This window comes from Eleutherodactylus coqui, chromosome 11 (genome assembly GCF_035609145.1).
Source record: "Eleutherodactylus coqui strain aEleCoq1 chromosome 11, aEleCoq1.hap1, whole genome shotgun sequence".
NCBI classification, from domain to species: domain Eukaryota; kingdom Metazoa; phylum Chordata; class Amphibia; order Anura; family Eleutherodactylidae; genus Eleutherodactylus; species Eleutherodactylus coqui.
Window position 1 is genome coordinate 111856877 of NC_089847.1, and position 72089 is coordinate 111928965.

Here is a 72089-nt window from a genome sequence, read left to right on the forward strand (position 1 = left end):
GTTGGTATGTGAGTGGTGTACCAGGCAGAGCTGTCATATTTTGGTCAGCTGCGCCTACACCTATCACATTTTTCTCTTCACTAGTGACTGGTACAGGGTGGAGACATCGGCGTAGCAGTTGGCAAACCTGAACCGTCGTCTGTATAAATGGTTTGGGGAAAAAAATGATGCAGAATCCACGTTAGAAAACCTGCACACCGATTTGCCCCATTGAGAAGGGCTAATTCCATGAGCCAATCCACTGTGGATTTCCAGTGCAAATTTTGAGACGGAATCATCTAGCTCCAATTCCGCCATTTGCACATTCCCTTCATGGAGCAAATCTGAATTTATCATTTTACCTTTTCAATGCCAGGACAATTTTCACAAACACAAATAAAACCTAAATTTAAAAAAATGAAAGAATTTCCCCATATATTTTCTTAAAGTAGACACCGGGCACATTGTGAAAATGCAGCACTGCACTTTATACTCACTGGAGCATTCTTGCAATTTGTGCACCATAGCATAGCATGGTGCAAGAAAATATATAAGAATTCATGTTTGCAGTTAACAGTCTGACTTAGGGCTTATTCAGACGACCGTATATCGGACGGGTTTCACTCCCTGACGATATACGGTGTCCCTCTCTGCAGGGGGAGGCTGGAAGAGCCAGAAGCAGTGCTCTGAGCTCTAGCCCCCTACCACTATTTGCAATGGGAGGCGGAGGGGCTAAGATCCGGAACTTAGCTCTGCCGCTGTCCCACTCCCTCCCATTGCAAACTGTGGTGAGAGGCCGGCCGATATACAGTTGTTTGAAGCCGCCCTAAAGCAGAGTCTAAGACACAAAAACACTGAAAGAAGTTCAAGACCTCCAGAATTCATACAGGCTACTTATGTCACACCTCCAAACATTCAAATCCTGAAAAAAAGTTCATACCTGCAGTTTACGGTAATTTTTTAAACAATAAGACACACCTCTAGCCCTAACCAATCCGTCTCAGTCCCCTCTGTGCTCCCACATAGTAATAGTTCCCATTGTGTACCGCACAGTAATGGTGCCCCATTAGTGCCCAGCACAGGCATAGTTCCCATTGTGTACCGTACAGTAATGGTGCACACTTAGTGCCCCAGATAGTAATAGTCCCAATATGTACCGCACAGTAATGGTGCCCCATTAGTGCCCAGCACAGGCATAGTTCCCATTGTGTACTGTACAGTAATGGTGCTCCCTTAGTGCCCCACACAGTAATAGTTCCCAATGTGTACCACACAGTAATGGCGCCCCTTAGTGCTCAACATGGTAATAGTTCCCAATGTGTAGCGCACAGTAAAGGTGCCCCCTTAGAGCCCTACATATTTTCATAGTGCCTTCTGTATGGCAAAATAGTACTCCTTCCAGTAAAGATGCCCTCTTAATGAGCCCCACACAGTAAGGATGACCCTTTAGCACCGCATACACAATATAGCACCCCCTTAATACACTCACCACAGTAGAGCTCCTTGGTGTCCCATACCAGTAGTGCCATCCCCGCATAGTAAAAATACCCCTTAAGTGTCCCCATACAGAAAAAGTGCCCCAGTGATGCCTATCACATTGATGCCCCCTTAGTGCCTACACATAGAAAATGTGCCCCCAATGATGCCCCTTTAGTGTACCCCACAGTATGAAACCCCAGGTTCCCCCCACCTAAAATAAATTGAAAGCTCATCTATTGCTGTGCCAACTGAGAAAATCACTCTGCAGATCTCCCCTGGTTGTCACTGAGCAACCTGTGGCTCAGCGGGTACAATGATGTCACTGCATTACGCCTGCTGAGCCACAGACCGCACACGGTGAATGGTGGAGCAATCAGTTAATAGATCCTTAGCTCACCATTGCATTCAACTGTACTTGCATCCAATGCTCGTGTGCCCATTGTAGGTGCTTCCGTCAGTGGACAGGGGTCAACTATGTGCACTCTGGTCTGCAGAATATTGCACAGTGTATTCTGACACCTCTCGATCATATCCAGCAGTAACTTTTTTAGCAGTTTGTGCTACAGTTACTATGCTGTAGTACCAGACGGGCTAGCCTTCTTTCCCCACACAATTAAATGAGCCTTAAGCACCTACAACCCTGTTGCCACTTCACTGGTTGTCCTTCCTTGAACCATTTTTGGCAAGTACTAATGCCTACATACTGGTGACGGATACTCTGACCTAGCCATTTCTCGATCACAATTAAAACTGGGTTACTGCGCACAGAATATATCACTGAAGGCCCTTTTACACTGGATGACCTATCGGGCACAGATGCCAGACATGTCCCAGCAACGGTCGCTCCTGTGCTTTTACACAGGAACAAGCATCAGTGAATGAAGGCGGAGCGGGCTGGGGATAGTTACAGCACCCACATTCATTTGCAGTAAACAGGCAGTCGTTCATGGATGAACAGCTGCCTGTTTACATTGGCAGATTCGCCGTTTAGTTTCATGCCTGCATAAACTGAAAGATGATTGAGAAGTGAACGGAATTCTTGTTCGTCGTTCAGTCGGGGCATACGGTTACAGTGACCAATAATTGATCAGATTATCGTTGGATCGCGGGAATCCAACCAATTTACCTGCCCTTGTAAAAGGGCCCTTAGCTACAGGAGGAGCTGTAAGTGTACAGTAGAATATATATATGTATGTGTGTATATATATGTGTGTGTGTATATATATATATATATATATATATATATATATATATATATATATATATATATATATTCACACAGCACCATATTGTGCTTCCAGAAGTCAATAGGGTGAGTAAACCTATTCTTGAAAAATAGGGGACCAGAGGTGCCCACATTACAGCAGCATACAGTATTCAGTGTCACGCTTGTGTGTCCTACAAATGAGGTTTCATCAAACTACACGATCCTACCAAAAGTAATTGGACACCTGAACAAGAAACAAAAGTAGTATTTATTTCCATATGTTAATACTTAGTGGGGCTCCTTTGGCCCTAATGACATCAGATACTCTCTGTGCCATACTTTCTAACATTCATTACACTTCAGGTGATATTTCCCTCCATTCATCATGCAAAAGTCTATTGAATGCTCTCAAAGCAGATGCATTGGCCAATCTACAATGGTGCAAGAACCAATGGAATCAGAATACTCCAAATCAAATGGAGATATCCGGGTGTGGAGGATACGTGGGGAACGCCTTTTGCCTGAGTGTGTTGTGCCAACATCTAAGTATGACAGAGGTTGGGTTATGGTCTGGGGAGGTTTTATGTGGCATGGTCTTAGTCCGTAGGGTGTAGTGGTAAGAAGCATGAACACGGAGATGTACCATGACACATTAGATAATAATGTGCTGCTGACAATGTGGCAATACTCTGGGAATGGTCAGCCATACTTTCAACAAGACAACGGGCCTTATCACAAATCCAATGTTGTTTTAAGTTGGTTTGAGGATATGGATGTTCCACGATTGGACTGGCTGTACAGGGTCCCAACCTGAACCCTACTGAACATCTTTGGGATGAACTGGTATATCAGGTCAGGAAATATGAACAGTGTACATTTCCTTTAAAAGAACTCGTGAGACATTTGCAGGATGAATGGAGGGAAATGCCAGCTGAAGTGTATCAGACTTTAGTAGAAAGTATACCACAGAGTGTATGCACTGTCATTAGGGCCAAAGGAGGCATCAATAAGTATTAACATATGGACATATATACTACTATTGATCCTTTCTCAGGTGTCCAATTACTTTTGGTAGAGTAGTGTAACTTCTGTTAATCAGGTATTAACTTTTAATTGATAGGGGTCCAGGTGTTGACAGGTCCACCAAATGCAGGGTTAGGGTGCTCAGCTAAACGTTTTTCTCCTTTCATTCTAGCAACTGATAGAGTCCAGAGACCTGTAAGAAGTTTTGATTGGTGAGAGCCTGGATAATAAAAATTCTGTATGCCCGAGATGCGTCACCGGTCTGCTTTGTATATGCTTTAAGTATACGAATGGAGCCTGATCCTTTTTTTTTTATCTAATCCTGAGAATGAAGGTGCCGCAGCATTGGTGTAAAGCTGTGTCACCTCCCAAGTTATCCCTGTACAATGAAGCTTCTGGCCACCTGATGATGGATGGACTTCACTTGAATGGTTTTACACTGCAATTCCCTGCACCGCAAATGGCAGGAACACCGCTGATCAGGGAAAACTAGTGAATACAACAGTGTGACATCAGTGCTACAGCCTTGTTATCAGGATCAGTGGTGATCCCAGATGTCGGACCCCCAAGGATTAAAAAGGGATGTCTTACCCAAGCAATATGCCATCACCTTTAAAGATGGGAATATCCCTTTAATTATTCAGGTTTTCAATTCTTCTGGCTAGTGTCCTTTAAAAAGTCTAGTCTCATCTTGACCACCTCTTTTTGCATATGGCCTATTAGGGCATTAGGCTGTCATAGAGGGCATCCCTTCATTTCGGGTTCACTCTCCATGAGCCAGAATAGCAAGCTGATAGCAAGCTTCAATGTTCTTTACCTGCATAACGAACAGAGCTCCTCCTAAACTGTAAGGGGAAGTTAAAAGGTATTATCTAGAGATGAGCGAGTAGGACAGTAGGTAGGACAGTTACTCGAGCGAGCACCGCTCTTCTCGAGTAACTGCTTAGTGATCCGAGCAGGCTCGGGTGGGCTGTGGGGGTGAGCGGGGAGAAGCGGAGCGGGGGGAAAGAGAGAGGTCTCTCTCACTCTTTCTCCCGCTCCGCGCCCCCCCCCCCCCCCCACCCGAGCCTGCTCGGATCACTAAGCAGTTACTCAAGAAGAGCGGTGCTCGCTCGAGTAACTGCCTTACCGAGTAGGCTCGCTCATCTCTAGTGTTATCCCATCTAAAAACAAGTTATCCCCTATTCACAAGAAAAAAGGAAACTTGCTGATCAGTGGGGTCTGATTGCTGAGACCTCCACTAATCCTTCCTGGGAATGGAGCATGTTCTGAATTGTGGGTAGTGATGGTCGCACATGGGCACCGCCACTACATTCATTTCAATGGGACAGCCGGAAAGAGCAAAACTGCTTGAGCTCGGCCACGCCAAGTGATCGCATTGAAATGAATGCAGCAACGGTGCGCATGTGCGACTGCCATAGCCCACACTTCAGGACACACCGGGGCCCCATTTTCAAGAAAGCAAGTCAGTCTAAGCGGTCGGATTCCCACCGTTGATAACTTTCAGCCTAAGCAGACACCTACAACAGTAAAAATAAAAAAAAATGTAAAAATCAGTCCACAAAGACCATAATTAATACAATCATTGCATTTTATTCAAAATTATTAATAAACACTTGGAGTCTCAGATCAGTCTCTCCAATGTTAATAAGATACATAATTTAGAGTACAAAACCTCCCAAAACAGAACATGAGCTTTGTGCAATTGACCTGTGATAATGCAAGTATTTTATCCTACTGTGCAAATTAAAAAAAGGAGAAAAAAAAGAAAGCATTGTCCAGCACATGCCAAGGGAACGTACAATGGATCTGGGCATACAGCTGCGGTTCACGGACAGCGATTAATGCCAGTTCAACAAGAGCATATCAAAGCTTTATTATCAGGGGAACAGCTTCAAGTGTCTCATGCTCCTGCCCCGTAGAGGGATATTGTTATTCCCAGTAGTAATTAGCTTCATCTCATTACTATAGTGTTATCCTCTTCCCCACTAAACATAAATAGAGATACCCGCTATCAGTGAGTCCTGCACTGTACAGCTAGTGGTACCAAAACAAGAAAATCTAGTTCATTAGCAAAATCTAATTTTTTTTTATTCCCCCCTCTTCCTTTTTTTTTTCCCACACATATTCTATAGCACCAAAGTTAACGGCTCTATCAAGAGTGAAGATTTAGTTTCCTTCAGTCTAAGTAAAACATTTAGTAGTTTTCACAGATAGAGGTTTTGCAGACTTTAACATAGTATGTAAAGCCGAAAAAAAAAGACATATGTCCATCCAGTTCAGCCTACCACCCTCTTATGAAGGTTATGTACTAATAGTGTGCTGGGACGACTAACAGATCCGGATTTCCACGGCTGCCTATATCACATAGAGCTATAGCTCTGTGTCTACTTCTGCGACAATCCACTCCTATGTTTTCTTATGGGAGGAGACAGTAACACAATCTCAAGAATTCCAATTGCCACCATTTTTTACCACGAAGCTCTAGCTTGATGCCTGGCACTATAGATAAGCATAAATCTGTAACCCCCCCTTAAGGATATGCAGACCCCTATAGCGCTGCTGATCTTGGGTAGAACTGGAGTGCGTTGGCCGATCATGCACCTTTACACACATACATATTTGGTTCTGTATGAAGAAACTCAAACTTGCAAGAAGCCATCAAACTACTTTTCATTAGTAATGAATCTTAATATATCCTAAAGTTTGGGTTAAAGTGATATATGAAGAACACCTCATGTTCCCAGATATCCAATCAAAGAAGTCAACGGGGCGGATTGACTTTAGTAATGCAATCCTCAAGTTAGGAGGAGTGGCTCCATCACTAGTTATCAGCTCATAGTGTTTGCAATGGCAATACTGTTCTATAGTGCCAGGGATTGAGATAATAGCACATTTGTCTTTTTTACATGAGAAATGGTTGATTAATATGTTTTACAAAACCCCTCTGTCTACTTCATCTATAATGTTTTACTGCGTTTAACCATAAACAACCTGCATTCTCCGAGTCTTCAGCCAATTCCCACCATGGCCCAAGCCGGTAGATAATACTCAGGGCTGAAAACATGTGGAGAACACAGAATGCTTATATTCGTGCCTAGAAGTCAATCAGAATCTGCCTTTGTTTCAAGTGAAAAATTTAGATGTAAACGTCAATCATGGCGTCGCAAGTGTGGATGTGTTATGAGATGCCCAGTCCGGAAAAGTGTTCAGGTCAAACATGGGAACTCCCCATGTGTAAAGTCCGAACCACAATGCTATCATGCTGATGAGGTTTGTGCCCAGTCCCGCTTTCATCTGTGAATGAGGAGAAAAAAAGAAAATACACAATTAAGTGTAAATTGGATAAATAGTAGGGAAAAAAAGAAAATCCTCTATTTCAATCACAAGGGGGAGACAACAGTATTTACTCACCATATCTGGCACAGTCAGGTGACCGTATGAAAATACAATGGCGTTTGGAGGATTGGCAACAGGCAAGAGGAACGCACAGGAGGCACTTATTGTTGCTGGGATGATAACCAGAAGTGGATTTACTCCTATTCCTTCAGCCTGTCACAAAGGATTAAAGAACTTCATTAGAGTAATAGTTAAATTACAAACTTTCAGCATCTTAATAATTTTACTTTTTTTTTTTAATGACTCCGCCAAGATTAACTCCCGTAACCCAGAAGACTTGTCACTTTCTCAATACAACAGTGTAATTGGAAAAAGGACCTGCTACTTGGGTTTTTATTTGGCATTAAAGGGGTTCTGCTGCTTTTTACCATTTATAGTGCCATCATCTGTTACAACAAATAACGGGACCGCAGTAGGGCAACAGCAGGAAACGGCCAGGTACGGCTTCTTTTCTTATTTTAGCACAGGGGGCACTAATGGAGGCATGTTGTCCAGGTACCAGACAACCCCTTTAAGCCCAGGAGCATGCACAGTACATGTATAGAGGATGGTGTTAAACAGGTTACCAGTGATCAACGAACAGTTGTAATTTATGATGGAACCAGAAACAAGTGTTAAGAGGTCCCTTATAGCATTAGTATTCAGACCCTTTCCTTTTTTAATTTTTTTTTTTTACATTTTGTTATGTTGTGACCATGTGCAAATTTAAAAAAACTTTCAAGTTTCCCCCCATCATTCTGCACTCAATATCCCATAATGGCAAAGTACAAACAGAATGTTAGCAATCTTTGTGAATTAATTAAAAAAAGAAAACCATTTTGCATTGACATAAGTATTAACACCCTGCACTCTGTACTTAGTTGAAGCCCCTTTGGTAGCGATTCCAGTCTCCAGTATTCTTGGATATGATGCCACAAGGTTTGCACACCTGGATTTGGGGGTTTTCTGCCATTTTTCTCTGTAGATACTCTCAAGTTCTGTCAGGCTCTTCATTGATTGGGTATAAGTCAGGGTTCAGGCTGGGCCACTCAAGGACATTCACAGAGTTGTCCCTAAGCCACTCTTGTGTTGTCTGGCTGTCTGCTTAGGGTCAGTCTTATTGGAAGGTGAACCTTCTGCCCGGTCTGCGGTCCCTTGTGCTCTGGATCAGGTTTTCATTAAGAATATCTCTGTACTTCACTCCACTCAGCTTTTCATCCACCCTGACCGGTCTCCCTGTCCCAGCTGCTGAAAACATCCCCACAGCATAATGCCACCACCACTGTGCTTCATTGTAGAGATGGTATTGGGCAGGTGATGACCGGCGCCTGGTTTCCTCCAGATAGAACGCATAGAATGGAGGCCAAAAAATTCAATCTTGGTTTCATCAGACCACAGAATCTGGTTTCTAAGATTCTACGAATCCTTTCAACTGAATTGACCAGAGGGGACGCCATTCAAGCTGTAGAAACATCTCAAAGATGATCAAGAGAAGTGGGAGGCCCCAGAGCTAAATTTCAAGTGCCATATCAAAGGGTGTGAATACTTATGCCAATGCAAAATATTAGTTTTTCATTTTTTTTAAAACGTACATAGATTTAGAACATTCTGTTTTCACTTTGTCATTATGGGGTACTTAGTGCAGAATAATGGGGGGGAAAAATAAATTAATTATTTTGCACAAAGCCATAACAAAATATAAAAAAGTGAAAGTCTGAAGATTTTTTGGGACCCACTGCATTACACAGTTTCATTTGAAATCAATGGGCTGTCCATGTCATGCATGGATGTGCTAGGTCCTGTAGAGAAAGAAATGCTCAGCAGCTTCTCTTCACTCTGGCTAAAAAAAGGTCAGGACCCTAACTGTGGGACCTTCCCTCTATTATGTCAGAATTGGATGTACTAAGGCTTCATTCACATCTGCATCAGAGGTTCCATGCAGAAGCCAAACAGACCCCATTGAAGCCAATGGAGTCTGTTTGATTCTGTCATAGGATTCATCTGTTTTGGCCAGGGAGTCTATTTTCCTGCTCCTATGACAGAACAGAAAACTGGACTCCATAAGCAGCTGTGAATGAGCCCTAAAGCAGGTATTCCCCCTTTAAAGTAAACAAACTTTTTTATCAAATGACTTAGAATTTAAAAGAAGAGTCTTAAGGTATCTTCTTACCAGTGAAGACAAGATGGGCTGAAATATAGTGATAGTGGCTGGGTTGCTTGCCACCTCTGTCACAGAAGTCACCAACAGGCAAACAATCAGTACAATCACCCACACTGGCAAGCTGTTCAATGGTTCCATCTTCTGCCCAACCCACACTGACAGACCAGATACCTACAAAATGGTTATAAGAGCAAGTAGACAACAAATTAGATTACACAATCATCATCTTCACTGTCACCATTTCCAATACTATAATGGGGGAAACGGAGAAAGTATTGATTAGACGGCTCTATTTTTGAAATAGAATGGAGGACAAGTGAAGGTGTTTATCTATAGATCACTTACTTCACATCCCTTAGCCAAAGCAAAACCACCCCCAACCAAGACGACGATATGCCAAGGTATGCATTCTTCAAACTCCTTCCATGTGATCATCGGTGTGGATTCTGTTGCTGCCGACGCTCTCGCCTTTTCTGTAAAGACAAAATGGCAATGAAGTTATCAGAAAACTAAACTGCATGCAAGTTCTATTAAAAGAAATCCAAAAAAGTTGATGGCTGCTCTACTCTTTACCACAGTTCACACCATTCGATGCGGCAAATGGTCAAAAATATATTCTGGTCCCATACAGTAATTCAGATTTATTTATTTTCCTTCTCTCTGCATTATGTACATATTCTCTCATAAGAGATCTAAGATGAGAATACAGAGCCTTATAGAAGCACAAATAGTTGAGGGTCCGTGCATATGTCCCATATGAACCATAATAGGATCAGTCATCAATGTTAGGTCAATCTTGCAACCCAGCCGATCAACTGCTAAAAGAGACTGTGGTGCTCAGTTGAGTTCTGCAGATTTTCTGAGGTCAAGTTCTTTAGTCACATGGTCTTTCTGCAGCTCAGTCCAATTCAATTGAGCTGCAATACCAGGCATAGGCACTATGGAATGTATGGCACTGTGACTGGTAAACAATGATAAGGTCGTAGTGCCTGTCCCTGAACCATGGTTCCTACAAACAGCTAATCGGTCGGGTGACGAAAATCAGACCCCTACAATATTAATGACCTATTCTAAAAGATAGGTGATCAGTGTTTGTATTCCACAAACCCCCCCCCCCCCCCCCCCCCCAAAAAAAACAACATTTAAGAACTGTAGTTGCCGCTCAATTAAAACCAAGGATTTGGACTTGCTAGTTCTGGGTGTCCTACTGGCTTAAAGGCATTGTTCCACGAATTTAAGTTATCCCTAGGATTCGGGATAACTAGCTGATCGGTGGGGAACTGGCTGATGGGACCCCCAATGCTCCTGAGAACAGGGCTCTGAGGTGACCCGCATTGAATGCAGGGGGGGTCAAATGTGTGCACCACCGCACCATTCATTTCAATGGTAAGCCCTTTAAACTGCATTTCAACATAATGCATAAAAGCAAGACAGGAAAGCCTTTGAAGAATCAACGCTTCCAGATGTGTTGGACGGAACATCATTCCAAGTCTTATGTGAATACAAACTACAAGATTATGTATGTATGACATGACCCTTACTTAAAATTATTTCCTTTAATTGTTTTGTACTGATTTTAAGGTATATGTTTATGGTTTTTATGTAATTTCCATACCAAATTAAGAATTCTTGGTTCTTGTAATCTGTATGCTGTTTATCTCCACGCCACAGACAGTGAAGTGAATTATAGGAGTATTCTGACTGTGGTAAGGGATAACGTAAGGTCATCATTTGCTAATTGGTGGGAACCCGACTGTTAGAACTAACTATAGTTGAATAAAGGGAACAGAGTTCCTTACAAATTTCTCTCTGCTCAGCATAATTTGCTTAAAGGCTATGGAAACGTTTATGCATGAGGTTTCTTCTTATGCATTTTGAAAGCCTCATTCTTGGTTTGCAGATTCTCCTGAACTCAAGTTTTTAGCTTGCTGGCATTCCAATCAGCTGGTCTCTTTTCATGAATGCCCACAAGCTCAGCTCCCTTTCCCCTCTTATAGAAGAGGTGTAACATAACCACACCCACTCAATACTACACAGCTAGCTCTCCATCCATCTCATCCTCTCTCTGAGTAGCTGCTGATGGTTCCCCCTCATGCTGATAAGAGCAGAAGATGCACTCAGAGTGAATTACAGGCCTCTGTAATACCGTAGTAGCTTTCTTTACTCTGTCCTCCTGATCTCTTCCACCATGCCCTAGGACTGTCACACAGCCCTGTCTAATAGCTCAGTGGAAAGATAGTAAATGTACATTCATTACACAGGAGCAGGCTAGGAGAGGAGTCAGTCAGTTAACTCTGACAGAAATTGTTAAGATGTCAGTCCTCTAGTTTGCGGTGCCATGGAAAACAATAAACACATAGAAATTAAACTAATCAGAATTGTTTAATGAAAACCAACTACAGAAAGTCTCCATTTCCAAACACAGTGATAAAAATAGTGCAAAGGTATACATAGCCTTTAACCTTTTTAGTGGCACACCTGGAAAATCTCTGGGGCTTGCTGCACTGACCATGCAGTCAAACCCCGGAAGATTTCTGTGGACAGCTCTTGTGCCGAAATGTGCAGAGCACTGAGCTGTCATCTGAAATCTTCCGGGGTTTTTTTTTACTGAATACTCAGCGAAGCAAGTACCGGAGATTTCCCTGCCATAATACCAAGTGTCAAAGTAGTACAGTGGCACAGATTAAATTGCATTGTTGACTCATATAAAAAACCTGCCTTGTGAGGCATGACATGTTAATAATAAACCTGGAACTGAAGGGGTTAAATGGATCTGAGTTGCGCTTCCTTGCAAAGCCAATAGACGGAAGTGGCAGAGACAAAGTACTAAAATGTTTTTGTCATCAGTGGGGGTCCCAGAAGTCCGACTGCCATGATCAGCAGGTGACGACATATTCTAGTGATTTGCTGTGAATTGCCACACCCTGAATAATGTTTTACCAGCTGACTGTGTGAACGAGATCTGAGCCCCCACAATGTTCTGCCAACAGGAATCCAGCAGGATTTCGAAGCTCCGGCTGAGCTATATCTGTATACACTGCACAGTAGAACATAAATTGCTCCTTATGTGCAGACTGACAGATGACTACACAATGCAATGAATCATATATGTTAGAACAGCTCTAAAAGTTTTTTTACAAACCTTACCCTTTGATCTACAGCACCACCAGCTGGGCTTTCTTCCAGGTATAATAAATAATAAAAAGCCAAAGAGAATAGCTGAGGTAGCATCCGATTTGTAACCTTTCCTGTTAATGCAAAGAAGAAAAAAACACAACTAAGTATAATAATGTTTCTCCAATAGACTGAAATTACACACAAAAAAAATGTACCTGGGATTAATTTTTTTAAATTAAAAAGGTGTATTTCTATTATAAAGGGGTAGGATCCACTGTTTGAGATCCCCACTGATCAGCTAATTGAAGAGGCAGTGGCCATCGGGTGAACGATGAACCTTTTGCCAGGCCTGTAACGTCACGTACAGCGGTTACATGGCCTGAGAGCTGCTCAGTTCTATTCAAGTGAATGAGACCAAACGGCAACACCAGGCACTATACAATGTATCCGAGCGCCGCTGTCATTACAGTCAGCTGATCACAGAAATCACTGGTTCCCCATTTTCCAGATAGGCATTTGCCAAAGTCTCAGGCATTTATGGCACATCCTGTGATTATGCTATGAATGCTTAAAAGGGGTTATCCAGGGACAATTAAAATAAAAACCGCTCACACCATGCTGTACCAGTAAAGAAGCCATACTTCTCTCTCCTGATGCTCCTCTTTTGCTAGTGCCCGGTCCCTTGGTGGTCTACACTTCTGGCTGCAGAAGGAGGACGTCACAACATAGGGACACATGACTGTTGCAGCTAATCACTGGCTGAAGTAAGCTTGTGATTGGCTAAGGTGCCACATGGCCCTGGTGTCGGTGAGGTAATCACTGGCTCACGAAGAAGTGAAGATCACTGAGGGCAGTAGGAGAGGGGAATAAGACACCTTTTATATCGGTAAAGCATGGTGAGCAGCTTGTGAAGGGAAAAAAAATCCTTTGATAACCCCTTTCAGATGGTACTACTCCATGGTAATTAAGGAAGATGAAACAATACCTCTGCAGCGCCACCTATTGGATGGCAGTATTCCTTCAAATCAATGCTTGACCCTCTCTGCAGGTCTATAGAGCAATGATGCTCTCCTTAAGGAGAGATATTACACCTCCTGACCCACATCACAGGACTTCCACTAGCCAAGCCAGGATCCTGCTGCACACGGATGAGGGTCAAAAACCCCAAAACAGCTGTCTGCATATGGATTCAGGCTTGGTTTTCAATTCCCAATCATTGCTCTACAGACCTGTACAAAGGGTCAAGCACTGAATTAAAGGAATGCTGCTATCCAATAGGTGGCGCTGCAGAGCTATTGTTCCATCTCCCTTATTTGCATATTACCCAGAGGAGCATGGATGGCCTTATAAGTCTCCTCACTCACCTTCTTGGTGCTCTCCCTAAGGAGTGATGTTACCCCTCCCTACTCCATGGTAAACATGCCACTCGCTACCTTTACATTAGCTTAAGAAATTGTGCAAAAATGCTTGTTATATGTCACATTTGCCGTTTACACCTTACCAATATCATTTACCATATTTAAGCTAAACCAAGATATAGACAGTAGAGCCGACGGCCAAATGTGCCATTTCAATGAGCAATTATTGGTAAAATTAGAAGATAAAAAAACCACCCATATAAGAGTGAATGACAAAACAATCTACAGTCTGTGATAGTGTGAATAAAAATCTAAAGGGAATAATTCAACCAAAAGTCCAATGAAGCCGTGCCAATAGCCCCAAATTAAACTGGCCACACAGGTCAGCTGAACAAGCCAATATTAGCAAAATGACTAGAGTTGAGCGAAGGTACTCTGCCGAGCTTGTTGCTCATTCGAGTATTAGCGTACACGATGGTGCTCGTTACTCGAACGAACATCAAGCCGTGTTCGACCCCGCCCCAGTTTTTGGCCCCTCCCCGCCGCAGCGCGCGCCAATGGCAATTTGTTTGGCTGGCAGAGTCTCCCATTGTAGTCAATGGGGTTCGTTACTCATGTAGAGCTCTCAAATTTTACGAAAAGCTCGACTCGAATAACGTGGACCCGAGCATTTGGGTGCTCGCTCATCTCTAAAAATGACTAACTGGCATGTACAGGGCGTCCCGAGCCCAGATGTTAGGGAATAGAATGATCGGCGTGATGTAGCGATAATTGGGACCAAAAAACAATGGCCAACATATACAGCAGTTAAATGACATAATAAAAATATCCATATAGTTGTATCCACCTAGCACAACTCACAGTCCAAACAGTGAATCCCAACCTGGGATAAATCCAGGGTCCCGTGTGAACCAGGACAAGGCCATTAACAGGAAGATCGTGAGCGTCACCACCTCCTGGTAGCTGAAAAAGATGTTCAAAAAGTTATATAACAAATTGTAAAAGTAGTCTCCTTCATATATACAGCAGTTAGTGGAGCGGGGGCAGGGACTAGAAGTCACCACAATCTGTTATGGTCGGATGCGGGGTAGGATGGCTATATGAATCAAGTTTTAATGCAATGCTGCAGGGATAGCGGGTTTTAGATAGCAGTATTAATTGAATGCTTCCAACAGTCCTATAGCAGGACCGTAAATTTACATCCCATCAATTATTTAGCATACAATCTGCATCCTTTTAATTCACTTTGCATGCCAGACCACATAAGGTGCATAGACTAGCAAAAAGTTGTGACTTGAATTGCCGTAGGGTTGTTTTATACAAAGTTTTGTGGCAGTTTGAGACAGAAGTGGATTCAAAAGATGTGAAAAGTATAGAAGGAAGGACTTCTCCTTCTTGCTGAAGCCGCTTCTGGCATTGGCTCAAAAAACCTACACGGTGAAGCTTCTGTCTGAAGCTGCAGACAGGATTGTATCTAATGGCATTGGAAGCGCTGAATGATATAACATACACTTTAAAAAAATGTTACCCTGCACAGAATTTTTAGCCTTGAAATCCCAAGACCTACAAAACCATGCAGTATAATAAATAATATACATATATTAATGCACACGCTACCCAACCAAAGAAAATTGGACACCTAAGTAAGAGTCATAAGTAGTATTTATTTCCTTATGCTAGTACTTAGTGGGGCTCCTTTGGCCCTCATGACATCAGATATTCTCCGTCGCATCCTTTCTACTAACACCTGATACACTTCAGCTAGCATTTCCCTCCATTCATCCTGCAAACATCTGGCGGGATCTTTTAAAGAGGATGCATCAGCCTGTTCTGCAATGGTGCAAAGAGCGTCGTCATTGGACAGTTGAGCAATGAAAGAAAGTTCTATGGAGTGACAAATTGCGCTACTCCATCTTCGAATCAGACGGATGTACCTGAGGGTGGAGGATGATGGGGAACGCCTTTTAGCTGAGTGTGTTGTGCCAACAGTTAAGTATGACGGAAGGTCTGTCATGGTCTGGGGATGTTTTATGTGGCATGGTCTTGGCAAGTTGTAATGACATGAACCATGAACACGGAGGCATACCCTGACATTCTAGACAACAATGTGCTGCAGGCAATGCGGCAATACTCTGGGAATGGTCAGCCATACTTCCAATAAGACAACGCGTCTTGTCACAAATCTAACGCTGGTGTACATTGCTTCGCGTTTTTTGGGGGATGTTCCACAATTGGACTGGCCTGTGCAGACACCTGACCTGAACACTACTGAACATCTTTGGGGTGATCATCGGGTCAGGAAATACGAACAGTGATCATCTTCTTTGAGAGAACTCGCCAGGTATTTGCAGGATGAATGGAGGGGAAACACCAGCTGAAGTGTATCAGACATTAGTAGAAAGTATACCACAGAGAGTATCTGATATCATTAGGGCCAAAGGAGCCCTACTAAGTAATAACATATGGATTAACGTTTGATTCTTGCTCAGGTGTCCAATTACCTTCGGTAGGATAATAAATATATACATACATATAATGTGTGTTTGTTGGGACTTAAAAAAATACCTCAGGGGGCCCAATTTTTCATATTCTTGTCTCAAAATTTTTCTTGAATCCTCATCACTCGGAGACTTGGATTTTCGCCAACACTGCATTTCTTTTAGACTGCAACATAAATAAGGGGTAGACTGAATATATATTTCTGCTTCAGGCCATAGAAGACACTTTCACCAAGTCAAGTCATTTTACAGGCTTCATGGAGAAGAGGACAGGGCAGTAATGATCCTTCATGAACTATCTGACTGATCCATTGTTTCTTCTCTCACTGTTTTATAACAATGGGTACATGTGCTTTCCATTTATACCTTCCTGGATGGAATCCCACAGTATCCTGCATCGTTCTGCCCCTTAAAACACAACAGAAATCTGACAGAAAAGAGCTGTCAGAGGGCACGGAGCACAAGACCTTTATAAGCAGCATTTTCATAGCTATAGTATAAAGTTATAGCAGATGCTGCAAGAATGAGGATTATATGTAAATGAGAATATTTGGGTGATTTTTGGGCTGCGGTTTAACTTTAAAGAAGAATGGTGATAAGTAACTATAAGCTTAATGACAATCCCTACAGACTGTCAGAAAACCATCTACTGTCTCATCAAAGGCTCAGCCTGCTACTGTGTATCTCATGGACTATATTGTAGTTTGTTCACATTAGCTGCTCTAGTTGCACAGATTAATGATCTGCAGACTTCATTAACCCCTTAAGGACACCCCCAATTTTCGTTTTTCCTCTCCACTTAAAAAAAAACAAAAAAACCCCCTCTTATTTATCCATCAACGCAGCTGTCTGAGCGCTTGTTTTTTTTGCAGGAAGAGTTGTATTTTTCGCTGGTATTAATTCAATCTACCATAAAATGTACTGAACGAAACTTATTAAAAAAAATTCTAAGTGGAGTGAAATAGGAAAAAAAAAACTTTAATTCTGCTATCTTTGGGGCGGGGGAATCTAATTTCTATGGTGTACACACTGCAGCAAAAAGGACATGATAACTTTATTTTACCACATTTATAGTTTTTTTTTCTGTACTACTAAAAAATATATATATATATATATATATATATATATATATATATATATATATATATATATATATATATATCTTTGGGAAAAAATAAAATTATTTTCTGCCACCATGTTCTGACAGCCAAAACTTTTTACTTTTCTTGTCAACAAAATTATGTGAGCGCTAGTTTTTGATTTAATTATATTCAGCGACGTCACATTGAGAGGTCGCTGAAATTGGGGAGTGGGGAGCAGTCAGGTGATCCCATGGTTGGCAGGAGACAGGGTGGTTAGTGTTACTCTGGTCCACTTTGTCTTCTTGGAGGAAAGGGTAACCGTGTGTGATGCAGCACTGCTCACCCTCCCCAATTGGGGACCATAAGGGATGTTAGCTAATCCAATGCCCAGCTAGAAAGGGCAAAAAGAAAGATAATAAAGAACGGAAGACCTGTGGAGCAGGAGGTCTGCCTCCTTCAGACACCAAACTAAAACTGATTTAGTTCAGTGCCTGCAGGACAGGTATAGCTGGTAGGAGGGACTAATTTTTTTTTTTGCTTAGTGTCGCCTCTTAGTGGCACCAGCTATACCCAAGGTCTCTGTGTCCCCCAATGATATGGACAAGAAAATGCATGTTGCTATCAGAGGAAGCCCCTCCCCATGAGATTGCAAAAGTATTTAAAAAAAAAACAACAGAAAACATAACGTTGTTGTTAGCAGTTTAGTTGTTCACGACCTTCGGTGACCCTAAAGGTGAGCTCCCTCCATGTTTTTCGGTTTTGCACTGCTTCTTTCAGTTGTGTGATGTCCATGCCAGTATCAGCCATCATGTTCTTTGGCGGCCACTGATCTGTCCAAGCATTATAGTATTTTTCTAGCGACTCTGCTCGTATTACATGGCCAAAATCCATGAGCCTGAGTCTGGCCATCTTGCCCTCCAGTGATATATCGGGTCTTATACGATTCAGGGCTTCTCCGTTTGTTGCTCTCGCCATCCAGGGCATACACAGCAGCTTTCGCCAGCACCACAACATTAATCCTTCTATCAGCTTTTTTCACAGTCCAGCTTTCACATCCATATATTGCTATGGGGTAAACGGTGGTTTGCACTATCCTGCGTTTAGTTGTGATGCCGATATCTCTACTTCTCCAGATTTTGTACAAGTTTAGCACTGCGCTTCGCCCCAATGCTATCCTAGTTTTTTTCTCTGGCACAGATTCTCCAGCCTGGTCAATTTTTGAACCAAGGAAGATACAGTCTCACGCATTCTATGACCTGCCACAGCTTGTCATGGTCGACGTAGTCAAACAAAATACAAAAAGTAAAAGCATGTTATGTTGCTTTTTGAATACTTTTTGTATTTTGTTTGTTAATTTAGTGGCTTTCTCTGATCACAACATGCATTTATTTAGTTCCTTACAGCTTTCAGCTTAGCCATGAATAATGAACCATATATGCCTCAAACATGTCGGTTATTGGTGTTTTTACTGGTGGAGTGACCATAGGTTTTTAACCCAGTTTCAATAAAGAAAAGTTTTATTTCATGCTGGATCCTCCTTGGATTTTGTCCCCCTGCACATCTTCTATAGTTGGTGAGACATAAGGATTAGAGATGAGCGAACGTACTCGGTAAGGGCGATTTCGCAATCGGGAACCGCGATTTTCGAGTACTTCACTACTCGGGTGAAAAGTACTCGGGTGTGCTGTGGGGCGGGGGGTTGCAGAGGGGAGTGGGGGGTAGCAGCGGGGAACAGGGGGGAGCCCTCTCTCCCCCTCCCCCCCCACTCTCCGCTGCAACCCCCCGCTCACCCACAGCGCACCCGAGTACTTTTCACCCGAGTAGTGAAGTACTTGAAAATCGCGGTGCTCGATTGCGAAATCGCCCTTACCGAGTACGTTCGCTCATCTCTAATAAGGATCTTACGGATTATGGACCCCAATTATGAAATTAAAGGAGATCCCAAATACTACACTAGAAATGTGTATTACAATTTATTGTCCAATAACAAAAGTTTAACCTACAGGTAAAGGGAGCCTCCAAAAAAAATGGAATCTAAAAATTAGTTTTTCAGACTCCCAAAAGAGCATTTTTTATCAGTGCCCTGAATAGCTGTCACTTAGCAACAGATACCAAAGCCAAATATAATCAGCAGGTAACAACCCTACATATCCACGTTCCTGCAAGGTATTATTTAACATACACATTGGGGCATACCCCATAGACTGGAACATGATTAGTCTCCTATTGTCATCGTATGAATTTACCAGTGCATTATGGAATTTTAATATTTACCTAAACCCTAAAAAAAGCCAATTAATCCACATCCAGGAAAAGATTAAGATGATGAAGGCAATGGGAAACGAGAAAGCAATCCACGATCCAAAATTTACAAACTGACATCCAGGATATCGCCTGCAGAGAAATACAGATAAGTATGACTGCATTTCAATCTACAGATATTACTGCAAAACACAATACAGTAAGGAAAAAGCAAGTGAAGTGCTTTCAAAAATGTACATTTTTGCATGTTTGACCTCAATACTAGTATTTCCTTTTTCCATACGGATGTATAATATTAGTTAATTCAGTATTATTCTAGTCTATGTGCACATATGGACACCTTAATGCCGAACTAAACCCAAGCAGTTTGAACAATGCCATTTTGATAAGAGGGTGCCTCAAAAGAAGTGGATCCCAGGGTGTCATGCTAGGGGGACTCTCAGATATTAGCCGTTATCTGTGCTGAACCTTGCTGCAAGTATTCAAATTTCTCCGACTATGAGATGAGCGAGCATACTCGCTAAGGCAAACTACTCGAGCGAGTAGTTCCTTATTCGAGTACCTGCGCGCTCGTCTCTAAAGATTCGGCTGCCAGCGCGGGTGAGTTGCGGCGGTGAGCAGGGGGAAGAGAGGAAGAGAGAGATCTCCCCTCCGTTCCTCCCTGCTCTCCCCCGCCGCTCCCCGCCCCCTCGCTCGAGTTGTTTGCCTTATCGAGTATGTTCGCTCATCTCTACCGACTACCACTACAGGTGACATTAAATGTTATGCAGTGACCATTTAAATGAATGGGCTGTCTATGTCATAAATTGACAGACTGGGTCCAGAGGCGGTGGAGAATTTCTTCTGTAAATTTAGCCACAAATCTCTGGCAAAAACCAAAATATCTTATATGCGAATTGTGCCTCATATTTCACTACCTGCCTTGCAAAGGGTGAAATCAGTAGTGGCAATCGACACCACTTCTGCAGTGACCATGCATGTTGTGCATTTAAAAAATTGTAGCAGCTCAGATATCGGTTCGAAATGTTTTTGCACATATGGATCGAGTATTAAAAACCTCATTCCCTTGCATTAAAACATTTCAGCAGAGTTGTAGTGCGGAACCTGCACCACAAATCTGTATCAAAGCTGCCGCATCTGGATCTGGCCTTACTGTTAGAAACGTAGATAGAATGACTGGATTGTGGTCCAACCCTCCAAAAAGACTTATTGGAAAACTAGTTTGGCAGAGGAGAATTTTTTTCATTGGACGAAATTAACCCTTTCCAATCCACTGTCTATCATCTGAAGACATTATGATTTAAGGCTGTACAGCTCCGATATTGGACGACATCCGTCAGGGTTCTCTTACTGTATATTGCCAGCCTCTCTGCTGTCGGAGCCTATCCAATGTGTCACCTCATGCAGTACTGGCTTTAGCCAGCAGATAGCGCCATTGTATAATGGCAGAAAAAGAGTAAGCCCCCTAGGAAAACCAGGATACAAATTGGATTGGAAAGGGTTAAAAGCTAGGGGAAAAAAACGCATTTCGAGGACAAAGCCTCTTCCTCAGTTTTTCTGGGTTAAAGCACAACCATAGCTGTAAGAAGATGATTGGTCATGCATAGGGACTCAACAAGGATAACACCACTGCTGCAGGTGCTGCATGGAGGGAAGAGTCACGCTGCCAGGGAAGGCAGCATCCTCTTCCAGCTATGCCACAACAGGTTATTTAACAGTGGGTTTTCTAAAGCAGATAACCCTTAAAGCAACCTACATTCAGACGCAACATTCTTTCCTCAACAGGGAAAGTGGTTTTGCTGTGCTGTCAGACTACCATTTTTACACAATGGCCATATGGGGGAAGAGTAGTAATCTGAAATACTTCCTTATACTGTGCTCATGCGCGTTGTTAGACATCAGCACAGTGTAAGTGAAAAGAGCTGGCAAGGCAGCCAATGGCAGCCCTCACCATCATCTCCTGCCCGCTCCCCTTTGAAGCCGGACAAGAGCACTTTATATTTAATGCCCCCAACAGAGATTAATAACAATTGTGTATTTAACAAACATATGAATTGTACTACATACACAAGCGTAGTGTATAGGAAAAATTACTTACGTTTCAAACTGTTCAATAAATATGAGATTAGTGGAGGTCCCTGTGAGTGTGGACATTCCTCCAATCGTGGAAGAATAGGCAATTCCCAGTGAAAAAGCTTTGCACATCATGTGGTCCCGTTTAGTCCTGTAGAACCGCCCAGACTTGGTCTGCAAAGATACCAAACAAAAAAAGCATTAAAATATATAAGCCATACAGTCATAGCTGCAATCAATGTCCCTCCTCCTGAATAACTTATTGATAAAGGCCGACAGTGCAAGATATATTTATAACAAACACCATCCTACTAAAACTAATTGGACACCTGAGCAAGAAATAAAGTAGTATTCATTTACATATGTTAATAATACATAGTGGGGCTCCTTTGGCACTAATGACATCGGATACACTCCGTATTATGCTTTCTAGTAAGGTCTGATACATTTCAGCTGGTATTTCCCTCCATTCATCCTGCAAACATCTGTCAGATTCTCTCCAGGAAAATGGCTAATATTTTCTGCCCTAATGTTCCAGTTCACCCCAAAGATATACATTAGGGTTCAGGTTGTGACTCTGTAGGGTGCAGGCCAGTCCAATCGTAAAATAGCCATATCCTCAAACAAACATAAAACAGCAATGGATTTGTGACATCGGATACTCTCTGTAGTAGTTCCCTCCATTCATCCTGCAAATGTATAGCAAGTTCTCTGAAAAAAGATGCATTGGCCAATCTACAATGGTCCAAGGAGCATTCAGTCAGGAAATATTAACAGAATCCATCTTCTTTGAGAGAATCTGCCAGATGCTTGTAGGATGAATGGAGGGAAATACCAGCTGAAGTGTATCAGACGTTACTAGAAAGTATGCCACGGAGAGTATCTGATGTCATTAGGGCCAAAGGAGCCCCACTAAGTATTAACATATGGAAATAAATGCTACTTTTGATTCTTGCTCAGGTCTGCAATTACTTTTGGTAGGATAGTGTATACAAACCCTTTATCCATCGACCTACTCTAAAGTCAGACGCATTGTAAGAGACTCTGCAAGCACAATTCTACAAACACAGCTAATATATAATAGTAATTACTGCTGAATGTCTTGCGTTGTCACTTTATTATTGAATTTCAGCTTCCAGCTGATCGCATCAGACTGTGGTTTGCCCCTCTAATCTGAAAAATGACTGGATGTTCTGGAAATGCTACAAGAGGTCGGCACATCTGTCAAGTCAAGCAAATAAAATCTCTAAATCTTCATTTCCTCTGGTGGCAACGGAAAGTGTTTCAGGACGTGTAACATAAATGGGGTATACAGCAATATGTGAATTCTTTTTATGAGGGGCATTGGTATTCCTGAGGTTAGTCCTCCCAATGCAAGACTTTAAGAACTATTAGACAGGGTGTAATAGGAAAAATGTGAGTTTGGCTATGATCACACTAGAGGTTTTTGTTTTTGGCTGATCTAGTTTGATTAAAAAGGTAATCGAAAAATGGAAGTGAAATGGAAAAAAACTCCATACAGCCTCAGCCAGATGTGAACCTATAACTCCAGTACTGCAAGGCAGCGATGCTAATGACTGAGCCACCATGCTTACATGCTTAAAGGGGTTGTCCCGCGCCGAAACGGGTTTTTTTTTTTCAACCCCCCCCCCCCCCGTTCGGCGCGAGACAACCCCGATGCAGGGACATAAAAAAAAAACCGCTCAGCGCTTACCTTAATCCCCGCGCTCCAGTGACTTCTATACTTACCGGCTGAAGATGGCTGCCGGGATCCTCTTCCTCCGTGGACCGCAGCTCTTCTGTGCGGTCCATTGCCGATTCCAGCCTCCTGATTGGCTGGAATCGGCACGTGACGGGGCGGAGCTACACGGAGCCGGCATTCTGCACGAGCGGCCCCATTGAAGACAGCAGAAGACCCGGACTGCGCAAGCGCGGCTAATTTGGCCATCGGAGGCCGAAAATTAGTCGGCACCATGGGAACGAGGACGCCAGCAACGGAGCAGGTAAGTATAAAACTTTTTATAACTTCTGTATGGCTTATAATTAATGCACAATGTACATTACAAAGTGCATTAATATGGCCATACAGAAGTGTATAGACCCACTTGCTGCCGCGGGACAACCCCTTTAAGAATAAACCCAATGAGAATATAAAACCTCCATGCAGATGTTGTCCGCAGTCAGACGTGAACCTAGAATCTCAGTGTTACACGGTGTGGTGGCTCAATAGTTAGTACTACTGCCCTGCAGTTATGGAGTTCTAGGTTCAAATCGGACTCTCGTGTGGGCATTGTGCGTTTGAAAGACACATCGAACTCACACGAATATGAACTCCATTCTTTTGAATAGATTTATTCGCAGGAACGAAAAAAAATATATATATAAAACAATAAAATCGCGGCACCTTCTATCTTCTGGCATTCTCTCGGGAACACCTCACCCATTGTTCTCAATAGGACCTTTATAGACACCGCATGCCGTGCAATGTGCATGCGAGTGTGAGGTTTCCCAGTGAAATCAATGGGAACCACTTACGATTCTCTGACGCACGTGAAACACACGCCTGAGGATCGCAAGTTCTCAGAAGGGACGCAAAGAGTTTTGGAACCAAAACGCCTCGCATCAGCATGAAAAAGCACAAGTTGGCAAGCGTTTCTCGGCCTGATATTGCGCTCGCCCATGTCAGTGTAGTTAAAGGGTGATGGCTGCATTGAGTTTTTCGAAGCTGATGTTGCCCTTGATGAGATTTGAACCTAGACCCCCAGCATTACAAGACAACAGTGCTAACCACTGAGCCACATTCATTAAAGAACTACCACCACCAAACGGATTGTCTTCAAGTTCCACCCGCCTCCCATTGAGTACAATGCAGTAAACATAAGGATTAGAGAAGAGTGAGTATACTCACTAAGGCACATTACTCGAGCGAGTAGTGCCTTAGCTGAGTATCTCCCAGCTCGTCTCTAAGGCTGGGTTCACACAGGGCGGATTTGCCGCGGAAATTCCGCGTGGAATTTTGCCGCGGCAAATCCGCCTGCGGCCGCTAATCTCGGTATTGGCCAGCCACGTGGACGAGATTTCTCAGAAATCTCGTCCACACGGGACGGCTAATCCGCTGCAGTAAGTCCGGCTGAAACTGCGACCGCAGCTGCAGTTCCAAAAGATGCAACATGTCTGTTTATTATTTACTTCCGCCGCGGCCGCGCTCTCCTCTATGGGAGCGCCGGCCGCAGCGGAAGAGCAAGCGGCCGGGTCGCTTCAAAGCCGCCGCAGATTTTTCCGCGGCGGTTCTCCCGTCGGCTGAGGCCAAACCGCGGGATTTCCGACGATAATACGCCTAGTGTGAACCCAGCCCAAAGATTCATGGGTGACAGGTGAGTTGCGGTGGGGAGCGGGGGGAGAGAGAAGAGAGAGATCTCCCCTCCGTTCCTCCCCGCCTCCCGAATCTGTAGAGATGAGCGGGGAGATACTCGGCTAAGGCACTACTCGCTTGAGTAATGTGCCTTAGCGAGTATACTCGCTCATCTCTAATAAGGATCCATCTGTATTGAGTTTCCAAAACTAGAAAGAAAAGCACAGCATTCTGCACTTTTGATTCAATGTAAAAAATAAAAACAAAAAGAAGATAGAAAGCACAAAATATCGAAACTGAAAACCTTCCATTTCAATGCAAGTCTATGGGCTTGAAAATGGAAAGGTTTTCTTTCCGTTTTGCTGTTGCAATGATGGATCAGTAAAACAGAAAGCAAAACGCTAGTGTGATACGGCCCTTAACATGAAAGGACGTTAACCGCCTGGCAGTAAATAGCAGGATGAGATACTGGTCTATGGGAATAGTTAGACAAACACTCCCAAAGCACCGCCTAGTGACCAAGAGCACATCAATATATGACTACACCGAAGCACTGGAGGCTGACTACAAGCGATACTGACAACCTTGGCTGAATTTGAAATGATTCCCATAAACTCTCGTTGATTGTGAGATCTAGTCCAGAGGAGCACAATGATACATAACTACTTCAAAAGAGGTTCTCCGCTTTGGATAATCCCTACTTAATCAAAGGGTCTCTTGACAAAGAGATGATCAAAGTGTCTCCTGATGAGACCCCCAGCAGTCAACTGTAATCTGTGGGGAAACCTTGAAGCGAGTCTTCCAATTTCCCAGCAGCGCCACCACAGGTAAAGTGAAGCATTTACACGGTGCCCATTCAAATCAATAGGTTGTCTTTGTAATGCAGGACAGGACGGGTCCTCCAGAACGAGAGACGCTCTTGGTAACTGCTATTCACTCTGGCCAAAAGATGAGGATATGAAGAGAGGAACCCTTAACTCAGAATTCTATGATAGGGAATATATAAAGACGGGTTTTCTAAATCAGACAACTCCTTTAGTGTGGTCATATACCTGAGATTGCTGTTACCAGCTATTCCTCCCGACCCTCTCCCTCAAAGACATGTGTAAGCTCAGTTACCCAAGCTGTGTTCTCAACAGGGAGAGGGGAGTAAACAGCCGCCAGACATCTCTTGTGGCAGCTTATCTCCCATGAGAACAAAGGAGTTTATATGGTGAAATCGAACTTGCCCGATATTGCTTTTTTTTTTACTTTTACTATAGGGGAAGAGTTGGAACATATTAGATGGTCAGCTGAAATTGGTGGGCTCAGATGCTCATCTAAAGGTGTAATGCCCACATTTAGGGTTCATGCCCACAGGCGGTTTTTCACTACGTATTACACGTGCGATGCATGGCCGCGTCATACATGGTGAATGGAGTCAATGAACTTTCATTGATCCATGCACATGTACGTGTAGATACTGCATGTAGATCGAGGCATGGGCTATTTCTTTGTGTACCACGCAGTGTGAGCTCTATACATTTGTATAGGCAGCATTTGCAATGCTGTCCATACGCAATACACTGCGTATGGGCGGCGCTTTCATACACAACCCGCTATGAAATGGATTGGGAAATTTAAAATAAAAAGGTTTATACATACACGGCCTCTGTTGGCAGACTTGGTATTTACAAACAGCTGGAGCGTCATCTGCGTAGTCTTTTGGGGTTGTTATATCTAGACAATCCTTCTCTATATGCCCTATTAGAGCATATGGTCATCAGGAAAAATGGCCAGGTGTGGTGAGATAGATGACAACTTACCTGTTTCGAATATCTCCGACTTTCAAATGTTGGCTCCTCCTATAAACAAATAGGTACATTTTTTTGAGTGTTTCATGTACAAATCAGATACAAATTTTTGCATTGATCTATCAATTTAGCCATACATTTTCTGGAGGAATGAAGAAAGAGAGTTCTAAGAAAAGAAAGCAGATGCTCCAGAATTTGTTTTATGGCAAATACAGTATTTACAAGATATGAGAGGTATAAGGTTTCCCTTCAAAGGGCCACCCCACTCCGGCAAAAACACATTTTTCTATCCCTGCACTCCTCGCTTGATTGCCTGTCACGTTCTGGATGTCTCCCACATATATTGCAGTCACTTCTATGCAGTGCAGTCTTCTCTGTGATGCTTATCAAGCACTATCTTGATGTTGAGATTTGTCCCTGCTTTCACTATTCTGTGCTATCAGTTACATGATACATCACAACATGAGCAGCTAGAGCCTGCACCATCTCTGCTTGCTGGGAGGACAGTATGATTTTCAGTACTCTGTATATTCACCTAAATAAGCGTCAGACCACAAGTATACAGTCAGGAGGCTGAACTATCATCTCCTCCATTATATATGTCTGACACCTACCGTATATACCGGCGTATAAGACGACTTTTGAACCCCGAAAAATCTGCTCTGCAGTCGGGGGTCGTCTTATGCGCCGGTAATACAAAAAAAAAAAAAGTGTAAAAAAAAAAAATTTTATTACTCACCTCCCACGGCGTTCTGTCGCGCTCCGGCAGGATGTCGCTCGCTCCGGCAGGCTGTCGCTCGCTCCTCGTCCCCGCCGCAGCATAGCTTTCTGAATGCGGGGCTTGAAATCCCCGCTTCCAGAAAGCTAATACACACGCCGGCAGCCATGACAGCATTGAATGGCTGTGATTGGCTAAAGCACACGTGGCTTCAGCCAATCACACTATTCAATGACATCATTGAATGGCTGTGATTGGCTGAAGGCGCACGTGTTAGCAATCACACCCATTCAATGATGTCATTCAATAGTGTGATTGGCTGAAGCCACGTGTGCTTTAGCCAATCACAGCCATTCAATGATGTCATGGCTGCCGGCGTGTGTATTAGCTTTCTGGAAGCGGGGATTTCAAGCCCCACATTCAGAAAGCTATGCTGCGCCGGGGACGAGGAGCGAGCGACAGCCTGCCGGAGCGAGCGACATCCTGCCGGAGCGCGACAGAACGCCGTGGGAGGTGAGTAATAAAATTTTTTTTTTTTTCTCCACTGAATACCGGCGTATAAGGTGACAGTTGGGGGGTCGTCTTATACGCCCCGTCGCCTTATACGCCGGTATATACGGTACTCATCAGCAGAAAGTATGATAGAAGTTTATATAGCCCCCTCTAAAGAGCTTGTGTGGTAAGGTCCTTAAAACAGGAGTTTTGTTGACTGAGAAACTGGCCAAGTAATTCTCAGGTGGTCAGAAGATCACATGACCCACCTGAGAAGGAAGAAGATCACATGACCCACCAGAGAAGGAAGACGATCACATGACGCACCTGAGAAGGACTTCAGGAAGTTTCAGATTAAAAGAAAAACTAACCAAATGTAAAACTAGCCTACGTAACAAATGGGGGGAAAAAATAAATTATTGGAACGGGCCTTACACTAAAGTTGCAGGATATGCTGAAGATATTCTACAGAATAGACTACTCCAACTCAAAAAAAGATGAGAGCAGAAAATTGTGCACATTTTTAGTAACCAGCAAATTATGAAAAACAACATGTTATGATATTAGATGCAAAAGCACAAATAATACATTGTGGAACCTAAAAAAAACCTCATTAGACAGGGCCTGTATGTTGAAACACAAATCTAGCGTGATGAGAAGAATGAAAAACAAGACAGTAACTTTTCCACTGATGAGGTTACAGGACCCTCTCAGAGGAGAGCATGAGGAATACATAAGGATGACGGTGTGAGGCTACACTGATCCAACCAACCTCGTTTTCTTCCATACTCGCGATGCCATTATCCAAAATATTATTGCTGAAACAAAAAAGGGGGAAAAAATGGAATTTCAAATGTCAATATAATTTTCCTAGCAGGTATTCCCGTTCCCCCGTATAGAATGACAGCGGAAGAAATTACAGGTAAGGCAGCATGCTTGTTCTACTTCAATTGCATCTCTATATTTTATGCAAGTCCCACGCAAATAAATGTGGAAAGCATACAAAAAGCAAAATATTACCAGTGAATGTTGTCTGAAAAACACTGATTACTGGTTAGGTACGAGTGCCGTATAATAGCAGGCCTCAGCAGAGACTTCTGCACAGAATCCCATTGAGCCCCTGCAGCTCTGTACTACTGTATAGTCACTCTACATGCCGCTATATGGTGCTACAGTATAATATGGATACACTTGTTTCCTAGAAACAAGTTATACCAAATCTGGAAATACAATACGACACCATACACTTGTGCAGATGTGTATTACCAGGGCTGTGGTTGGTAGAAATGTACAAACTACAGCTTCATTAAAACAAACACTATACATTAATATATAGAATTGTTTCAGCACCAAGGGTCATTAAGGGGGTTTTCTGACATTGGTGACAGCGAGGGAACAATATAGCCATTAAAAATATATACTTACCTCCTCGCTCCCATGCTACTACCCCGCTGCATTCTGGTCTTCGGTTTACAAGTGCTGCAGCAGTCAGGTTCACCTGTGTATCCACCACAACCAACAGAAGGCCCGACAGGGATGTCATCGGTGACATCCCGTGAACCTGCCGGGGCTTGTACATTACAGCCCAATGTTGCATGTTTATAGGATGTCACTGGGCATTCTGGGTGGGTGACCCAGCCATGGAGACAGAGGCAAAAAAGGCGCTCTGGTGAATATATTGTCTTTATATGGTTTTGGGCATGAGGGGCCCAAAACTATATAAAAACAACATGTTGGAAAACCCTTTGTGTATTGAAGAATGCATTCTGAACATTTTATTCCACAGTCTACTGATATTCTTTTTTTCCCTTTTTTGTGAGACATTTAGGTCTTTCTACAGCATCAAAAAGGAACCAGATTTGTCTATATTTTATAGGAAAAACTGACAAAATTGGTAAAAAAAATGCAACTCTCATTGGTTCTTTCTAGAGATACGCGAACGTACTCGTTTAGGGCGATTTCGCAATCGAGCAGACCTTTTTTTCGAGTAACTTGACTACTCGGGCGAAAAGATTCGGGGGGGGGGCGCTAGGGTGGAGCGGAAGGTAGCAGTGGGGAACAGGGGGGAGCTCTCTCTCTCCCCCCCCCCCCACTCCCCTCTGCAACCCCCCGCGTCCCCCGAATCTTTTCGCCCGAGTAGTCGGTTACTCGAAAAAAGCGGTGCTCGATTGCGAAATCGCCCTAAGCGAGTACGTTTGCTCATCTCTAGTTCTTTCCACTTGTTCTCGAATATAGTCGATATAACCAACTAAATGTACCACTTTCATTCGGCCTTACATACTATGTTACTATGTTGCATTTAAAAAATTCCTCCAATTCTCCCGAGAACAAAGATACCACATATGTGTTTATTAAGGGTACCTTGACACAGGCCAGAAGTGCTGCGGGCTTCCATTACGGAATACAGCTGCGGAATTCAACCCTTGTATCTTTGGGGCTGAATTTTACAGCATAAATAGACATGCTGCAATCTGCCGTCAAATCTGGTAGTAAGTATTCAGTTTCCTTGGTGCTTCATCACAGGAAAAAATTAAACATTGCATAGCCCCCTTTCACATCATTGTGTTGTTTGTGTAATGCAGGACGGGACCTCCAGAGCGAAAAGCATTCTTTGTAGCTTCTCACCAATCCACAGATGAGGAACCCCCGCCATTATTTCAGAATTCCCTATTAAGGTATATGAAAATGCTTTTCTGAAGTGGTATACCCCTTTAAAATCAGCTAAACCCTTTTTCCTGGCTCCCCAATAAATATGCAGATGTAGATGGGCTGAGCATACTGGTGGACTCCAATAGAGAGAGGTAGCTAAGCCTCTATCAATGGCTTATTGCCTATAGGAGCAGAGGATTGGCATATAATCCAAGACCCCATTAAAGCGGTCATCTAATCTTTATACGACATGTCAGAAAGTGGACTCTACTTGAAAAAAGAATAGTAGGCTTACCTTTCAGGAAAAGATGCTAGGTCAATCTTTGTATTGTCTGCAATTATGAACACAACAAAAATCTGTTAAAATAGTAATGAAGAAAGTAAAAACTTAAAAAATGGTGAAATTAATCACTTGAAAACACGGCCGTATCAGACTTTTTCCTATACAAGCAATACAAATCACATCAGAAGAGCTGGGGGTGGAGTCAAAGAAAAATTGCTTTGGTTTACAGCCCTGCTTATAAATTGCGAAGTAAGAATATGCCAAAAGTCCTTTCAGCCAATACTTAATAATCCAGAAAGTCTGATAATCTGAAAGGCATTTCCATAAAAAGAAAATGCAAAATAATGTAGAAATTCTTCAAGATCAAGAGCAGAAGAATGAACAGAGCGGAATAGGACATTTTTTTATTTTTTACCAAAAATGGAGTCTGCCAGCTCCTATGTGCCCCATAAACTAAACCTTTAGGCTCTCATAGAAGTTGAAACGCTAAGTTATGTTCCATTTGAACAGGACGACAGTAGTCTAAACAACTTCACAAGCGCTGGCGTCACCGCTAGTTTGTTAGCGCTCGTGCAGAGCATTTAAACAAGCGTATCAGTGAAGGTTTCTCACTGGCTTTTTGCTGAGCAGGGAGCGTTTAGACTCAGTGAGATGCCAGGGATGATTTTCATGCTGGTTGAAAGTGAGCGATCAACAAACTGTAAATGAATAGTGCGCGATGGCTGTGCATTTAGACCTGGCGACTATCGCGCAAATTCATTTTTTTGAACACATTTTGTGCGATAGTCGTCCCGTGTAAATGGCCCCTTCAGAGGATGTGAGTCTTAGGCCCCCTGCACACAGGTGGAAATTCCGCGGCGGGATTTCCCACAGAATTTCCGCCCGTGGAAGCTGCCATAGGATTGCGTTAGAAAAGGCAATCCTATGCAGACGGCCGCGATTTGTCTGTGCGAAATCCCGCGTGGCAAACAAATCGCGGCATGCTCTATTTCTGTGCGGAGCTCACAGAGCCCCGCACAGAAATGTCACTCCCTGCCGCTGGCTCCGATCTGCGCATGCACAGGCTGGGCGGCAAGCGGCACATCACAGAGTCAGAGCCGCGGGAGCAGGTGAGTGCTGCGCTGCTCCCTGCAGGGGCTCAGGTCGTGTCCCACTGCGAGAATTCTCGCAGCGAGATCCGACCCGGCCGTCTGCAGGCAACCTTACTTTCCCCATCGTTCCCCTACTGTGGGTTATCAAAGCCACCACTGCATGTACACCTCAGACTACTTGTGCGCGCACACAAAATGAGAGAACTAGTGACAGATCTGGTGTGTTTTATATATACACACCTTTCTATAAACATCTAGTCCAGAATATTTGATTATCTTGCACCTACCAGGCCCCATTGATGTTGGATTAAATGAGTTTTGTGATTAAAAAAAAAATAAAAATATCTGTACTCACCTATTCCTCCCCAAGCAGACTCCTTACCGCATCTTCTCCTCCACGATCTTCGCCAGTCCCCCTGGTCACATTTCCTCCAGCCAGCCGGATCCTCTTCTTGTTATGAAGCATGCATTCCTCGCATTCTTCTTCTTCTTGCCCGGCAATGTCAGCTACGTCACTGTGACGTAGCGTTCACTGGCTTAGAAGGAATGCTGGTCTACTGAACATGCACAGTCTCTGCAATAGCTGGACACTTCCTGCTAGGCCTTAAATGCTACATAACTAGTGACGTAGCGTACATAGCTGGGCAGGAACAAGAATGCCTATGAATGGACGCTTCGTCACTGGAAGCGGGAGAATCAGCCAGCTGGAAGTGAGGTGGCCCGTGGAGACTGCAGGAGACAGGAAAAGATCGGCGGTTAGAAGAGGAGGTAAGTAGGCTGCCTGGGGAGAAATAGGTGAGTATTAGAGATGAGCGAGCGTACTCGGAAAAGCACTACTCGCTCGAGTAATTTGCTTTATCCGAGTATCGCTGTGCTCGGGTCTGAAGATTCGGGTGCCGGCACGGAGCGGGGAGCTGCAGGGGAGAGCGGGGAGGAACGGAGGGGAGATCTTTCTCTCCCCTGCTCCCCGCTGCGACTCACCTGTCAGCCGCAGCGGCACCCGAATCTTCAGACCCGAGCACAGCGATACTCGGATAAAGCAAATTACTCGAGCGAGTAGTACTTTTCCGAGTACGCTTGCTCATCTCTAGTGAGTATAGAATTTTTTATTTTTTTTTTTAATTACAGAACCCCTTTTAAGAAATTTTACTGTATGTATTTTCTTGACTTCATATATAGAAAGAATTGGATTGGGCAGCACTGAACAGGCAACTTGTATTGCCCAAAACAACAATTACGAGCGATTGTCGTCCCGTGTAAAAACAGGACCCGAAAGGGCAAGTGAGCCAAACACAGGTTGCTTGGTTCTTTTTGCTCACCTAAAAATGAAACGAACGTCACCTGTTTAAACAGGCAGTCGTTCGTCAATGAACTCTGAATTGAAGCGGCTGGCTGGAGAGCTCTCTGCTGTACTCCGCCTCCATTCAGTGAGCAATTCTCCCTCTTGTGTTAAAGCACAGGAGCGACTGTCATCCCATGTAAGGCTGGGTTCACACAGGGCGGATTTGCTGCGAAAATTCCGTCTTGAATTTCACTGCAGCAAGTCTGCCTGCGGTCGCTAATCCTGAGATTAGCCAGCCATGTGAACGAGATTTGTGGAAAGTCTCGTCAAGACGGGAAAGCCAATTCATCGCGGCAAAGCTGGCGCTGCATCGCAAATTTCCCGGGCTGCAGCATGTCAATTTTTTTTCTCCGTTGCGGCTGCGCTCTCCTCTATGGACGCACCGGCCGCAACGGAAAAGCGTGCAGCCAAGCCGCTCCAAAACCCGCGGCTAGGTGCCGCAGGTTTTGAAGCAGCGCTTTCCCAGCGGAAATCTTGTGGTTTTCCGCTGCAACCAAACTGCGAGATTTCAATCAGGATTCCGCCGTGTGAGAACCCAGCCTAAAAGTTCCCTACGTTATGCACGTATACATACCTTCATTGTTTGGGGGAGGGCTCGGACTGGTATTCGTTAAGGCTTTCTCCTCGGGTGCAGCACTGTTGAGCTGACACAGCACTGCATCCACGATTGGCATCACCATGGCAGCTGTCGATGTATTACTCAACCACATGGACAACAGAGAGGTACAGCTCATGAACCCCAGTAAAAGCCTAAGATACAAGAAAAAAATCAGTACTTATTAGGAGAAAAAAAAGTGAATTTATACTAAAAAAGGATTGTCCACAATTAGAAAAAACATGGCTGTCTCTCCCCAGAAATAGCATGATTCTTGTTTATGGAACCCATCAGCCATTAGAGCTCATTCACATTCTAGTAAAAAGGGTTCCGCTGCAATACCATGTCATTCAATGATTTTTACATGGTTATGAACTGCGCAAGAATACTGGACATTTACAACATATGCTCTGCAGATATAAGAATCCTTTGTATAACATAGGGACAGGACAAAGCAGCTTTTTGCTGCAGTGAGACCTGCGGCATTGTGTTTGGACATTAATTGTAAGCTAAGAGATGCTATTCCTGCACTTGAGTGATGAAACAGCCCGGAGGCCCACAACAAATGCTAGTCGCTGCATCCCCTGTCTGGAATCAGGAGCCATGTACAATGTACATAGCATCAATATTTAATGCTGTATACATAGTGCGGAAGGGAGAAGTGCATCTGCATAGGCTATATACGGGATATCAATACCCAGACGGCCCTCGCCATTTCATATACCGTGTTAATTAACATCTGAACGTGTTGTCAGACTACATTATTTATCACTGTGAAGCGTCGATGGAAGTCGGGTGCTTGTAGACGGTCGGAAAGATGGAAGAACAAAGGCCGAGGCTCTCCGCACAGCAGCATCATGTGTTTAACAGATCCATGATGCCACTTTGGTTTTGTTTAGAGAGAATTCCAGCGGATCCGGACAGTTCTTAAACGGGGTCCATTACTTTGCATTAAGATTTCTGGTATCTTCGAGAGAATAGTGAACGACTATTTTTATGCAGGATGAAACTCAGAGACAAGTAAACGCATAGTGCATTCATGTGAATGAGTTCATTCACACAAATGCCATTTGTAACCCTGCCCGAAAAATTACCGTATGTCCTCTTTTTGTGAGATTCTTGTTCAAGAATTGCTCATTATTTTCTACCAGAGTATAAGAAAAAATAGCTCTCACTTTGCATGCCATGCGACTGCAATCCATTTGTAAAAACACATGTGAGTATAGGGACAAGGAAGTAAAAAATGTATGTAAAAACACGTGCAAATCGTGAGTGGAAAAAAAAGCATCACAAAAATGAGGAGCAAATCCATGGGGATAAAGAAAAACAAACAAAAGAAAAAGAAACAATCACGTCAAGGCTGGATTCAGACGACTGTATATCGGCTCGGTTTTCACGCCGAGCCGATATACGGTGTTCTCATCCGCATGGGGGGAGGATGGAAGAGCCAGGAGCAGCAGCTGAGCTCCTGCCCCCTCTCCGCCTTTCTGCACTATTTGCAATGAAAGCAGGCGGGGCGGGGCTAAATTTTGGGAATTAGCCCCGCCCTCATCCCGCCTCTCCTTATTGCAAATAGTGCAGAGGGGCAGAGAGGAGGCACAGAGGGGGCGGGAGCTCAGAGCACTGCTCCTGGCTCTTCCAGCCCACCCCCCCCCGCCCCCCCTGCAGAGAAAGACACCGTATATCGGCTGGGCGTGAATACCCAGCCGATATACGTTCGACTGAATCCAGCCTAAGGCTGGGTTCACACGGGGCAGAAACACCACGGACATTTTGTGGAATGTCCGCGGCGGGACCGCACGGAAATTCTGTGAGATTTCTGCAGCAGGAAGGCAGCTTCCACACCTGCGCTGTTCGTCGTGGGTCTGAAGTGGCTTTTCCACCTGTATTCCGCTGTGGGAATCTCTCCCTATTAGAGATGAGCGAGTATACTCGCTAAGGCACATTACTCAAGCGAGTAGTACTTTAGCTGAGTATCTCCCCGCTCGTCTCTAAAGATTCGGGGCCAGCGCGGGTGACAGGTGAATTGCGGGGGGGAGCGGGGGGAAGAGAGGGAAAGAGAGATCTCCCCTCCGTTCCTCCCCGCTCTCCCCCGTCACTCCCCGCCCCCCGCCGGCCCCCGAATCTTTATAGACGAGCGGGGAGATACTCGGCTAAGGCACTACTCGCTCGAGTAATGTGCCTTAGCGAGTATACTCGCTCATCTCTACTCCCTATAGAAAAGAGAGAGTCGGCAATGGAGATACAATTGACATGCTGCGGATTTGAATTCCGTGCAGCATGTCAGCCTCAGCGCGGCTTGGGCACAGTGTGTGGAAGAGATTGTTGCAAATCTCTTCCACTTTGCTGCTTAGTCTTGGGCTTAAGATTGCAGGTTGAATTTCCGTGCGGAAAGTCCGCATGAAAATTCCGCCCAGTGTGAACCCAGCCTAAATGGTCAGTTTTTCAGCAAAATTGGACTCGCTCGTGTGGCCCAATGTCCAGTGGCGGATTCGATTTGCGGTACCCACGTGGGAGATCCGCCCATAGGGATCCATTAGCATCCGCAGAATGGTAAAAAGCATGCGGATGTGATTTTTTGTTTCCCGGTGTGCGGATCGCGCGCGCAGGAAGAAATCACACCATGCTCCATTTTCCTTTGGATTCCATACGGATGGCAATGGAAGCAGTCCAATCCACGAATCGCCCACAGCTGTCACTGTGGATGGGCCGGTGATCCGCAGGAAAGCGGGAGATTTGAAAAAAAATAAAAATTTAGAAATTAAATTTAAAAAAAAGCACGGCGCTTCCGCCATGCTGAAGAAAGAAGATCCGGCTGGCAGAGGCGATCCGTGCTGGAGAGGTAACAAAATCTTTTTTTCTCTCTATGTCCGCGGATACGGCTGGATTCCACTGTGAGATTCAGCAGTGGAATCGGTGCATGCCAGTGGACACTGGGCCTAAAGGGCAAGGTATCTTAGCGTGGAAAGTCACCCTTACCCATATAACGCTTTTAAAGTCCTTATTGAAAGGGCCTCTGTCATCTTGTTTCAGGCCCATGAACTAGGTCATGAGGCTCAAAAGGTAAGGGAATGGGGAGTCCAGTAACTGTGTTTCCTACCCACAGGGTCCCCCATTCCAGCTCGGTGTCCCAGAGAAATCAGCAGGCGCACGGTGACTCTTTACACAAGCTTGTACACACGTTCTCCCAAAGAAAGGAATGAGAGCGTGCACACAGCCTTGTGAGAAGAATCACCCTGTCTGCACGCCGAATTCTCAGGGGTACAGCATTGGAACAGGGGACCTAGCGAGCATAAAAAGCAGCTCCCTGGACCTGTCCCCTTCGATTTGAGCCCCGTAACATAGTTTATGGGCTTAAAGTTGTTGACAGAGTCCCTTAAATGTCTCACGACTGAAGCACTTTCTCAATGTGTTCTGCAAGATGAGAAGATGCTGACTGCAACATTTGTATTTCCGTAGAACCCGGAGAAGTTTCTGCCCCCATAATCTTTACTTTATCATATCTAGATCTATGGGGACGGCCAGAAACAATTAAAACTGCTGCCGTTGTAAAATCTGTGACTTGTAGGTTTAGTATTAGAGATGAGCGAGTATAGGTTTAGTATTAGAGATGAGCGAGTATACTTGCTAAAGGCAATTGCTCGAGCGAGCATTGCCTTTAGCGATTACCTGCCCGCTCGAGACGAATGCCGGCAACGGGCAGGGAGCTGCAGGGGAGAGCGGGGCGGAACGGAGGGGAGATCTCTCTCCCCCCCCCCCCTCCGCTTCCTCCTGCTGACTGCCGCTACTCACCACTCCCCCGCGCCGGCACCCGAACCCTCCGTCTCAAGCGGGCAGGTACAGGTACTCGCTAAAGGCAATGCTCGCTCGAGCAATTGCCTTTAGCGAGTATACTCGCTCATCTTTATTTAGTATCCCTTTAAGAAAAAGTACTAATAAGTTGTTCAAACTCTATTCCATAGGAGTTCAATAAGATGCCATCAGGCCGCCCGTTAGCAGCTATTAGTAGGTTATGTGCCAGCAGCTACCAATAAGCAGTTCCCACATCTGGAACATAGCGTCATGCTGTAACAGGACACTGGGGCAGGTGACGTCTTTTGCCGTTTAATATCGCTTTCTGATGGTTATTGGTAATCGCCCACGTGAGGCCTTCTCAAATCGCTATAGCAAAAGCCATATGGAGCTGCAATTAAATGCAGAGAGCCACAAAACGCGTCGTATGGATTCTAGAAGCTTTTAATTTTCCTCTCTCCTGAGAAATCATTCAATGACCATTTCAGTAAAATACTGGATGTCATCAAAAACAAGGAACCTTTTCGTTCCCTGTACAATACTGCATCGGCTCCGCAAAAGAAAAATCTATATTTCTCTGTAGGCTTTGTGTACGCCAGTAACACCAGGTTTCCGAATCAGCCTCTGAAAATACCTGACACCATCAGCTTTAATTTAAAGGGGCTGTAGGAGAGGACAAAAAAGAAAGGTCTGCTCAGCCTCATTCACTTAAAGGGCGAAAACACATTTTTCCATCCCTGCTCCCTCACCTGATTGTCCATCATACTTTGGAGGTCTCATATATTTTGCATGCAGTGCAGCCTCCTGTCTGATGCTTATCAGCCCCAATCTTGATGCTGAGATTTCCCCCCTAGTCACTTTCTCTAGCTCTGCTAACACTCCCATGATGCACCAGTACAGCATCATATGACTAGCTAGAGCCAAATAAGAAAGATGGAACAATACCTCTGCAGCGCCACCTATTGGAAGGCAGCAGTCCTGCAAGTCAATGTTAGACTCTTTATACAAGCCTTATAACAATGACTGAGAATTAAACAGCTGTCTGTGTATGGTATTCTGGCACGGTTTTAAATTACCAGTCGTTGTTATAAGATTTGTATAAAGAGTCTAACACTGACTTGCAGGAATGCTGCCTTCTAAAAGGGGCGCTGCTGAGGTATTGATCCATCATCCTTACTTGCATATTTCCCAGAGGAGCATGAATGGCCTTATAAGTCTCCTCACTCACCTTCTAGGTGTTCTCCTTAAGGAGAAAGGATATCGCTCCCTAGCTAGAGTCAGTACCATCTCTGACAGACCATAATTGTACAGTCAGGAGGATGAGCTGAGATCTTCTCTGTTAGAACAGTGATAGAAACCTCTAATCATCAGCAGTAACTGTGATAGGAGTTTCTGTTCCCCCATGAAGAGCTTGTTTGGTAAAGTCCATGTAATACCATCATACAAGAGTTATGCTGTTAGCAAAACAAAATCTTTGAGAGAGCATAAGGCCTCCTGCAGACGGCCAGGTTGGATCCTGCTGCGAGAATTCTCGCAGTGGGATGCGAACCGTGCCCCTTCAGTGACTACTCACCTGCTCCCGTCGTCTCCCCGTTCTACTATGTGCCGGCTGCTGGCCAGCTGGCACATGCACAGAGCAGAGCTGGCGCGTCACTAGTGACGTTTCTGTGCAGGACTCTGCAAAGCCCGCACAGAAATAGGACATGCTACGATTTGTTTACCACACGTGTTTTCACACAGTCAAGTAATTCTCAGAAGGTCAGAATGAGATCACATGACTGACCCGAGAAGTCCAAGAAGTTTCTGATAGAAAGGAATAACCAGTCAAGGTAATACTAGCCTACCTATATATATATATATATATATATATATATATATATATATATATATATATATATATATACTGGGGGGTAGTTACACAATGTATGCAGAAAAAAAAATTCACAGGAATGGCCTTTTAAAAGGGGCTGGTTCGTCAGAAACAACCCGTTACAAAATGGGATTCCCTCCCAGCAAACAAATGATGTTGCCAGCACGAGTTACGGCAGGTCATTCATTCACCCAGCAGTGGTATAGAATTACACAACTGCAGTTTAGATGGATGACCGTCCACATTTTTAAAGGATGGCAGGAGTCTGCTAGAAGAGAAGCCACTTGTAAAAAGTGACTATGAACTTCCCCTAAAATGTCTATATGCCCTAATAGGTCTTATGAAGATAAGCCCTTTAAATGGGAACAAGCTGCAGTACCAGACAGAGCCCATGGATAAAAGTGGTGCTGTTTTCAGAAGAAAAAAAAAGCAGAACCCCTTTTTTACTACTTCTAAACAAACCTTAAAAAGCGATAAGGCCAAGAAGTCGGGTCAGCACGGCTCCCATCAGTGAGCAGTGATACCTGCAGTACTGCACATGACCACCGCTGCCACTGATTGGTTACAGTAGTCACAAGGTATTTGTTTGTAAACAACAACTCGGAGGACCACCAGAGCTTCAATGCTGGAGAGAAGAAGAAGAGAACTGCTCAGAGGAGCAAACCATCTCTTCACTGCAGACGTGGCTTTGCAATGCTAATTAGGCAGCGACTCGTTATCAGATTTCTGTTAAAGTCAGATAGCAGGTACCCGTATGGGAGATTTCACAAGACGATAAAGATCTTCTTTCCGTTGCTGGCATCATGACAGCATATAGAAAAAAAAAACGACGGTTTTATGGTCACAAAGATACTAGACTCTCAGTTATCTCTCAGAGAGGGGAGAAATACTTAGAATATAGCTTTTTAAAAGTTTCAGATTAGTTGCAGAGCTGGAAAGTCAAACTTGTACGAGACTTAAGGAATTCACTGAAAGTCTATTGATGACCTATTCTCAGGCAAGAGCATCTATATCAGACCGATTGGGTTCTGCTGTTCGGGAACCCCGCTCATCACCTCATTGAAGAGGCAGCAGGGCTCAGATGAGCATCCCTTCTTCTCAGGCCAGTGACGTTTTATTCATTGGTCACATGGCCTAAAAGCAACCTAGTCTGATTCAAGTGCATGGAACTGAGCTGCTATACCAGGCACAGCCACTAGACAAAGTACAGCGCTGTGCCTGGCATGGACTGATGTGACAGCGGAGCTCACTTGAGCACTGCTATCACTTCAAACAGCTGATCAGTGGGTCTTGTGTGGCAGATCCCCACGAATCATGACCTACCCAAGTCAATAGGTTAGTATCGGAGAACTCCTTTAAAGAGTACCTGTCACCAGGTCCATGCTGCCCCGGGCCAATGCAACATAAAATCGGGACAGGCATAGATATTGCAGGCACTTATGTTTTATTCTGAAACTGTACTGCAATTCAAGAAAAAAGTTTTGAAAGTCTGTCGGGAATGGGGCTCTGGGTCATGGTGGCCTCTCTCCACCTAGATCGCCTAGACTCACAGTTCTCTCCCTGTTTGTGTGGAGGAAGAGACACGTCCGTCTATGAAATCCAAGTGGGAAGAGGCCGGCGGAGCGCTGACCCCGAGACTCCCATTCTTGGCGGATTTCAAAACTATATTCTTTCTAAAAAACGCACCAGCACTTCAGAATGAAGCATACGCATCGGTAATGACCGTGCCTGTCCAGAGTTCAAGCTGTCTATGGTTTTGGCAACATGAACCCGATGACAGGTTCTCTGGCTTGGTTTATAATGAAGAAAAGTTTGAAAGAACCTGCTGATTTCCACGCAGCTTCCACGATACTAGGAAAATACGATTAGCTATATTAAGCAATAGAAATGCCAGGGGCTGATCGGTAGCAAACCGAATTATGCCCCGAGTGCTGTAGAGAACCCAACCGTACTAACTTATATTTGATAGGTTAGCAAGAGGAAGCGACAGATGGATGGTAAAAAGACTACAGAGTCTAACTTCAGAGTTTGTCGGTTACCATGGAAACACAGGTCTGCATTTGACCTGAACACAAAACCGTATGTAATTCTTAATTAAGACTATTAGCAAAGTTACTTAATTTTTCATTGCAGATGCACTGGAACAGTAAAAATAAAATGGATTGTAAAGGCGGACTTTCCTTTTATATCATTTTGGTACTACTGTACGTAGAAACGCTTTAAGAGGGACAATCAGGTAATCGTCCAAAGCCCCGCATTCTTAACCCCTTAATGACATGGCCTATTTTGGCGTTGAGGACCAAGCGATTTTTTGGTATTTTTTCATCTCCATTTTTCAAAAGCCATAACTTTTTTATTTTTCCGTGGACGCGGCCGTATAAGGGCTTGTTTTTTGCGTGGCGAGCTGTAGTTTTTATCGGTGCCACTTTTGGGTACATAGACAATATCGTAAAATTTTTAAATATTTTTTTTATGATAACAGGGAGAGAAAACGCATAAATTCTGCCATAGATTTCTTTTTCTTTTTTTTACAGCGTTATTCATGCAGCATAAATGACACACTAAATTTTTTCTGCGGGTCGGTACGGTAACAACGATACCAAAATTGTTATATTTTTTTTTAGGTTTTTACACTTTTTGCAATAAAACCCCCTTTTTTGGAAATCTTTTTTTTTCTCTATAGCTGCATTCAAAGTCCTGTAACTTTTTTATTTTTCTATGTATGGAGCTCTATGAGGGCTTATTTTTTACGAGACGAGCTGTAGTTTTTATTGGTACCATTTTGGGGAATGTACGGCGTTTTTGATCACTTTTATTGCATTTTTTGGGAGGCAAAATGCTAAAAATTAATCGTACAAAATAAAAAGTGTGTTCAACTTTTTGTACACTTCGTTACGGACGCGTCAATACCAAATATGTGGGGTTTTAATTTTTTTCCCTTTTTTATGCTAATATTAGAAAAAGCATAAAAAAAGGGGTTTTTAAAAAAAAATTTTTTACATTTTTCTTTTTTTACACTTTTCTTTTCTTTTTTTTATACTATTTGAGTCCCTCTGAGGGACTTACAACACTGTGCCTATGATCGCTGTTATAAGGCATGGCAGAGCTACTGCTCTGCCATGCCTTATCGCTTATACAGCGATTATAGGCACTGGCAATACAGGACGCCAGTGTCTGGCGTCCTGTTGCCATGGCGACAGGCCGGGCTCTCGCGATGACATCGCGAGTTCCGGCCGGAGACACAGAGGGATTGCGATCCCCTGTGAACTCTTTCCCTGCCGCGATCTACTTAGATCGCGGCAGGGAAGGGGTTAACAGCGGGCGGCGCATCTCTGATGCCCCCCCCCCCCCGCTGTTGCAGCGGGACGCCGGCTGTGACTGACAGCCGGCTCCCGCTGCGGGATAGCGCTGGATCTTATGTGATCCCGCGCTATCTCCAGGACGTACCGGTACGCCCTGTTGCGGGAAGTACCAGGCTGCCAGGACGTACCGGTACGCCCTGGAGCGGGAAGGGGTTAAAGGGGTTGTGCATCTTAGCTCAACTCTTTTAATAAAAGGGGTGGGGTGTCATTTTTGTGCACTCGCAACACACCAGTGGAGAGCAGCGATGGAGGTGCTCAATTGGGAGGCAATCTATGCCCATCACTAAGGGTGCTATTACACGGGCAACTGTCGGGCGATTAAGTGACGAACAGCCATCTAAACAATTATTGCTCTTGTGCTTTTACACAGGAGCGATAATCACTGCGCCAGAGATCTCCGCCACCATTCAGAGTAAACAGGCAGTCATTCATAGATGAATGACTGCCTTTTTACACGGTCCAAAAGTCACTTGGTTTTGAGGCAAGATGAAAACCAAGTGATTCCAAAAAGTAAGCGATTCTTGCTCACTTTACCCTGTCAGGTCCCATGTTGACGCTTTTTCGAGCAATTATTCCGAGCGACTGTCGGTCCATGTAAAAGTCCCCTATATGCCAGTAGCCTCTGTGCTATGTTAATATCCTGTTCCCCTGAAGATAAGCCCTACCCCGAAAATAAGCCCTAGCTACACTACATTAAATTTTTTTTAAAAAGAGAATACATTACCTAGCAGGCTCAGTTCAGTTCCCTCCCGCTGCTCTCTAGCGGTTCCCGTAGTCCTCAGCCACTTGTACAACATCACTTCCTGATTACGGGAATTATAAATTCCACCTTTAGGAAGTGATGGCTGTGATTGGTTCTTCCACCGCTGATCAGCCAATCAATGCAGTGCTGGATAAACCAATCACAGCAATTGCACTGGTTCATCAAGCGCTGCATTGATTGCTTCTTCAACCAAGTTCAGCCAATCTCAGCCATCGCTTCCTAGAGGCGGGATTTATGAATCCCATGACCAGAAAGTGATGTATGAGCAGCCAAGGACTGTGGGAACCGTGTCGGAGCTGTAGAGAGCAGCGGAAGGGATCTGAACCGAGCCTGCTAGGCAAGTATAATAAGACCTCCCCCAAAAATAAGACCTAGTGCCTCTTTGGTGGCAAAAATTAATATAAGACAGGGTCTATTTTTAGAGAAACACGGTAGTAGAGGGGTCTTGTTGATATTATTTTAGGACATACTATTAAAACTGTGTGCATGATAGGTCTAATTCGTGCTTGCTACACACAGCCACTAATGGAGCCATTGCAATTTTGCTATGAATATCAGTCCTTTGTCACCCCACTTCTCTGATCTTACGTGATGTAAACTTTTTTTACGCAACTAAAGGGATTTGAGTTTCATGATAATTATTTGACGCCCTTTAAACCAAGACCTGTATTTCTACCTACGGCATAAGAGGTGGGATACTATTTTTGTCCTGCGATTCTATACAAGTGTTGCCAGTACTCGGATACCTTGGGGAACACAAGCCCAGTGTGTGGAGGCTAATTGTCAACTACATGTTGACATGTCAGAGCAAGCAGAGATGACTTAAGCTACAAGAAAATGATAGAGCGTTACCAGCTAGGGTGGCTTCCCACAGACAGGACCATCCAAAGTGCAATTCGTTTGTGTAAATTCCACTTCTGAATTGAGGATGCCAGACAGACGACACCGAACAGCAGCAGGTGGATATCTTTGAAGTATTCAGATGCCACCTGCAAGGAAAATCAAAGACAGTTTATAGCACAATGTGGTCATTTCCTAAACGCTGCATACTCCAACTCCAAGATGCTAGTGCTCCGTTCACACGGCAGAATAGGAGTTGGATTTATATGCACCGATTCCACCTCAAAACCTGTGGATCCCTGCTGTAGATCTCATGTCAATAAGGGAGATATTACTGTCACCCCCCCCCCCCCCCACATGTGGATTTGAAATCCGCGCAGCATAGACAACAGTGCAGTTTTTCATTAAGCAACAGGGCGCAGATTTGCTGCAGATTCCAGAGCAAAAGTCCACTGTGTAAACAAAACCCTGATATGTGCCAACTGTTCGCCAACTTATAAGACAATGATGTATTTCAAGGTCAGTGCTGCATAAATAATATACAGTGCTCGCAAAAGTAGGCCGGGCTCACACAAACGGTTTTGCATTGCGTATTACGTACACATAATGCGCCGTAAATGGCCTCAATGAAAGTCCATTGATTTTCATTGCTCCACTCACACTTGCGTATATTTATTGCGTATGTCACACGAAATAAAAGAACGCAGTATGTTCTATATTACTGCATATTACCTGCATAAGATTCCTATTGTTCTATATGGGTGTGTTCGAAACGCAGTGCATACACAATTATATTGCATATGTACTGCATTGTTTTTTTTTGTTTTTGTTTTCTTTTTTTACACATGTTGCTAGGAGAGATGAGAAGGAAATTCCAAAGAAGAAGAAACTCGGAAGCCAATGCAGGACAGCGTGATTAAAATACGTTGTACATGCACAGGCATACGCAAGTAAACACACGACAATGCACAGCTCTATACGCTGGTAGAATGCTGCGATTTTTACGCGTGTTCCTATACAGTCTTGTGAACCAGACCTAAAGGCCCATTTAGACACAATGATAATCGCTCAAAAGATGTCGCTCAAGCGACTTTTGAGCGATCATCATTGTGTCATTTACAGCGCTTGTCTTCTGCATCCAGATGTTTTCTGCATGGAGCGCCCGGCTGTTATACAGCTAAGCACTCCGTGCTGTTTATGAATAACAGAGTTGGTCCGCTCTGTTCTTCATACTCAACCCGTTATCAATAGTATCAGCTGTATCCCACTGTGAATCCCTGATAAGGCTCATCGTTGTCTTTCAGCACGCTGAAAGACAACGATGAGCGACGGGATAACGAAAACTGCACGATGTCAGTGCAGCTACACACAACGATTATTGCTCAAAAGAAAATTTAAGAAAATGAAGCGGCTAATGAATACAGATGAAGCAAGTCCTTACATAATCATGTCTGAAGGAGCTGCTGGAGGCCATAATTCACTTTTTTATATTGAGGACAGGGCCTTCTTCAGGGTCCTGTACAGTACACAGTGTGACTGGTAAAATAACATGGAGCTGCCCGAAGGAGCAGCTCATGCCGGCACAGGTGGAGAGCGGTAAAGGACATGTAGTACCACACTGTACTCTAGGGAGGCGCTACTAGAAATACAATGAGTGCATGCTCTGCAGTAATACAAGTGTCTTAGCCTGGGTTCACACTGGGCGTATTCCCATCGGAAATCTCGCGGTTTGGCCGCAGCAAAAACAGCGAGATTTCCGCCGGGAGAAAAAGCCGCGGCGGCTTTGAAGCGGCCCGGCCGCTCGCTCTTTCGCTGCGGCCGGCGCTCCCATAGAGGAGTGCGCGGCCGCAGCGGAATGAAAAAAATGGAAATGCTGCATATATTCTGAAACTGCGGCTGCGGCCGCCGCAACCGCGGTACCAGCCGGACTTACCGCAGCGGATTGGCCATCCCGTGTGGACAAGATTTCTGAGAAATCTCGTCCACATGGCTAGCTAATCCCGAGATTAGCGGCCGCGGGCAGATTTGTCACGGCGAAATTCCGCGCGGCAAAACCGCCCTGTGTGAGCCCAGCCTTAAAGTGAAATGCCCATGCTGATTGGCCGATTGTCCAGCCAAGTGCCTGTGCCGCAGTTCCAGACTGTCTGTGACGTTGTAGAGTGAATTTACTTAAAATGGCCCAAGAAAGGCCACTGTATGGTGAAAATATGGTACCCCAGGCCAGTGTAACTTCAGGGATTCATCAAAAGGGTGTTCAATAGGGAACGTTTGCTTTAGTACATATGTAGAATTTCATGCTTCCATCCAGTAAAAAGGAATCACTCACCTCACTAGATTTCATGATGCCAAACAGTGGAAACATAAATGCAGGAACCAGCGCTGCGGCCCCCAGAGGAATGGCCTCTGAAATCCAGTACGAAGCTGTGACCAGTAATATATAAGCACATGCTGCCTCCTGAAAAACACAGAAAACAGGGTTACAATAACAATCATTGCCGAACCTTAAAGGGATTGTCCAGGATCTCATCAAAATGGTCAATGTCCGTGCGGGCTGTGGAAACCCGTCCTAGAACAGGCTGAATGCACTTCTAAACCGTAGGGAGAAGGGGGCAAAGCCTAATGCCACACCGTCTGGTCCCGTTAGGCTGAACGGTAAGCCGGATAGGAACGAATAGTGTGGTGTTAAGCTGTCCTCTAGCCCCACTCCTTTACACCTCCCACCCCTATTAACCCGTCCTAGGATAGGTTTCCACAGGCGACCATATTGTTGCATTCCCGAACGACTCCTCGCACAGCATTAGCATACATTTGGGAAGATTTATCAAAAGTGATGCAAGAAAAAGTGAAGCAGTCATCTTGGCGATTGGTGTCCGTAGGACTTTACGCCAGTGGTTTTCAAAATTGTGAATGTAAATTGGGCTGCAATACCCAACACCGCCTGTGGACACGAGCGGCGCTGTTTTGGGTATTAAAAAAATTAAATCTTAACGACAACCCTTTAACAGCACAAGCCAATGATCTGGAATGACAGTTTTCTCGCGGGATCATCGCCTGTATATAAACATGCCTGTGGTCGACCAGCACACGAGCCAACTCATGTATTCGGCTTATCGTATTTGTCAGCACATCTTCCCGAGGAAGGAGGCCATCGAGGGATATAAAGAGCATTGTGATGAAATGTTGTATTATTCATGCCCATACCAGCGATCATGTAAATGGTAATACTGAATGCCAACCAGCGTGCCATACTGCCGATCAGCGCTTGTTAGCGGGCGGAAAAGCCATCTGTGTAAAAAGTTCTAACATGTTTATTCAAGTGACAGACAAGAAGTTAAAGGGCTCGTCTGCACTTATTTATTCACTGAGGACCTATAGGTCATTAGTAGTTGGTGAATGGAGGTCCGCCGCTCGGGACCCCCGCCCATCAGCTGATCATCCAGTCCGCTGTCCAGTACAGCGGGCCGGACGTTGTCATAAGCGGTCAGGGGAGGGAGTGCGGGCGCCAGATTCACTCCCATTGAAATCTATGGGAGAGCCACGCTATTACAGCACTAAGGAGTAAAAAGTAGGAGTTGACTCCAAAATGGCGCATTCAAAATGCCTGTCATTTTGGTCACATGCAAAACCAGATTACCATCTGTCAAACCGTTTTCATTCTATATGGGCGTTTCCACAGTTTCGAGACACCCTGTACAGCAGCAATCATTTTAGATCTTTTTTTTTTGTTCTTTCTAGAAACAGCGCCACTCTTATCTATAGACAGTTCCTGGTATTGCAGCTCAACTCCATTAGCTTGACTGAGGCTGAAGGAGCAATACCAGACACAGCCTGTGGGTGGAAGTGGCGCCATTTCTGGAAACACACATTTTTAAAAATCAGAATAAAGGTCTTCACGGTTCCTGGCGACATGACTGAGTCATCTCAAGGTGGAAAAGGAGGTTTTACATCTAGAAAAGGAACCCTCTTACTAGACTCCTCTGTTAATGAATGATTCAGTGATCACTGACATCAAGCCCCAACTTTAAGTCTCAACGGAGACATGAGTAACCACCAGCGAGCAAACTTCCTGAAAGTCAGACGACCGCTTTCTAATATTTTCCACACACTAAGTTTCGCACTCTTCCCCGCCGAGGTCTTCCATATACTTGTGTGAACGTAGGCGGCCCAGCTGCAGCTATGAACACTGCGATCACAGAGGCCAGAACAGACCTTCTTTGTATCCCGCAGAACACGTATAGAGTGTCCACACAGAAGAGGACTGCATACGTGTAAGACGCATACAGGAGCCTGTCTGTAGAATGCAACGGAGGAAGGTGTGAGATAAAATACTATAGCAATCCCTTAATATTACTGTAACCCAAAGAGAAGAGGATAACAGGGTCTCCCGCTGATGGAAACCCCAGCGATCAACTCAAGTCAGCGGGTAAACTTCAATTCCCCTACAGAGCAAATTAATCAGGATTTTCCAGGACTTTATTAAGGATGGCCTTAGCCATCAACATCAGGACAGTGGGGATCCAACTCTGGGGCCATGGTGCTCTGCCTCTTCACTGTTTACTAGGCACAGCTCTATACATCTTCTAGTGGTTGTGCTTGGTACTGCAGCTCAATCCAACTAAACTGCCTAGAGTACAACCCTTACATAGCTCTACCTGGGAAATAACAAAGAGGCTTCAGTGTAATTGTTGGAATAATCTGTGTGAGGGTTGTGCCTCTGAGGTCCACATTACTTTACATTTCCTATAGCCTATACATTACGCTCCGTAGTATACGGTTGGCGTTGGTGGACAGGCAACACCTCAGCCTATCTCCTAGAAAGGCAAATCAATCTATAGGTGAAGGAGCTCCACCCCTATCTTTTCTTATGGTCACCCTAAGACCATGGCCACATCAATCAGATGATCGGCGATGGCGCCAGAAGTAGGACTGATCTTATACTGAAAACCTATTCCATGGATAAGTCATCAACATTAAAGTCACGGAAAGTTGGCGTAAATTGTGTGGGATTTAAAAAAGGTTTGTCTTTGAGGATTATTTACGATCTATCAATTTGATAATATAGTCAATGGGAAAAAAAGGCTGATGAGACTAATGTGGCCGTTTCTGTATATTCTATAGACTATGTGTCCCTATCTGATGAAACCCATACTGAATGGATATGCCATACAGATGGATTGCAATCGCAGTAAAGCTCCATTGACACTGGATTCACGGCTTCGTTTGTAAAGCAGCCATGACGGATATGACAGATCTGTTACAGTTCCTCATGGACTTATGATGGACACTTCGACCTTCTGCTTTGTTTTACTGGTTGGAGTAGTGCAACCTGCTCCATAAGGGCGCCCACCCACTGGCGTTTGCGTTTTCCGCAGGAAAAAAACGCAGCGTTTTCGCCGCGCTTACCGCGATTTTTCCGCGCGTTTTTCGCGGCGTTTTCGCGGCTTTTCCGTGAATTTCCATTGACATTCATGGGTGCATTAGGAGAAAAATAAGGACACATATGTAACTGACAGTTCCTATGTTAAAAACGCAAACGCAACGCAAAAAAAACGCCAGTGGACAGGAACACATGTTATCTCTATGCCTCTGCAGGAAAAACGCAAAACGCAGGTAAAAAAACGCCAGTGGGTGGGCGCCCTCAGTCTGGTCATCAAATGAGAAATACTTCTGTATGCTGGACCCGGGTCACATAAAAGCTGCAGACTGACCCTGCATAGTATAAAGTACATGTGATTTCACATATGGAAACCAGATGGGGATGGCAGGCCCAACGTCTGGAAGCCCCAGCAATCAGCTGACATAGCTGGGATAAACCGCGGACAACCACATATTTCAAACTAGTGTAATGCATGGATCGGCTAATGTGGTTTTTAGGAGTCCTAGATGTCCCAAGCAGGGACCCCCCAACCCTCTATACAGTCCACATGCACTAGTAATGGCCCTTTTACACAGGCCGATTCTCGTTTGCTCGACAGACATTATCACCAGCTCATTCGCGCTCGGGCGGCCCGCTTAGACTGCATGATTCCCGTTAGAACAGTGCCGTCCTCGGGCGCCTATCATTACATTCCTATGACTGAGCGAGAAGTGTTTAAACGGCACGATAAGTGCCCGAGCCGGCGCTGGTTGTTATGTCGGATGCAACTGAACGACCAATGAGAAGCGCGCAATTCTTGTTAGTCGTTGGCTGATGTTTAAACAAGTAGACACACGGACAGGGGTCATCTCGTTGAAACAACCCTTTTAGCTAATGAAGATGCCTTCCTCTATCCCTCGGCACATTCCTTTCTTTCGGGTGGACCGGTTCAGGACTGTTCCCACAATTATAACATTGTGCCTGCGGTGAGACTTTAAAGAACTTATAGTTCCCTACAGTCACCTCCGTCATTGTGTTGCTCATGAATTTTCGACAGGCCGGCTTTTCAAGATTTCCTTGTAAGGATGACATAAGTGTGTAAGACGTTCTGGAAAACTCACAGATCATGGTCTGTTGGGGGTATAGGAAGACTGGAGCCGAGACTCACCCAATAAATGTACTTATTTACATTCTAAATGGGAAATCCTGATAGTCCGACACTACTGCTACGTAATCGGGAGCCTCACAGAAGCATCACCCTGGTTCACGCGGGTCGAAATCCCGACGGAAATTTTGCCGTTTTGCCGCAGCGAAAATACGCAAGATTTCTGCCGGGAGAGCGCAGCCTCAAAACCGCCGGCCATTAGCCACGGGATTTGGAGAGGCTTGGCTGCATGCTTTTCCGTTGTCACCAGCGCCTCCATACAGAGGAGCAAGGCCACAACAAAAGAAGAAAAAAAAAAAGACATGCTGCGGCCAGGGGGTCTGTGCAGCAGCACCGCCTTTGCCATGACGGATTATCCATCCTATGTGGACGAGATTTTGGACAAATCTCCTCCACCTGGCCGGCTTATCCCAGGATTAGCAGCCATAGGCGGATTTGCCGCAGCGAAATTCGCCCTGTGTGAACTTAGCCTTAGGGGACGTCCAGACTTACCAGAAAAGTTTACAAGAAAGTTTTGCTGCAGAGTCACCAGGGATTTCCCCCCATTTTTCGTAAGGGGGCAGTCACACAAACCATATTCTCGTGTAAGTCGGACAAATCTCGCCCAAATATGAAATCCATTCTGAATTCACTTTTTCTTCGCAGCATCTTCTATCTTTGGGCTCAGCTCCCGTACGGAGAGATACTGCAGCGTTGCCATCCTGTGCGGACAAACCCGCGGTCCGTTCTTGTATTTGATTTTTAGGGCATCTAAAGATGGGCGATTTTGCAAACCCACATCCGGCACGTGCGAAAATATACGTAACATGCTCTATTTTTGTGCACACATTTGCACACTCAAGGCAACATAGCAGCGCGCAAATGTGCACCGCTGTCCGCACAGAATCACGCACTGAACTGCGCGATTTCGCAGTGATAGGCCGCCTGCAGACGAGCGGGTCGGATCCGGCAGCGAGAATTCTCGCCGCGGGACCCGACCCAAGAGCCTGCAGGGACGAGCGCGTACTCACCCGCGCCTGGCGGCCCCGTCTCTTTCATGTGCCGGCTGCAGCGCAGCCGGCGCATGCGCAGACCGGAGCCGGCGGCCGGGTGAGTGCGAGCCCCGCACAAAAATAGGATATGCCGCGGTTTGTTTGCCGCGCGAGATTTTGCGCGGCCAAACCGCGGCCGTCTGCATAGGAGTGCGTATTGTAATGCACTCCTATGCAGACTTTCAGTGGCGGAAATCCCGCGGGAAATACCGCCGCGGGATTTCCGCCCGTGTGCAGGCGGCCTTAATCGATAACACCAGGAACTAATTAGGCTGCTCGGTCATGGCACGGTGTGTCCTGCACCAATACGAATAGACCCGACAGCGTGCAAAAGTATAAGAGAACGAGCGAATACTCCTACGATGCCTTGGGTGCGCCAATGTGCTCAAAAATAGAACATATCACATATATGTGCCAAAATTTAGCGCAAAAATGCAGAATTTGAGGGAGCCCATGGGTTCTATTCTCTGCGGTTTGCGCAGGCGATTTTGGTCTGCAGAAGCCCTCATAGTGCGATTACGTCACGCTGTCACGAGAATATATACGCATACGTTCGTCTTGCAGGGGCCCTTATGCAGTTTTCTGCATAGAAGACGGATAGCTAGGACAGAACGTCATGTGAGAAGAGCCTAACAGAGCTGCGCCGTCGCTGCACGGCCGCTAACCGCCTGTAAATACTAATCAATAGTGAAATCAATGCCGGCTATAGACACGATGGCGCTGGGCTGTGCCAGCTGTACATGTGGTGGGTGACACAGGAGAGCCGTGTGACTCTCTGGTACTCCTAGATGGGTTGTGTAAGACTCACCACATCCGCCCAGAGAACGACTCTGATCTTGTAAAACTTTTCATGTCTGAGTTTGTTTACAATGCAGGTATAGATCACCCCAAAATGTATGGGAAGTGGAGCCGCCGGACGGTCTGGCGAGGTCATCAGACACCCTCCAGTACTGGTGGCAATATTTTTTTTTGGCCCTCTCTTAACCCCTTCAGTGGCAGGTTTATTATTACCATATTATGGCAGGGAAATCTCTGGGGCTTGCTGCCCTGAGTATGCAGTAAAAACCCCGGAAGATTTTAGATGACGGCTCAGTGCTCGACACATTTCAGCACTAGAGCTGTCCACGGAAATCTTCCGGAGTTTAACTGCATGGTCAGTGCAGCAAGCCCCGGAGATTTTCTGGGCGAGCCACTAAAGGGGTTAATGCTTGTAAGGGCAGATTCACACGGGCGCATATGCAGAGGATAGAACCCATTGATATCAATGATTTGCTCACAATTCCTTTTTTGGCACACACACGGCTTTGTGCACTAAAAGGTGAAGTCTATAGGGATGCTCAAATGCATGGTGCAATACGGGATGTGTAATACGCTGCGGAATTGCGCAAGGAAAACTTACACGTCTGGAACTCATTAGGCTAAATATCCATTTAAATCTGGGCGTGGTTGTGTCTCTCCGCAAAAAGAAACATCTCCTGCGAGCGCGTAAAGTACAATAAGTGTGCAAAAAAAGCCTTATTTAAAGCAGAAATACGTTGCGCTGAGGCATGCACAAAACCGCGTACGCCCGTGTGAGGGAGCCCCAATGGCGTATATGACGCCGGCGCTTCATTCAAATTCTCACGTACGATTTTAGTGATTGGAATACCCCTTTCAATACAAAACCTTTGGGCACCTTGGTCCCATAGAAACGTACATAATTGTTGGTAATATAGGGATATACGTGTAATGTACACCATCAAGACAACCCCTGTAGTAAGTTTTCAATAAGGCCGTCTAACCATCGCACTGCATGCTAGGTGCCCGCGGGTGCGATGTGATGCCAGGTTTCCCATTGAAAACAATGGGAAACACTCCACAATCCTGCGCCACAGAACTGCGCCGGAGGATCGCCACTTCCCCGAAGTGCTGTGAGGCGGTTTTAATTAAAAATCCGCAGGGATATCGCATGTTGGCGAGCGCGATATCGGGCGAGTTTCTCTTCATTAGGGCTCCTGCACACGGACGGATTTGATTTGCCGACGGCTGCCCCCGGATTCCTCAGGCAATACTGCCCGCTGCTTCCTGCACCCCAGCGGAGATCAGCTGTGGATTCAGCTGGCACAATCGTCACTACGGAAAGGTGGCAGGATCCGCGTCATCGCGTGGCATAATGTGTATTGCGCATGCGCAGCAGTCGGCACTTCCGCAGTACAGATAAAGAAGAATCCGGATAGGTAAGCGGGTCACCGGCCGGGCACAGGCCGGATCTGACCCCGTCGTGCGCAGGAGGCCTTAGGCTGGGTTCACACGGGACGGATTAGCCATGGAAATTCCGTGCCGCAAATCCGCCCGCGGCTCCGGTTTTACTCTATCAATTTCGATGGTGTTTCAAAGGAAAAAAAAATGTTGAGGCCTCCGTTTACTTCCATTCAGGCAGGTTTCCGTTTTTTCTTGTTTTGTTTGGATGGGAAAATAATGCTGCAAACTGCGCTATTTTTCTATCCAAAGAAAACGGAAAATTGGCGGAATGGAAGCAGACGGAAGGCTTTCTGGGTTTTTTTTTTTTTGTTGTTTTTTTTTAAGCCCCATTGAAATTAATGGGAAAAAACAAATCCGTTTTTTTTCAGTTTCTCTCCTCCAAAAACGGATCAAGGAGACAGAAACCCTGAAGGGCCCCGACGCGGGCGTGATGGCAGCTTAAGAAGGCATGTTTTTTTACATACGTGAAAGTGCCAGTGAGTACAGCCTCTACTAATAAAGGCGGCGCACTATACGCCCCATTCGCGGGGCGCACTGCGCTACGTATACTCACTAATATCAGCCAATTGATGGAGGTACTTATCAAAATGTGAGAGACACCTGGCTAGTACACGGCGACATTGCATACCAGCTGCGTACCGACTGTCGCCATGTACTATCTTGGCGCTTGTGCCAGCATAATACGGTATGTGCCAAGATAGACCATGCTGAGATTTTTCTTGTGCGTGTATTTTGCGCAATTCGCGCGAGCAGCAATATGGCCGCCTAGTGAGTGGTACAGCATATTACGCTATGACCATTCGTTGGCGTGAGACAGCCCTTACTGACATGACGATTGCCATCTGCGTCAGTAAAAGGGGGCGTGGCCTGCTACCCACAACAAATACCTGCAGTTCATCAAACGTTTGCGGGCACCTGCCGCTGAACAGCAGGTGGGCACCATGTTGGCGTATACACGGCACATCCACCAGTCGTGATAAGAAGTCTCCCCCGATCTATACCTTAAACAGCTTCTAGGAGACGCCATTGCTATTGGCATGCAGACGATTTTTTTTTGTGTGCAATTTTCGGGCCAAAAAAATTAAAAATTGGTCCAAAAATCGCACGCAAATAAAATCCATCCATTGAATTGATTCATTCACACGAGCGATTTGTCACTCGGTCCGAAAAATCGCAGCACGGCCCATTCTTGTCCGAGATTCGGGCATGTAAGGCGCACATCAGACAATACACGCATGCGGTCCAGCGCACGTCTCGGGCGCAACTCGCAATCGTTAATGCGCATACAGCATTATTATCACGCGCACAAATAATACGCTGTAATCTTAAACTGGTCTGCGTGCGATAGGCAGAGAATAGAGCCCATCGGGTACAGCGGGCGCGTTCGCATTTACGTATTCGGCACGCACATTAAAAAAAAAAAAGCAGCATGCCCTACTTTTCTGCGTATCAACAATCCCCATAGAAGTCAATATCGGTGCGCAATACGCAGGGAATGGCGCGATATGCTACGCAATTCTGCCAGAAAAAGAACTCATCCGCTGGAACGGATTAGGCGACTCAGCCATTCCAATTAGTGCGGCTTTGTTTGCCGCGTACAAATGAACATGCCCTGCGGACGGAAAAAGTACTAAGATAATGCGCAAAAAAAGTTGCGAAAGTGCTGGTGTGACGCGGCTCTAGCGTTCATCCACATTGGCGCCTTCATGTACCTTTCACGTACGCAGGTAACATACATGAAAAAAAAGTGTCAAATCGCGTTCATTTAAAGTATACGATTCCGTTTTTACAACCGTCTGCGCGGTATACGTTTTGATACGCCATTTCGTATACCAGAAACGTATACGTTTTTCACTGTAAACAGGTTTTTCGGCCTTCGTAAAGTTTTTTTCCCCCTTTATGGCGCCTGACCACAAAAAAAAACGTGTACGTATGGAAACATACGGCCGTGACTGCCATTTAAATAAAAAAAACATATACATTTTCATACTTTTTTGTCGCCGTAGTAAACTACACTTCAATCCCACAAAAAAAAAAAAAAAACGTACGCATTATTTGACGCCGTTTAACCCGCTATGACCTAAACGCTCCGCTGTGCGTTTCCCGGGTTCCCGTAGGACGGCGCTCCGGGCCTTTCTATACCCCGCCATATAGATAACAATAACTGACCCCAAGAGCTGACAGTCTACACACAGCACAGTAACAGCCCCCATGTAGATGTCTGCAGCCACCCCCTCCCCCCATAGCAGCAGCCTTTACCTTGCTCTGTGCTACCAGTGGCAGGGGAAGGAGCAGGAGAGGCAGCACAAAAGTGATGATGAGATCCCTCTGATGCCAGAGCTGCTGCAATATAGACATTGCCATGTGAAGACACAACAAGCCCGGGATCCAGATGGGCAGGGGATGCTGCAGAGGAGGCAGGGCCGGGGCATGCATGCATCCAGGGGGGCAGACAGAGAGGAGTGAGGCCGGGGGGACTGAGCACCAGGATGGAGCCTTCTTCTCACCTCAGCATGTCTGGGCTCTGCAAACCAAACACAAGGGGGAAGAATGAGCCCGGCTGCAGACCCTCCCCCATGCGATGGGCAGGCGGTGAGGAGAGGGAGGCTGTCTGCCGCTGACAATGGAGCTCTGCATATGAATGTGGTCAGCAGGCACCCGGCGCCACGTCACTGCCAGCCCCCCAGAGCCCGGGAATCACCTCACAGGCCTGAGGAGAGGGGAGCTCGGAGGAAATGCTGCATTGTGTGCGACACCTCAGGCGGGAAATGCAGCAGCCGCCGAGCTCTGCCTCCTATGGCTGCTGGCTGCCCACAGCATCAGGGGCAGATGTGCGCCTTCTTGTGGCTTCTACCCCCTAGAAAAGGGGCTGTTTATACCCTTATTACCACCTTCCCCGATCCTGGGACAGGTTTCTGTCAGGTTTGCCCAAAATTGAGGCGGCTGGCAAGGTGTCCTTTTTATATACCACCTTTCTTTCCCCTGTTCTATGACGCGTTTCTGTCAGGTTCGCCCAAAATGGAGGCCGACGAGGTGGCCTTTTTATATACCACCTTTCTTTCCCCTGTTCTGTGACCCGTTTCTGTCAGGTTCGCCCAAAATGGAAGCCGACAAGGTGGTCTTTTTATATACCACCTTTCTTTCCTCTGATCTGTGACCCGTTTCTGTCAGGTTCGCCCAAAATGGAGGCGGACGGCAAGGTGGCCTTTTTATATACCACCTTTCCCTTGTTTTGTGACAGGTTTCCGTCAGGTTCGCCCAAAATGGAAGCCGACGAGGTGGTCTTTTTATATACCACCTTTCTTTCCTCTGATCTGTGGCAGGTTTTTTTGTCAGGTTCGCCCTAAATAGAGGCCGACAAGGTGGCACTTTTTATATACCACCTTTGCCCTGATCTGTGACAGGTTTCTGTCAGGCTCATCCAAAATGGAGGCGGCCAATAAGGTGGTCTTTTTATATACCACCTTTTCCCTCTTCTGTGACAGGTTTCTGTCAGGTTTGCCCAAAACGGAGGTCAACAAGGTGGGAGTTTTTACATACCATCTTTCTTCCCCGGTTCTATGACATGAATCTGTCAGGTTCACCCAAAATGGAGGCGAACAAGGTGGCCTTTTTATATACCATCTTTCTTCCTCTGTTCTGTGAAAGGTTTCTGTCATGTTCGCCCAAAATGGAGGCTGATAAGGTGGCACTTTTTATGTACCACCTTTTCCCTGTTCTGTGACAGGTTTCTGTGAGGTTTGCCCAAAATGGAGGCGAACAAGCTGGCCTTTTTATATACCATCTTTCTTCCTCTGTTCTGTGACGGGTTTCTCTCAGGTTCGGCCAAAATGGAGTCCAACAAGGTGGCCTTTTTGTAAACCACCTTTCTTCCTCTGTTCTGTGACAGGTTTCTGTCAAGTTCAGCCCAAAATGGAGGCCGACAAGGTGGCACTTTTTACAATAGCGTTTCATTCATTTAACAGTATTTGGTCGTCTACACTTGGAGGAAATGAATGAAACCCTGCTGGCAGCTTAGCGGTTTCCATATGGAAGCCTCTGGTTACATCCAGGTATCTCACCTGGATGCCATTTTGGTAAGGCCGCTTTCACACGGCTGAGAAAATTGCACAAGAGTTGTGCGCTGCAATATCTCTGTGCGTCCCTCAGAACGCATCGCCCATTGTCTTCAACGGGACAGAAAGACATTGCATGGCATGCAATGCGAGGTTTTCAATGAGAAACACTTGCCGATCCTCCAATACGGCTGAAAGCCACGCCGGACTATCACACCCTCACATCACATGTTCACGAGCGCAATACCGAGACGCGTTTCACGGCCCGATATCTCGCTTAGCCGTGCGTGGTTGGCCTGTGCCAGATGAAAACCTGCATACCTTTCCCGATCCACTCCTGCATTAAGCTGCTTTCAGACGGAACGATTCATTCAAACGAGCAAAGGTGAACAATAATCATTCTGAATGCGGGAGAATGACGAACGATAATCGTTCACTTTTCATTCGTGGCAGACATAAAAGTAATCATTCGGTTTAAACTGCGGTCGCTCAGTCCTTAGCGAATGTTAAAGACTGAATGACTCTCGTTTGAAGGAGCCAACGATGTATCTGCCCGAGGGCGAATGAGCTAGCGGTGATGTCACTCCTCATTCTAACGATAATCGTCTCATCTAAGAGGTCCCTTCAGCATTGTCGTACGGCCGTCCGTGAATCACACGGTTTTGCTAAAGTGAAAAAAAAAACGAATGAAAACATAGCGTTTATCAGAACTATGGGCCATAGTGAGTTAAAACCAGGTTGGGCTCAGACGACCGTATCTGGTATTTCCATTGACTCCATTCACCGCATACATCGCACTCGTAATTCGCCGTGAAATTACGCTCCTGTGAGCTTGGCCTTAGGCTGGGTTCACACTGGGCGGATTCCAGGCGGAAATCTCGCGGTTTGGCCACAGTGGAAAACCGCAATATTTCCGCCGGGAAACCGCAGCTTCAAAACCCGCGTCACTTAGCCGCAGGTTTTGAAGCGGCTTGGTCGCACGCTTTTCCGTCGCGGACGGCGCTCCTATAGAGAAGAGCGCGGACGCAGCAGAAAAAATAAATGAACATGCTGCGCCAGGCGAATCCGCGCCGCAACGGATTCGCCATCCCGCATGGACGAGATTTCCCAGAAATCTAGACCACATGGCTGGCCAACCTCAGGATTAGCGGCCGCAGGCAGATTTGCCGCAGCGAAATTCCGGACGGAATTTCCGCGGCGAATCCACCCTGTGTGAACCCAGCCTTAAAGGAAGAACAAAGCGTTCAACTGTAAAACTTAGTTATCGAGAAAAAAAGTAAAAAATGTATGTTTTTCATATCAAAAACGTGTACCACATATGTGATTTAAAAACATTAATGCGAGCTTAAAAATGCACGTGTTTTACACTTATTTTACGTACATTTCCCACGCAAGTGCCAGTGTGGACAGGTCTTTATGATAAAAAGAACCTCATCAAAAACTGCCACAAAACTCTGGTGTTTTTGCAAAAAAAAAAACCCAGTTTGGGTGAAACCACCATTAGGCCAATTTCAGACAAATGTATTGTGCACATCTGTAATACGGACATGTTAGGCTGGGCTCACACCGCCGTAAATGGAATCCCCTTGCGCAGCAGATTACAACTAGAGATGAGCGGGTATACTCGCTAAGGCACATTACTCGAGCGAGTAGTGCCTTAGCCGAGTATCTCCCCGCTCGTCTCTAAAGATTCGGGGGCGGCGGGGGAGGAACGGAGGGGAGATCTCTCTCTCCCTCCCCCCCCCCCCCCCCGCTCCCCGCCCCCAGCCGGCCCCCGAATCTTTAGAGACGAGCGGGGAAATACTCGGCTAAGGCACTACTCGCTCGAGTGATGCAGCTCCTGCAACCATTTTTCAATGATAATTGCGAGACAGACGACTTCCACTGACTTCAATGCTGCTGCGATTTCTTTCCCATGAGTGGAAAATCGCAATCGATTTTCACTCATGGGCAGGAAATCGCGTTTTGCCATAGCATGCTATGGGCTGGATTTACTGCGGAATCCCGCTCCGAATTTCGCAATGCAAATCCGCCCATGTACAGGAGGCCTTAAAAGATAAGTGCCATTTTGTTTTTCTTTTGCTTTTCTTCAGAAAGATCCGAAAGTACACTGTATAAACAAATATCACACAAATAGATCAGCTCGCCATTGACTTCCCTTACACAATTATTATATATCTGCCTCATTGAGACCTGTATTAGGCATGGCAAGTCTCCCAGATCTCTCTCTCTCCCTCCGAGGCTCGCTCGAGTAACTGCCCTTACTGATCGTCCTCGCTCATCTCTAGAAATAATCTTTTCATTCATCTGTCCTACAGTTTCATTAGTTGGTACCAAAATTGCCCTTTGATACAGCCGTTCTTTATTCGCCATATTAGGTTGCAGTTGAGAATAAACTGTCGCGCCTTGTCGGTCGCGACAGCGTTGTGACATGGTGGCCTTGACGCAGGCCAAGACCTGTCACCTTGTTATGCAGGACAGGGATTAATGCTCTATGTGCAGAGACTGCTGGGTGCTGTCTCCCTTTGCTGTATTGATGCATGCTGGATTAGTCATGCCTGGGAGAAGGTTAGAGGTGGGGTTCTCTAATTGCTCTGCCAGTCCTGAGGTGTGGAGTAGCTTTATATTCTCACCCCTCCGTTTGCTCAATGCTGCTTATTCAGCTCCATAGAGGAGTAATGGAGGTTGGAGCTCCTCTGTGCTGGGTGTACTGCTACGTCCAGATAAGTTGCTGCGGTTTACTTTTCAGTTGTATTTTCTGTTTTCATTTTTGTTTTGTTATGCTGTTCGATTCATCTCTCCAGGGACCTCTATAGAGACAATCAGGGCCCAGGAAGAAGATTGTGGGGCCACCTCTATCGAGGCAATTACTCTGCTTCTAGGCAGGGATCCTTCACACCCCCGTGCTAGGTTAGGGCCAGGGTTCCTTCTTCCTGGAGTGGTGCTACTGTTCAGCATAGTGTGGTGCGCACTGTTCTACAGTGAATGGTATTGTCAACTGCAGTGGTTGTGAACGTCATCCTGCGTCCATGCTGAGCGTGGTGCTTGTATGCCGCACGGACGTGACATAAGCCTTGCAAAATCTGCCTGTTTGTGCCATGCAGCCTAGCTTTTATTTGTTATACGGCTGAGGCAAAATAAAAGCAGCGCTGTGATTGGTTGCTATGAGCAACACAGATATTCTTTAAAATCTCAATCCGTGTTAATTTGTCTTTCGTTCAAGTTTTAATCCCGGGCAACGCGGGGTATCCCTGCTAGCTTAATAATCGCATACGTGCGGCAACGACGTCTGCCCTTACATGTCGGCCCATTTTGGGGAGGCCTATCTTAGGATGTGCGCCCCCTACCCTTCCGCCTCGCCGCATGGCAGAGGTGTGCCAGCGCATCACCAAATAAATATCTCTTGTCATGCTCCTTTGAGAATTCCATAAATTTTCTGCATAAAACATAGCCTACGTCCTTCCTCAAGATGTAAGCTATCTCCCTGCCAAATTTCATTGAAATCACTTCCGGGGGTTTAGCCGTGAAAAGGTAACAGACAGGCAGAGTTACTTTGAGATTTATAATATTAGTATGGATTTGTGTCATATTTTGCTATATATACTTGTGTACATGGGCGCAGTATATCATGGGTCTGTTCTGGAAAGATGAGGTCATGTAGCAAGCATTCTAATAGATCAAACATATGGAAGGAATGCAGGTAAGAAGACATCCGTATGGAGTCTATACAAAACTTTTTTTACTCGGACTGCTCAGATATTTTGGTTGAGATTGTGAAAATAGATCTTATCGGAGTGATCTGGAGTCATTACAATTAATAAAGAGACAAAGCATCGTTGATGTAAGCTGGGATTTGCCGAACAATCACAGAGCATGGAAGAAAGGTAATTTCAGATGGCAACAATTGCCGTCAAGGTAATGTGTCGTTAAGTAATTCACTTAATTACGCCACAAAGTAAACACGACAACAGACCAGATCTGTGGAGCGCATCGGCAAGGGAACTAAAGAGAATATTGAAGGTAAGTATTTTACTACATTTATTGTTTTTCACTGGGGGACATGATGAGGAGATGCCAAGAACCCCCCCCCCCTCCACAATTATGCTAATTAAATGCAACGCTATTCATCTCCTTAAGGGTACTATTAGATGGTCCGACTATCGGCTGAAAGATCACTCAGACTAGCGATTTTAATAGCTCACACTGAAACAAAACAACTACTGATCGACTTTTCGTTCAGCATAAACAGGCAGTTGTTCATCTTTGAACGACTGCCTGTTCACAGTGAAAAGAGACGGGCGGCCAGAACATCTATCACTTGTGTGTGAAAGCACAGGAGTGATAAGTCTTGGGCTGACCGTCAGGCTCTTAAGTACCTGACAGTAGCCTGGTGTAAAAGTACCCTAAGGTTCTGACTGATTTGGTCACCCCAGGAGATTAACTTACTTGTTGGCTTTAATGGAATTGTCCAATCAGTGGGATATATCAACATCATAGGTAGACCCCCCTTCTATAAGCCAGAGCAGACGACTGATAAGTGTGGCTCTTGTTGTGCCAGTCTCAGGCCAACTGTGTCATCTGAATGGCTGCCGTGTAATACTGCCATTCTCCAATGATTAGCCCACTGCAAATTACCGGGGCAAAATCATTCAGTGGCTCTCATATTATATATTGCCTTTGAGGAGATCACCCCTTGAAAGGGAACCTGTCACCAGCTATGAGTACCATAACCGAAGTTATGTTTCTCGAAGAGCAAGTTCACAGGAGGTATTTCTTATACTTACCCTTGACCAGCTGCCCACACGGTTGGTGCACAGACTGTGCTGACGGTGCCATTGGACTCAACGTTGTAGGCTGTGTGTGTCTCCCATTGATCTCTATAGGGGTGCGTGTGCATAGCCTGTAGCTTTGTGACTGCTGCACTGACCGCACACTTATTTTTGGGTCTCAGAGCGCATGCATTGGGAGGTGGGTAAGTATAAAAAAAACACCTCCCCAGGATCCTAGGATCCTTCCCTACGAGCACCATAACTTAGATCAGTAATTCCCAACCACAGTGTGCCAGTCTGCCAGGGGTGTGCAGGTTGGCTGCTCATATCTTGGAGCCTCCCGCAACTATTGCTGCAGTAGCGGCTGCTACAGGAGACACCCTAAGCCTCCAGTATACGGGGTGGCCAAGTGAGGCTATAAACTTTTTAAAAAACAGTATACACACTACCTTCACTTTTGCCATGTTCAGTCCTGCCCGACCTCCAGTTGCACGGCCATGTGATATGCGGCCAATTAGCTGCAGCGGTCACCCGTGCAACCCAGAAGTCAGGAAGGACTGAAGTGGAAAGAAGGACCGCCGGAGTCATGCAATTTAGACAACAGAGGAGGCAGCGGGAGTACTATTGGTGGTGGGGACAACAAGGCCCAACAAGACAAGTGTTTTTACTGATGAAGGGCTACAAGGGGGCAGCATTAGTACCGACGGGGCAATAAAGGGGATCATTATTACTGACAAAGGGGAACAAAGAGCAGCATTATTAATGATGGGGCAATAAGGGGCAGCATTTTTAATAGTGGGGCAACAAGGGGGGCATTATTATTGACGGGGCAACAAAGGGAGCGTTTTTAATGATGGGAATAATATGACAGCTTTTTTATTGACTGGGCAGTAGTGCATTATTCTTATTGATGACATAAAAGGGGGGGGATTAATACTACTGGGCCCACTGAGACAGTGTGCTGTTACTACTGGGCCCACTGAGACAGTGCGCTGTTACTACTGGGCCCACTGAGACAGTGCGCTGTTACTACTGGGCCCACTGAAAGAGAGCGCTATTACTATGGGGACCACTGGAATAATGTAGGTAAAATCATACGTAGTGATACACTTGGCACCTAGCCTTGCCCTCTCACCACTCCCCTTTTTTGGTAGGGGTGCCCTGTGATAAAACTTTTTTTTCCAGCTGTGCCCCAAAGCTGAAAAGCTTGGAACACATTGATTAAGATTATGGTGCTGGTGACAGATTCCCACCTAAAGTCTGATTAAATCCTCAGTTACTCAATGCTGTTTCACGATTAATTTGGGAAAAACCCATTGGGGTGAATAGTTTGTTGTAGACCCTGTAGAGGTGGTGTGTGGAAGAAACTGCTGTATGTACAGCTAATGCATGAAACTATTTACATCAGCGGAGATCAGTGAGGGATAAAAACCAATAGTGTTCTCAAGATACAGTAAGGGGGGGGGGGGGGGGGGCGCTGAGCACTTCTTATCTTCTGACCAGCAGCATTGTTGAAAGTTGATCAACCAGTTTTACAACTTTGCAAAATAACGTTTTAGTTACCTAATGATTTTCTGAAGTTTGCATTTCACAAATCACGTAAGTGCTTCACTGGATAAAAAGGTTATTGTCCAACCCAATACCGTAGTCACCAACTGGAAATCTTCCCTTTTCCGATTTTACCTTAGTGGCTGAATTTAGTCAATAAGTAGGTACTAGAGATGAGCGAGCGTACTCGGTTCGGGTGTTTTTGAACTCGAGCACCGCTTTTTCCGAGTAACTGACTACTCGGACGAAAAGATTCGGGAGGCGCCGGGGGTGAGCAGGGGGTTGCAGAGGGGAGTGGGGGGGGGGGGGGGGCGAGAGAGCTCCCCCCTGTTCCCCGCTCCACCACGCCGCCCCCCGGCGCCCCCCGAATCTTTTAGTCCGAGTAGTGAGTTACTCGGAAAAAGCGGTGCTCGAGATCAAAAACACCCGAACCGAGTAGGTTCGCTCATCTCTAGTACGTGCCCTATTATACAATCTATAGAAACGGAAAGTGTGTGTCATGCGCGCGTGTACTGGCCCTATGCATGCAAACATTGCAGTAATAGGGTGTGCGCGCTTGTCTGCACATGATAACGCTCCTCTCCAAACTTTGTTCATGCGCAAATACACCGCACTGCGGTGAGCATATGTACGCAAATGCCAATGTGTCACCGCCTGAAGCGCTTGCCAACGACCGAACGATAATCGTCCACTTTTTGTTTGTCTTTCATTTTACGCAGAGATGAGCGAGCACGCTCGCTTAAGGCTGGTACTCGCGAGAGCATCGGTCTTTTCAAATAACTGCTTACTTGTCCGAGCACCATGTTAGGTGGGGGGGGGGTCTCCCTCTCTCCCCCCCCCCCCCCCACATGGTGCTCGGACGAGTAAGCAGTTTCTCGAAAAGACAGATGCTCTCTTGAGTATCAGCCTTAAACGAGCGTGCTCGCTCATCTCTAATTTTACGCAAGCATAAAAATCATCGTTGGCTCGTTCACTTATCATTCGGTTTAAACAGCGCTCGTTCAGTCCTTCCCACATATGAAAGACCGAAGAATTCTGATCAATTTCTCGTTTGAACGAGCCAACGATGTATCTGCCTGTCTAAACAGACGCCATGAGAGCGAAAGATGCAGCGATGACAAAGACTCCTTGAGTCGAAACGTTGCTGCTTCTTTGTCCGGGAGGAATAAAGAGGATATTTTGTGCTCTCCACCGCTGACGCTGTCATATCTTTCTACTATAGTCAACACTTTGCACCTTGGATTCAGGTTCTGCTATGACTTTGCATGATAATTGCCCCCCTGAAGACAGCTATTGGGACTGCGCTGTTGACTCCTGCTTTTTCACAGATGTAGCGATGTCGTCACTCGCTCATCCAAGTGAATCGGCTCGTCTAAAAGGACAATAACTTATATAATGTTCCATTTACACAGAATGACAGCCGGCTAAATGACTGCACAAGTGCTGACGTCACCTCTAGAGATGAGCGAGTATACTCGCTAAGGCACATTACTCGAGCGAGTAGTCCCTCAGCCGAGTATCTCCCCGCTCGTCTCTAAAGATTCGGGGGGCAGGGAGCGGGGAGGAACGAAGGGGAGAACTCTCTCCCCCTCTCTCCCCCAGCTCCCCGCCACAACTCACCTGTCACCCGCGCCGGCCCCCGAATCTTTAGAGACGAGCGGGGAGATACTCGGCTAAGGCACTACTCGCTCGAGGAATGTGCCTTAGCGAGTATACTCGCTCATCTCTAGTCACCACTAAGGTCGTCGGCGCTCGTCAGGCAAACTTCACCACTAGATCGCTGGGTACACTCTGGCTTCTCGCTCAGCTGAGCGGGGAGCATCTACATGGAACGAGAAGCCTGCGATGGTTTATATGAAAGTCAGCGATAACTAATAGTAAAGAAGTTTTTTGCACATACACTGAACGATTATCACTCAGATTCGTTAGATTGAGCTATAGTCGACCCTTGTCAATGGCCCCAACTCTGATAGCAAATGTTCCAGTCTTTGTTTCCCGAGAGATAAGCAGCTGCTAGATGTATCTAGCACAATAAGCATGAACTCTCATTCATCCAGTTGGGGGTGATAGCACATGGCTGACCGCTATCTCATATATATGATGGGATTTGGATGTCTGGCCAGTATACAATGGCTCTGCATACAATGACCCTGTAGGGTGCCAGGATCACCGGTGCCCACATTTCACCTATCTGCCCACTGACATTGTTCAGTGGCATATCTATAGAAATCTTCTATCTGTGAAGCACTTTTAGAGCATTTGTTACCAGCAGTCTATTCTCCGCACTGGTAAGAAATATCCCGGCAGCCGTGAACATGACAGGCCGACAGCTTGTTGTCCTTTCTATTAGCAGATGATCGTGCTGTTTGCATTTCCAAGGCAAATATAAGTCCGTGTTCTCAAAAATCATTACATTTATCAGAGGAATATGTTAAAGTGAACTTAGGGCTTCAACAGACGAACATTTGCGCAAATATGCTCACTGCAATGGAGTGTATTTGCGCATGAACGAGGGTTGTCCGCAGTCTAACACCTTTCCCCCGGCTTTTTTTGACCTGCCATAGACTTCTATGGGAGCTTATCGCGTAAGATAGGGCAGGTACTATCGTTTCTTGCGTGTAGAAATTGCGTGCGAGAAAAACGCTCATGAGATCGAACCCATTGAAATCAACGAATTCGCAGGAAAAGAAGGCAGCTGGAGCTCATTTAGGCTTTAATAGCCAATCAATTCCACGCAGTGTCATGCGCTTGTTGGAACTGGCCCTGCGCACGCAAAAAGTACAGTAATAGGCGCTGCCATACGCGCAACACCCTGAATACCTGGCTCTTCGAATATCGTTCATGCGCAAATACGCTGCTTCCTTCATGCTGTATTTAGACATGACGATTATGGTTAAAAAATCGTTGAAACAAGCGAAAGTGAATGATAACACACAATTATAATTATTCGGTTTAGACGCGAGCCAACAACCAAGTGACAAATGAGATCGTTCACTTTTTATTTGTAGTTCACTGTCAGCCATCAGAAAAATCATCATTGGCTCATTCACTTAACGTTGCGTTTAAACGCTCCCCGCTCCGGCGTATCACATGGGTCAAACACGGAATGAGAAGTGAACGATTCTCAACAATGATCTGCCGGTCTTCACCCTTTCATCCCGCAAGTTGGGATCTGGGCTTTACTGCCGGTCCCATAGGCAGTGACCCTGGAAGTTGTCCCAACTATGTGGCAATAGACTAGGGAGCGGTGCCAGAGTGTGTGAACAGAGGCCTCATCCAATAGTTTTAAGTCAAGGCAGGCGGCTCAACTTCAGCACGTAGGATAAGCCGGAGGTCAGGGCACACAGAGATACAATACAAGAGGCAGGAGTCGCAGCAGGCAGTAGACAAGAGAATGGTCAATACAACAAGCAGGGTCAGGAGTGGAGAAAGCAGCAAAGTTAGGAACTGGGAAGCACAAACAAATAAGGGTGGTTTCACATCTAGGGTGGATCCTCTGGCTGGAGGTTCTGTGGCAGATCCGGCTGAACATACTAGAAGAAAAAGCGCTGTATGCATCCAAAAGCCAAACAGCTGGGCGGAAAGCAGGCAGATCCCATAATAGTTGATAGGGACCACCTAGCGCTGTTCAGCTCCATCTAGAAACAGAATCATTCGGCCATAGGGATTCCCCTTTCCTGCTCCACAAACACCCTTAGGCCTCATGTCCACTAGCTAAATAGAATTGCGGAATCCGCAGCGGATTTTGCCCATAGGGAATCATTGGCCATCCGCGGTCCATTAAATTGATTTTTGCACCAGCGGATAGCATTTTAAAAGAATTGCGTTTTTCACGCGCGGGAGAAAAAACGCGGCATGCTCCATTCTGCCGCGGATTCCGCGCGGATCGGCAACATTACTATCACATTGATAGCAATGTGTGCGGATATCTGCATGCAAAAAAATACCATTTAAAGCAAATCCGTGCAGAATCCGCACGGATTCTATTTTTCAAGTGGACATGAGGCCTCAGGCTGCCTGTCCACAGGCAGGTTTGAATTGTGTTCCCCGCGGCGATAATCTGGCCACGGGGAACGCAGTGAAAGCTCTCCATAGCGTTGCTATGCAGAGCGCAGCCCCCCTGTCCACGAGCGGAGAATCATTGTGATAGGCTGACAGTGGAGATCCGTCTGCTGGCTCCTACTCCCGGGCGGCAGTATCCCGCCGCGGGATACCGCAACACCCGTGGACAGGCGGCCTAACACTTTGAGCTGAACTAAAAAGACTAAGGAGGGAAGGTGCTGATATAACCAGAGGTGCTCTATGAATGGCAGGGGACATAATAAGAAGAAGCCTCTGACCATTACAAAGAATGCCCAAGAGAAAAATGTGTCCCGTCTAGCTGATTGTCAGTGCATTTATCATATGGATTTAATGACTGCAAGGATCTCATCCATTAAAATCTCATAGAAGTGACCAAGGGGTTGAAAGAACAAAGGATGTGTGGAAAGAAAATATGTCACATCCTTGGCCAGGTAGCTTGGCGCCCTCTGGTGGTCATGTTAGTAAATACCAACCTAGTGCAAATAGCTTGCAGCAAATAAGAGCAGCTGATAAACTACATTTCTCTTGGCCGATCAGGAAGAGGGAATGCAAAACCAATATGACATTTTTTATATTGGAAAAAATAAAATGTCACTCTTTAAACATTTGATTGTAAAATGCAGTGGGATATGTCCGCCTCACATAAATATAGCCTACAGCCGCTCATACACATGAGATAATTATCAATTATAATTGTTGACGGACCCTACCAAGGAGGACTGGTTCTACAGGGACAAATTCTAGTAAGCCAGTCGGGTGAGGCAGGACTGGCGGTATTAGTGTATCTTGAGGCCACCAGGAAGAAGTGGTGGAGTCAGGATTGACATGGAGGGTGACGCCCCCTGTATGTGATTGGCTGAAGAGCTCGATGGGTTGCAGGTCCTGGCAGGCCACTAAACTCAAGCAGCAGCTGCAGTGATTTGTGAGAGGGATGGAGGGTTAGGATGAGGGCCAAGTGTAACAGTTAGATATAAGGCTAACTGTTACACATACCCCTCACCCTAACCCTCCATTCCTGGCACAAATTGTCAGACGATGCTTTGCCTATGCCTCACAGCTGACAGCCCCCCCTCCCTCCCCGACACAGTATAGTCCTGCGGCTGCTCCCCCTGTGGCCGAAGGAGCCAGGAGCGCTGTGAGTAGTGTCCCCACTGCTGTGCCCTGCTGCCGCTCATGCAGCACGGCCAGAGTAGTGTTCACCTGCTGCTTTCCCTGGTAGCTACTTTGAGGTGTCCGTGGAACGCGCTGTGCCGCCGGTGCTTCCTCAGTGTCAGTCGCCAATCCAGAGTGCAGGGAGGGCAGCGGGGAAGGTGCTCTGCCGCCACAGCTCCCTTAATGTCCCCCGCCACAGCCCAGTACAGCCAGGTCGGTGGGTAAAGGTGTATGCCACCACCGCTCCATCACTGTCCCACACTGCTCACAGTCTACAGCCACAGATCAGTAGAGGCAGGACGCCGGCAACTACTATCTTGCGCCGCCGCTCCGTTACTGTTCGCCACCGCTGCCGAGTGCAGGCAGCCTGGCGTGGAAGGTGCTGACGTTCCCTCGCCTGGTAAGCACACTTTACTGAATTGCAGGACCTACGAGGGGGAGTGGCCGAGCTGTCAACCTGAGTGTATCTTGTCACCACCCACACTTCCGGTGGCGTCAAGATACACTAATACCGGGACTGACATCAGCACCCAGGCAGATGCCAAGAAGCACTGCACTCCAGTGGGCTCATTGTGGCTGAATCAGGGTTGATGCAAGATAGAGCACTTGCTACAGATCCTGCTCTTCCACTGGTTCAGGGGACTCAGGGAGCAGCTGCAGGCTGGCTTCAGTGAGAGACCCTTTTAATACAGAAGGCAGCATGGCTACGTATCATGGAAGTGGTGTTAGCGCCTGCGTTGTCATCACACAGCTGCTGCATCTCTTCTGATTTAGGGTGCTTTTAGACGGAACAATTACACTGCTCAACAGCATTTTTGCATCTGGTGTGCGATATATCAATTCTTATGGATTTTTAGGAGTAGAATCCGAATTTACCTTTAGAAATGATGTATCACGTAAGGTTTTTATGTCATTTAGATTTTTTAAAATTTTCTTAAGAAAGTTTTTGTGTTTGTGCTCGTTTTCTGGTGAATTATTTATATAAAATTAAATCAGTGACTAAGCTAAACTCTATTTGAATGTAATACACAGTGGATGAAGTTCTAAAAATGGTCACTAGATGGCAGAACAATGTAGTTGAGCAGGAAGGTTACCGACATGAGCCTATCTGTACTGATGTTTAGTGTTTGTTGTAATCTGCATGAAGCGCCTCTCTTCATTCTTATGTCAGCATATCAGTATTTTTTGTGTTTCATTCACAAATACATTACCAGAAAAACATTATTGAGTTCTGAGTGTTATTTTTTTTGTATTTAAAACCAGACAATATTTGGCAATACTGTATTATTGTCTATGTAATAGTGCTATCTATCTCAGAAATCTGACGTGATAGATAAAATCTGATTGAAAAAAAATTCTTGCGCAACTATGCTCTGTAGCGGCAAGCATAGTTGTGCATATGGTCATGTGATGAAGCCCAAAAGAATAGAGCCGGTGTCATCCAGCGATGACATCTCCTATGCAGGGATCCAGCATGCAGGCTCTTGTCTCTCAGGGCTCTTTCCCACGAGCGTAGCCATTTTTATGTGCGCCGGCCAGCTCCGTAAAAACGCATGAACGGGCAGACAAATGTAACGACGGCCGATAGACGCTCGTATGAATAAGCCCTTAGGTGGATGAATGATGAGTGATGGATTTATACTCCATAGTGCCACTTAGGCCAGTGTGAGCTGGCGTGCTGCATACGAGAGTCTCGCACGCCAGCACGTGGAAAGTACACAATGACATGTGTACTGGCTGCGTCCCGCCAATCCCTTCACACTGTCTGGGCATTTATGCACTCATAATACGCGCCAAGATAGTGCATGCTACAATGTCTTTTGCATTAGTAATACACGCACGAAAAAAACGCTTGTGTGCGTGGTCCAATAGAAATCAATAGACTATTGGCATCGCATGTCGCACACAGGAAAATTGCATGGTGACAATACACCTGTGTGAAAGCGACCTGACGGCGGCTTCGCTTTGGGCATATTGCAAAATACGCTCACAGAACAAGTGTACTTTGCGTGCGTGCCTGCCTGCGCAAATACTGTGAATATAAACCAGGGTTATTTTTTCGGAACTATTTAAACTCTGCGCTAGTGCGCGAGAGTTTGAAAAAAACAGCGGGAAGATAGGTCCTGTCAT

At 45.5% G+C, this 72089-nt stretch overlaps 1 protein-coding gene across 1 annotated transcript; it reads right to left on the reverse strand.

The window, feature by feature from the left end:
* Window positions 1-5261: 5261 nt before the first annotated feature.
* Window positions 5262-56870, reverse strand: LOC136582322 (solute carrier family 13 member 1-like). The gene is made up of 16 exons (XM_066583243.1): window positions 56612-56870; window positions 46886-47014; window positions 44572-44708; window positions 33912-34087; window positions 30917-30953; window positions 28745-28790; window positions 26775-26813; window positions 21643-21791; window positions 19557-19676; window positions 16268-16366; window positions 14564-14665; window positions 12375-12475; window positions 9573-9700; window positions 9237-9398; window positions 7103-7240; window positions 5262-6985 (listed from the first exon to the last, which is right to left on the reverse strand). Exons 1-16 carry the CDS (start codon window positions 56786-56788, stop codon window positions 6845-6847), a joined length of 1881 nt encoding a protein of 626 aa, XP_066439340.1. The 5' UTR covers window positions 56789-56870; the 3' UTR covers window positions 5262-6844.
* Window positions 56871-72089: the final 15219 nt, after the last annotated feature.

Coding starts and splice junctions, on each gene's coding strand:
- LOC136582322 (XM_066583243.1), bottom strand. CDS start 56,788: ATGCATGCCCCGGCCCTGCCTCCTCTGCAGCATCCCCTGCCCATCTGG. Junction 44,709..46,885: donor GCATCATGAAATCTAGTGAG/GTGAGTGATTCC, acceptor TTTTCCTTGCAG/GTGGCATCTGAATACTTCAA. Junction 19,677..21,642: donor TTTATTGAACAGTTTGAAAC/GTAAGTAATTTT, acceptor ATTTCTCTGCAG/GCGATATCCTGGATGTCAGT.